At 44.1% G+C, this 60,948-nt stretch overlaps 6 protein-coding genes and 1 long non-coding RNA gene across 7 annotated transcripts in view; 3 read left to right on the top strand and 4 right to left on the bottom strand.

Annotated features, from left to right (window-relative positions):
• The first annotated feature begins 538 nt into the window (after nucleotides 1–538).
• Nucleotides 539–3,606, top strand: LOC146694892 (uncharacterized). Its single transcript, XM_085476877.1, has 6 exons — nucleotides 539–924; nucleotides 1,048–1,148; nucleotides 1,557–1,677; nucleotides 1,925–2,472; nucleotides 2,722–2,905; nucleotides 3,170–3,606. Exons 1-6 carry the CDS (start codon nucleotides 547–549, stop codon nucleotides 3,482–3,484), a joined length of 1,647 nt encoding a protein of 548 aa, XP_085333003.1. The 5' UTR covers nucleotides 539–546; the 3' UTR covers nucleotides 3,485–3,606.
• Nucleotides 3,607–3,681: 75 nt separating this feature from the next.
• Nucleotides 3,682–6,133, bottom strand: LOC146694891 (uncharacterized). The gene is made up of 3 exons (XM_085476875.1): nucleotides 5,917–6,133; nucleotides 5,526–5,807; nucleotides 3,682–5,033 (listed from the first exon to the last, which is right to left on the bottom strand). The coding sequence occupies exons 1-3, from the start codon at nucleotides 6,131–6,133 to the stop codon at nucleotides 4,003–4,005; spliced, it is 1,530 nt and encodes a 509-aa protein (XP_085333001.1). The 3' UTR covers nucleotides 3,682–4,002.
• A 2,350-nt stretch (nucleotides 6,134–8,483) lies between these two features.
• Nucleotides 8,484–9,629, bottom strand: LOC146694890 (B-type lectin plumieribetin-like). Its single transcript, XM_085476687.1, has 3 exons — nucleotides 9,588–9,629; nucleotides 9,285–9,378; nucleotides 8,484–8,812 (listed from the first exon to the last, which is right to left on the bottom strand). Exons 2-3 carry the CDS (start codon nucleotides 9,372–9,374, stop codon nucleotides 8,573–8,575), a joined length of 330 nt encoding a protein of 109 aa, XP_085332813.1. The 5' UTR covers nucleotides 9,375–9,378; nucleotides 9,588–9,629; the 3' UTR covers nucleotides 8,484–8,572.
• Nucleotides 9,630–18,131: 8,502 nt separating this feature from the next.
• LOC146694889 (uncharacterized) lies at nucleotides 18,132–22,800 on the top strand. The gene is made up of 3 exons (XR_014923492.1): nucleotides 18,132–19,021; nucleotides 21,323–21,906; nucleotides 22,493–22,800. It is a non-coding gene; the product is annotated as an uncharacterized LOC146694889 (long non-coding RNA).
• Nucleotides 22,801–24,343: 1,543 nt separating this feature from the next.
• LOC146694888 (B-type lectin plumieribetin-like) lies at nucleotides 24,344–25,916 on the bottom strand. Its single transcript, XM_085476686.1, has 3 exons — nucleotides 25,875–25,916; nucleotides 25,574–25,667; nucleotides 24,344–24,674 (listed from the first exon to the last, which is right to left on the bottom strand). The coding sequence occupies exons 2-3, from the start codon at nucleotides 25,661–25,663 to the stop codon at nucleotides 24,432–24,434; spliced, it is 333 nt and encodes a 110-aa protein (XP_085332812.1). The 5' UTR covers nucleotides 25,664–25,667; nucleotides 25,875–25,916; the 3' UTR covers nucleotides 24,344–24,431.
• Nucleotides 25,917–38,954: 13,038 nt separating this feature from the next.
• Nucleotides 38,955–40,100, bottom strand: LOC146694887 (B-type lectin plumieribetin-like). Its single transcript, XM_085476685.1, has 3 exons — nucleotides 40,059–40,100; nucleotides 39,758–39,851; nucleotides 38,955–39,285 (listed from the first exon to the last, which is right to left on the bottom strand). The coding sequence occupies exons 2-3, from the start codon at nucleotides 39,845–39,847 to the stop codon at nucleotides 39,043–39,045; spliced, it is 333 nt and encodes a 110-aa protein (XP_085332811.1). The 5' UTR covers nucleotides 39,848–39,851; nucleotides 40,059–40,100; the 3' UTR covers nucleotides 38,955–39,042.
• Nucleotides 40,101–58,091: 17,991 nt separating this feature from the next.
• Nucleotides 58,092–60,948, top strand: part of LOC146694886 (very long chain fatty acid elongase 6-like) — a 4,362-nt gene continuing 1,505 nt past the window's right edge. The window contains exons 1-4 of the mRNA XM_085476874.1: nucleotides 58,092–58,278; nucleotides 59,677–59,808; nucleotides 60,715–60,866; nucleotides 60,942–60,948. The exon at nucleotides 60,942–60,948 is cut by the window's right edge and continues 1,505 nt beyond it. Of these exons, the coding sequence (XP_085333000.1) occupies nucleotides 58,181–58,278; nucleotides 59,677–59,808; nucleotides 60,715–60,866; nucleotides 60,942–60,948 (389 nt within the window). The 5' untranslated portion in view covers nucleotides 58,092–58,180. The remainder of the gene's footprint in view (nucleotides 58,279–59,676; nucleotides 59,809–60,714; nucleotides 60,867–60,941) is intronic.

The following is a 60,948-nucleotide window of genomic DNA, read 5'->3' as shown; positions in this document are numbered from 1 at the left end:
AAATACGTTTTTAACCTGGACTTAAAAACTGGCACTGGTCCGTGTTTAATATGGAGAGGAAGGCTATTCTAAAGCATCGGAGCCGCAGCAGAGCCGCTCGGTCTAAGTGTCAGCCGTGACTTTGGGACAGAAAGCAACAGCTGCTCAGCTGACCGGAGCGAACATGGGGCTTCAATGTTTCCAGAGACGGGTCTCCCAGCAGATTCTGCATGAACGCTGAAGATACTTATTATTTAGACGGAGGAATACTCACACGTGGAGCATCGGCTTTTTACCGGAACATTCACACCAATGTGAACTCTCTCCGTAGCATTACAGGAAGCATCATTTCAAAATAAAATTCCAACAGATGACAATGAAGACATACCTATTAACTAGCCCAACATTCAACAAATCAGACAAATAAACAGGTGCAGGACCATTTAGAGATTTAAAAACCAATTAAAGGACTCTAAAACGGATCCTAGATTCAATTGGAAGCCAATGTAAAGAGGCCAAAACCGGAGTCATGTGGTAGAATACTTGGGTTGCAGTCACGTGGTTCTGATGACGTGCGGAGGCAGCGCGATTTTTGAGTGGAGGGCGGAAGTAAACATGGAGGACACTGTGGAGAGTCAGGAGAGCAGCTATTGTGCAACTTTAGACCCCGTTTCTCGGGAGAGATATAAACAGATAGTTAAAAAATATATCGGACGTGATCCGTATTCTTTGAAAATGTCCGAATACACCACAGAAGTAAAGGATTTGCCTACTATCGACGCTGTGGATATCACCAACTACTTGGTCCTCCAGACTTCTTACTACACTAGGGAGCAAATGAAAGCTTTCAAGAGTCTGGAGGCGTACAATTTTTTTGTCAGCGGGTGGGTCCACAACCTTGGAACAAAACGTCTCCGTGATGGATACAGTTTGGTGTTTGCAAGGGTGAGTGTTTGTTCTTATATTGCTTTATCTTAAACACGCTAACAGTTAGCGTTAGCGGCTTTAACGTCAACAAACATGCCAAATCCTTAGGACTTCGTGAGAGTGACAGTTGTTTGTTTCAAGGTAAACCATTCTCAGAGGTCTAACGAGACACCTCTGAAGACTTGGGTAATTGCAAAGGAGGATGGAGAAGTGATTGCAGCCCATTGCAATTGTATGGCAGGGTTAGTAGCCTAATTAAGTAGGATGTTATTGCAATGAGAACACACACATACACACACACACACACACATATACGCATAGGGCACTGCTAGCATTTTGCAGGTGTACTTCAGTAGTAGTGGGGAGAGAGTGTTTTCTTTTAGCTAAGAATTCATCAGCTAAGAATTTGTGTGATTGCCTTAGATCCCTCATGACACTCAGATGCATTTTTCAGATAGAGGGTAGAACTATTCAGTCATGTCATCACCTAGATAATGATTTCTCTATAGGCTGTTGAGAAAGAGTTAATGAATAAACATGTTACTTCAAATAAAGTGCCATTGCACATTAGTATTAGTAAGCTATGCATCATCAAAATGTACTGTAAATATTGCATTTCATGTTAAAAAGATTATGTGCTCTATTTCCAGACTATCAGAATCATGCTCGCACGTTGGAGCTGTTCTTTTTGCAGTTGAAGCTGGGGTGAAAATGAGAGCGACATGCACATCAGAGCAGTGCAAGTGGCTGATGCCATCTCATGTTAAAAAGGTAAGCCAAAAAGCAAAATGTAGGATAAAGAATGTTATATTGGGACTTCATGTGACAGTAGGATAAAATATCTTCCCCTATACTGCTACCTTGTCGTGGTGGGGAAGCTTGAGTGCCTCAATGACCCTGTAGGCTATACCGGCGGGGGCTTCAAGCTCCTGGTAGATCTAATCAAGCCGGGCATATATAGCGTTTTGGAAAAGAGCTTTTTAAATTTTAATGATCTTCTTTGGCTTAATTTTTCCAGATTCCTGCTTGCCCAGTAACTCTGATTGACTTCTCTTCAGCAAAGTCAAAAAAACGAAAGCTTGAGTGTTCCATTGATGGCTGCACAAGTACACAAAAGGTTGGGAAATCACTTCCATGCCCAAGAGTGCAGAGAGATTCAGAGACATACTGTAGGTTTTTTGAGAGTTTAAGCAAAAACTGTCCAAGGAGTGCAGCACTGATGTCTAGGGAACCTTACCACAAAGAATTTGTCCCCCAGTCTAGCATGCTTCCTAAAACTGTGCCTGAGTACAGAACACCAGAGACACTGCAGCTCCCCCCCAAAGACCTTGAAGAGCTATGCCTGGACTTCCAGCTTGAAGAGCTCACCCTGTCCCAAGTCCAGGCTGTAGAGAGGGCGACTCGAAGTCAGAGTGCAAGCAGTATTTGGTTTAGGCAAAGAGCTGGACGCGTAACTGCCTCTAAGCTGAAACAAGTTCTTAAGACCAACCCCCAGCAACCATCAAAGAGCTTGATCAAGGCCATATGCTATCCAGAGGCATATAGGTTCACCACAGCTGCTACAAGGTATTTAGGGTTTGATGTAGGGTAAGGCAGAGTTAAGATTTGGGGTATGAAACTGTCCATAACTGTAACTAAAAAAGTGTTATGAAGATGGAGGTTAGTTATAGGCTTATACGGCTAGGGTTATACAGGGTAAGAACTAAGTATAGTTTAGGGTAATGGCATATTGTATAATACATCACTTTACTGTTTTACACATCCAATACTAAGTAATAATTTCCTTTTCATGTTTGGCATGTGTACTGTTTATAGTTATGGATGCAAACATGAAGCACAAGCCAGAGGAGCATATGAGAAGCTTATGAGCCAGGAGCATGCAGGCTTCTCATGTATGGACAGCGGTCTCTGGCTGAACCCCAAGTGGCCATACATGGGGTCCACCCCTGATGGGATAGTCACTTGTGACTGTCATGGAACTGGCATCTGCGAGATTAAGGTATTGACTCTGTTGTAGTCAAGGCCATAGGTGTGACATCTTTCCATAAGAATCAGTGAACTGAGTAAAAATGCAGGAAATACCTTTTCTAATTTCTAATCTATTGTTCAATTAAGATAAGATGAGGCTTTATTGTCTGTCTCAAATAGACATTTGTTTTGGGCAATGAGAGATTATGATAACACAGACCACACCCATCATCTTTGCTTCTTCACTGTTTCATCAGATAAATCTTGATTGTTGTTCTCATCACTGTGATTTTAGTGCCCACACTCTCAGAGAGATGCGGTCAACCTGCGCATGCGTGCTGGGGAGAAGGGCTTCTGCCTCATCAGTGACGGGGATAATGTCACACTGGACCCAACTCATGACTACTATTACCAAATTCAGGCACAGCTTCACATTGCAAATGCAGAGTACTGTGACTTTGTTGTGTGGAACCGCAATGACATATTTGTTGAAAGGATTTTGCCTGACCTTGAGTTTTGGGATGATGCGATTCCTAAAGTTGAGTGTTTTTTTAGAAACAGTATACTCCCAGAAATACTGGGACAGCAAGTTACAAACATACATGTGTAATGTGATAAAAGGACGACAACATAATGACATTTTGAATATTGTTATGACCTGATGGTAGTCATTATGAGTTCTGGCTATTGTATTTGCTCTGACGTAGCATTAGAGCACAGATTGTCATTTAATTTTATTGTACATTTAATTGTGTCATTTAAGTGTTGTGTAACACTACACAATGATTAAATGCTATTGAGGCAGCATAATAATACATTGGTGGTTTATTTACAAGATTAGACTTTTAAACAAATAAACAAAATAGATTGCAATCCATCTCACAGTATAATACTGTACAAACTGCCAGCACAATATGACAGTTGGAGAAAAATATTTCATTTGAAAACATTTACAGACTAATCAGGAGTCAGGACTTAGGTACTACTATTACTCTACCCTGTTCTACTTATCACCAGAGCCAAGCAGCAGATACTGGACACTACTCTTCCTCTCCACCCCCTTCTGTGAGCCGTGACAGTGACAAGACATTTAATTTTTTTTAACTGATTGATTACCACCCACCCCCCTTACTCCAGTGGGACAACAGACTCGGAGAGATTTGATAAGGCACAACAAATTACCCCAATCTTGTCGATCAATGCATGTGTCTCACCTGGCTTTGTGGACATGTTCTCTATTGGCATAGCCCTGCTCTGCAGAATTTGATATTTCCTCCTGACTAAACCTATGACTCGCTCAACATGGATACGCAAATTGGCTATTTTCCTTGTCTCTGCTACTTCATAGGCTGACAGCTGTTTTCTCCCTTTAGTGAATGCCGGTGTCTGTAGTGAAGCACAGTAAAACCCCACATTATCGCCAATATTGAACCCACGATCTGCAAGGACAATATCTCCAGGTAACAAGTTCTTTAGGAGGCCACTCTCTATTGTGATCTGCTTATCGCTAATTCTCCCTCCCCAGGCAGAAGATATGTAAGTGACGTAGCCTTGGGGGGCAACACCAATCAAAAATTTTACAGTGTGATGGTGCTTGTAGTTGGACCAAGTTTGAGCTTGTGCAAGAAGATTAGATGGTCTCTCAATAAAGACTTCAAAGCAATCAACAATCACAGCCACTTTACATCCAAATGCCTGTCTGAAACTCAGTGGCATCGTAGCTTGAAGAACATGTCGCTCTGGCCACTCAATTAGGAACTCTAACCTTTTATGAAGTATGTCAATTACTTTATGCCAAACTCTAGAAGCAGTGGACAGAGAAATATTGAACCTGAAAGCTAAATCTTTCAGGGGCAGATTTAGTCTCAGCCTCAGCAAAACTAGTATGAATTGTTCAAATTTGGACAACAAAGACATAGGTCCCGAGGTGATATAGGGCTCGCACAGTTCAAAAATCTGAATTAAAACTAAGAAGTTGGGGAGCCCTGTGTAGAACTTTGTCTTGTCTTCATTTTTTTCAAAAGCCTCCTGGCTGAACTGTGTGTCCAGAGCCTTGCTCCGAAGATCAACCAGCTCTGCTGTGTTCTGTCTCAAAACATCCTCCATCTTCTCGATGTCATCCATCGTCAGCTCTGTCTGGCATCCAGCATCCGCACAGCCTGCAATATAACAGTGGGGGAGCATAATCAGCATAATAGAGGCAACCTCAATTTTTACTCATTTTCACTGTAGGAGTTTTTTAGTGGGCTATTAGAATCTGGTGTAATGTGTTTAATTCACTATGTTAATTTAATGTAATTATTTTTTTTAATCAACAAAAAAACATGTTGCGTCTAAACAAAAAATATATTTATATGTTTCTCACCACAGAAACCTTACATTACGGATATCTTTACTTATCTGTGAAAGGAGACTGTCTGGAATCTGGCAATATAAGAACCACAGCAGTGTACAAAAACCTGTGGTGTGTGCCTGACGGTAATAAGTGCCACTTTTTCTTTTTTTCTGAATAAAATGGTATGGATTTACTCTGTGATTAAAAAATCACAAACATGTAATATGTAACTTGGACCATAATCATTACAGATAATGGCATCTTTTTCTCTTTGACATGATTCTTGTTTGTTTTACATCTCAGCACAATATCTTACCTGGATAAGTGAATGTCTCATTCATACTGAAGTCTTCTGGTTGTGGATTCTCAGCTGGAAGCTGCAGTTCGGGGTTCTCCACTGTCACTAGGCTCAAATCCGGGCTCTCAGCCGTCTGTTGCATATCCAAAATCGCCTCTGCACATCGATGCTGTTCTGCCTTAAGCTTCATTCTTTTATCTCGTTTGAGAACTGATTCCGATCTGGGTTTTCGTTCGTAGCCGAGATTGACCGTCGGAGCCCAGTCCTCCGACTCTTCGTCATCCAAAGCACTTGGGCAGCCTATAGTCCCAATCAAGTCAATATTAGACTACTAACTTAAAAGCACTAAGTAAACGAGAATTTAACGACAACATAATGCTAATAAGTTCGTTTGCAAACATAACATTACCTCTGACGAAGTGGTCGCTGCAGACACGGGCATTGGCAGACTCTGCTCCTCCCGACTGTAAACGTAAATTTAAAATCCATTTTTTCCTACGTTTTTCGGTTAGAATTTTCCATTTTTCTCCTCTTCGTTGGGCTATTTTTGGTACCCTAAAATACCGTTTATCAGTTTCTCGGGTCGACCTACTGGAGCATCCGTAAACACAACAGGACAAAGGCATTTTGCGTACTGTCTGTCTGTGATTTTGCGCTGATCTTTTTCACTTCCGCCCTCCAGTCAAATTTCGCGCTTTACGTCGACGTCACGTCTACGTCAAATGAAACCCAGCTATTTCCTTCTGCCAGTTAAAAATCATGCCGCGGCATTTTGCACTAGTTGCAAGCGTGACAAAGTGCCCTGCCCAACCCCTATTAAAAGAGAATTGCAATAATCCAAACGTGAAGTAATAAAGGCGTGAATAACAATTTCCAAGTCAGGCTTGGAAAGAAAGGGCTTAACCTTCGTTAAACGTCTGAGGTGACAGAACGCTGATTTCACCACCGCGTTTACGTGACCATCAAAGGCAAGTGCAGAATCAATTTTTACTCCGAGATTTGTGATCGAACTCTTTAAATGTAAAGTCAAAGCGGGAAGATCAACATCTGGAGCGTCAGAAAAACGATTTGGAACAAATAGGATCGCTTCCGTCTTACGATCATTAAAATGTATAAAGTTTTTGCCATCAATAAATAAATCGATCACAGGCTGATCACAGCCGGCTGCTGCTGAGCGTCACGGCCATCAGGATGAAGGCTTCTGCTGATTTCTCCCTGTCCTCTGTCCCAGCAGAGAAATGACGCCCTCTGCTGGGATGAAGAAGAAACTGCAGCAGTGACTGCGCTCATGCAGCACATCAGGCTGCTTTTCAGATGAAAACGTTCCCTTTTGATAAAGCATGCAGGTGGGACAGGTGACCCTGACCCAGCTTACACATGATGCACTCAGTGTTTCTTCTTCACTCACCACTGTGCATGCAATCAATACTTATTATTAACCTTTGACTCTCTACCATGCTGTGGCTCATCACCGTTTCCATAGTGACACTGAAGCTTCCAGAAATCAACAGATTTCCACAGACTGTAGATAAAAGATGGAAACAGCAGGAATCCACAGCAATGCTTCTCTGAATGACATCATCAGTCCTTAGCGCGCCACTTCAGCTGGTTTAATGGACACAGCGCCGGCAGAGCGAACACTGCAGCGTGTCTGCTGTGGAAGACCTAAATGGACAGCCAGCCAATCAGAGAACCAGCTTGTGATGAGGTCTTCATGGACTCTCTCCTGGTTTGTTAGCTGTGCACGTTTACCTGTGTAAGTCTGACACCCACCTGTGCACATCTGGACTCTTCTTCTGTGGTTTTGTCCTCCCAGAAACATTTTTGACTTTGGAACAAAATGAGAGTGAAATCATTTCAGGTGCTGATGAAACCTGATGAACTCAAAGTGTTCAGGCTGACGAGCTCCCACCTGCCCCCCACACTCAGCTGTTTTTCATCTGCAGTAACCTTCATGTGTCTCATGAAGCCGTGCAAAGCTTCGCCTTCTGACTGTGAAGCTCGTCAGTCACAGACCTTCCTCACAGACCCATTGCGTCCTGATTGGGAGGTTTTTATTGTTTTTGCAGAATCTTTGAGGCCCGAGGACTTCATGAGCCGTCAGCAGATTTACACAGGAAACTAAAAGTTTCATGTCTGTGAAAAACTACCTGTGAGAGGCAGGTTGTAGTGCTGCTGTAGTCTGATCTACGTGACTGCACGAATCCACCAGTTCAGTTTATTGTGTGAAATCAATCAAATCACACTTGTGAACGCTGAGCTCTGAGCTGTCATGACTGATCACATGTGTGTGATACCGTGTGTGTGATCACATGTGTGTGATACCGTGTGTGTCCTTTTCAGGAAGACAGAAACAAACTATAAGAAGGAGGATGATGTCACCTCCAGCAGGGATGGTGCACACGGCCTCAGAAACATCCACCACATGAGGTGCTGCTGTTACACTAATCTCAGCAGTGCAGGAAGTTACCTGTTAGTGACGCATGTGTTTACAACCACTGGAAACTAAATGTGACCAAAGCAAGAAGACGTGCAGATTCACTGACACACATCTGAGTTTCAGGGGCTCTGACAGGCAGACGTTTGGCTCCCCCGACTGGATGGAAGAGAAATTTGTAAAACTCACCTGTGTTATCTACAGTACAGGTGAGAACGCCACCACACGGTCAGATTTGAGATTTTAAAAGCTTCCAATGAGCCCACAGAACTCCTTCTCAGTTGCCTGTATGTGTCAGCACACGCACACCTGGAGCCTGCAGGTTGGCCCCGCCCACACCTGCCCGCTGTGGGTCCACACAGAGAACAGTTAGATTTTTGTTGCTGTCCTGGAAACAGACGTTTTCCAGTCAGCAGGTAACACAGATTTAATACTACGTCTATTCTGTGAGCTTTACTGGACGCTTGTTTTAAACAGACGATGATAACGTGCTGAGAGTTCATCTGACTGAGACAGTAACACACACACAGCAGAAACATCACAGAGCTTTTATTCGGATGTGAAACAGAGCGCGCGGCTCTCAGGACATCACGCCTTTAGTCTGGATCTCTGAATGACATCGTGAGCTTTAAGAGCTCCAGATTTGTGCTCCATTCCTTGTAACAACCAGACGACCATCGTTGGTCAGGGTCAGGCGCATCGTCCTGTTGTCGGGTTTAACGGTTCCAGAGCTCCAAACTGGTTTATCGTCCTGGGTGTACAGGACCAGGTTGGAATCCGACTGCAGGAGGAGCCGCGCAGGGTTTTTGCCGTTTGTGGCTGTGGCCCAGATAGGAGACCACTTGTAGACGACAAAGTTGCCATCTTCCTGCAAAGTGGAAGCAAAGAGAGCGGATCAGTTTGAACGTTTATACTGTGAGCTACAAATCATATGGACGACGATACGATTCGTTAAAACAAGGTAGAATAGCTGTGCAGCTTTCAGCAAATCAGGTGTTAAGTGAATATTCAGATGTAATTGTCAGCGTCTGAGACTTCCCACTTCTCTTTATTTCTGTATTCCTGACTTCCTGATCTCTTTGTTTTGGTGAAATCTCATCATTGGGGCTCTTTTATTCATAGATTCGTTTTATTGCCATTTTCTCAGGAAGGGTTTTCATAAACTTCACTAAAAAATCATTATCAAAAGAAAAGTTTTCTAGCCAGGAAAAAGTGGCCAGTAAAACTGATCTCTTTCTATATCTGCACGTTAAAGACCAGCTGTCAACTTTTAATGTTACCAGCTGTGTTTCTGGGCCATGTAATCATAAACTGATGAGGACAAGGTCACATTTTCCCACCTGTAGGATGGCTTTGAAGTCTCCATTTACACTGACGAGGGACTCGCCTTTACGCAGCTCCTGGTTAGTGCTGATGGAGTTCTTACTCATGATTCTAAAGGACAGAAGTTACAGTTATTTTCATTTAAGAGACATTTTACAGATTTCAGTTCAAATCAGAAACTCTGTGAATTTTAATGCGTGTAAATGAGCCTGCACCATATTTCAGTTTATTTTACCAAAAGATCAAATGCCTGCAGCTACAAACCCCAGGCAAGATTAATTCTTACAGCTGCTGCATTTATGTACAAAGCTGTAACTCACCGGCTATGAACGCAGAAACGTCAGTGGGAGAATCAGATGCTGAACGTGCTGCAGCGACAGAGCAGAGCCTCATTTATACTGTTTGATAGCAGCAAAGGGTGATGGGAGGGGAGATGGGGACATCAAGAAAGTCAGGTTTTTTTATTCCTTCTTCCTTGGAAATTCTTTTAAAAGAAAGTAAAATATGAGGATATGTTACCTAGAATTACCTCTGACAACAGATTTCTTCATGCTGAAACCCACACGTCCACACACTTTTATACAGGACACTGAAAATCTTTCACACACTCTAAATTTACAGTACTGGGCAAAAGTTTTAGGCAGGTGAGAAAGAAAAGCTGTAAACATGCTTTCAATAATGGAAGTGTTCATCGTGTATTTTCATCAGTCAACAAAATACAGTAAATGAACAAAAGAGAAATCTAAATCAAACCAGTACCTGGTGTGACCACCCTTTGCCTTCTTCTAAGTACATTTGCACACAGTTTTTGAAGAAACTCGGCTGGTGAGTTGATCCAAACATCTCAGAGAACTAAGCACAGATCTTCTGTGGATGTAGGCTTCCTCACATCCTTCATGTAATCCCAGACACACACAATGATGTTGAGATCAGGGCTCTGTGGGGGCCAGAGCATCACTTCCAGTACTTCTTGTTCTTCTTTACACTGAAGATAGTTCTTAATGACTTTGGCTGTGTGTTTGGGGTCGTTGTCCTGCTGCAGAATACATTTGGCATTACCTTGGCCTCCAGTAACGCTGTGAGGAACCTTGGAGTCATGTTTGACCAGGACATGTCCTTCAATGCACATATTAAACAAATATATAAGACTGCTTTCTTCCATTTGTGCAACATCTCTAAAGTTAGAAATATCCTGTCTCAGAGTGACGCTGAAAAACTAGTTCATGCATTTATTACTTCCAGGCTGGACGACTGTAATTCATTATTATCAGGAAGTCCTAAAAACTCACTGAAAAGCCTTCAGCTGATCCAAAATGCTGCAGCAAGAGTCCTGACAGGGACTAGAAAGAGAGAGCAGATTTCTCCTGTTTTGGCTTCCTGTTAAATCCAGAATTCAAAATCCTGCTCCTCACATACAAGGTCTTAAATAATCAGGCCCCATCTTATCTTAATGACCTTGTAGTACCATATCACCCTATTAGAGCACTTCGCTCTCGCTCTGCAGGCCTACTTGTTGTTCCTAGAGTATTTAAAAGTAGAATGGGAGGCAGAGCCTTCAGTTTTCAGGCTCCTCTTCTGTGGAACCAGCTTCCAGTTTGGATTCAGGAGACAGACACGATCTCTACTTTTAAAACTTCAGAATCTCGCTTCTCAACTTCATATCCCATTAGCCTCAGTCGACCCCCCTTCAACCCTACCCGCTCCAGTACCAAACGCAGCCCATACGCACGCCCATCCTGGGCTATCCCTGGTTCTGTCGGCACAACCCCCATATCTCCTGGTCATCGTGTCAGATCCTGGGCTGGGGTCCCCGCTGTTTACAAAGCTGTTTCAACCCTGAGACCAGAATGGATCCCGCAAAACTACCCCCTTCAGAGCCCATTGATCTGGAGAAGATTCCTCAAGTCTTCCATGATCTCTCCGAGGTTCGGAGATACACTCTAACCTACCCCCGCTCACCCCTATGACCCCCTATATGTACCGAGACGCTGACAGGTTTTCTTAACCAGGGTGTTAATGTGACAGGACCATGACAGGTCCTGAGTGATGTGGACACCCAGGTACTGGAAGCTGTCCACTCTCTCCACTGGCGCGCCACTGATGATTAGGGACTCACCTGTTTTGTAGCAAAGTCCGCGATCAGCTCTGCTGATGTTTAGGAGGAGGTTGTTCTCCTGGCACCAGTTCTTCAGGATCCTCATCTCCTCCAGGTCGGCCTTCTCGGTGGTGTCAGAGACCAGGCACACCACAACGGTGTCGTCAGCAAACTTGACAATGGAGGTGGTGTCTGATGTGGCTACACAGTCATAAGTGTACAGTGAGTACAGCAGGGGGCTTAAAACACAGCCCTGAGGCGCTCCAGTGCTGAGTGAGATGGAGGGGGAGACTTGTTCTCCCACCCTTACCGATTGGGGTCCGTCTGTGAGGAAGTCGAGGATCCACTGACACAGTGATGAGCTGAGTCCTAGATCCTTCATGTGAAAAGCTTTGAGGGAATTATTGTGCTGAATGCTGAACTGTAGTCCATGAACAGATAAGAGAGGAGCGAGCCAAAAACAGGAAACACCTATTTCTTATGAGGGTGGCAAAGGTTAAACATTGAAGAGTATATAAATGATGTTTTACACACATATTGCAATCGTGCTCATATGAGTTGTAACTCAGCCCTAAGAAGGTCAAAAGCTTCGTTCAGCGTGACCGTCTGAACTGATATGCTGCAGGGATGGCGTGGAGTGTAGTGAATGGATGCATAACAGGCTTACATACACAAACATCACATAGATTTATTTTCTAGGGTAAAGGTGGAACACGTCTTGCTTTGTCTTTGCTTAGCAACTAGTGATGCAGAAGGTGTTAAAGATAAGCCATGAATAAGTCAACAGGAAACGTGTTGGGGTGCGACGGCTGAAACAAAATGTTGCAGATAACGGAAACTTGTCTAACTGTCATTAGCTGTAACTTTTGCACGTTATGTATCTGCTTGAAGCAAAAAGGGGCGTAAACCCTGATAGACAAAAATTTTGGAGTGTGCTTTCTAGTGGAGATTTATGCTGATATGGTGATGGTGTATATCTGACCCTGGGTGGGTTTAATACAATTAAAAGTGTTGCTCACACACATAAAGAGCATTGAGATTAAGTAAAGTTAATATAAAGGATAGAGCCCAGAACGGGATATTTTGAACCAACTTTGAATAATTAAGGGAACATTAGATGAACACAGTAGATTATTGAGGCGTAGCAGAGGGAGGCGTTTTGTTTTCTGACTTTACAGGAGAAGATTCCAGAACCAGAGCGAAACCACGGAGGGGTTGGTGAGAATCCAGAAACCAACCATCAGAAAGGGGAACTCACAAGAAGCACAGAGAACCACAGCTCCAGGAAATGTTGCTTAGGAGACTAAAAGCTCGTTGGACACACGTTAAATGTGAGCATAAAAGTAATGAAGAGTAATGAGAAGGACTTTAGGAATAGTTTGCAGGATTTCTGTGTTATTTAAATTGCCCAAGAATAGTGTTAAGACCGGATATATGTTACCCGTAGAGGGGGTGAAAACAGTCTCCATATTCTGGAATATGTCAAATTAAAGATCGTTTTTTGAGCTTTGACCACTTTGAGCCGTGTCTTTCTTTGCCGTAAAGAATACAAAGAACTGGATTTAATACCCTGCTGTCTTGCAACATCTGATTAACAATGTCTTTCGTGACATGCTAGGCTGGTGGCCGTTGGCATATTTGGATTACATTTTGATCTACTCTGGTCCCAAGAAGACCATGTTAGTCATCTTAGGGTGGTGCTTAACAGACAGTTCGAACACCAGCTAGTCTGTGAGCTGGAGAAATGTGCCCGCCATCAAAGCTCCACCCCCTTCTTCGGCTTCATTAACTCTTTGTGGCAATGATCGGACCGACAGTGCATATCGGCGTGTTTGGGTTCCTTTATTTTGTTCAACAGCTCTTTTAGGCACAACTCGAGCCAGGAGTCTGCTCGTCTCGCAGCGTCCTCCACTGCACACACACAGTTTCTGCCAACACTATATATAAGGAGAGAGTCACTGGTCTCACCGCACCACCCCTCCACTGCCAGCAGGCCAGAGACCACCCCCCTGCCACACTCTTCTATGGTTTACCCATGGATTCGCAGAAGGTTCAAGCTGTTGCTCAGTGGCTGCAACCAACTAGCCTCAAACAGCTGCAGGGGTTTCATTAACTTCTATCGGTGCTTTTGTGACATGTTCTATTTTCTTATTGACATTTCTTCCCAGGAGGCTTTGGGAAAATGGCGCACGTCACCCGAATGACTACTTCTTCCGTCTGAGAGTGATTGTGAGAAATTCTCTGTCTATCTTGGACTTAACTGGATTGTCATTCACTGGCAATGCTACACACCAGTCACCATGAGCTCCAGGCCTGTCTGTTTTTGTGATTTCAGAGTCTGTCACAGCTCCTAAGAATGGTGCTGTAACGGTCGCAAGGTAATGTGAAGGGGACCAGATGGGAGAAAACAACCACACGAGCCTTCAAACGCCTTTCAGAGCTCTGAATATGTTTGTCTTAAACAAATACAGAGGTTTAACACTCTCAACAGCGACACATCTAAAGACGAACAACCCAGCCTCTCAAAAAAACTCCTTAAATAGATGCCGGTCATACCACCACCAATAAAAGACTTCCCCCCGACACGGCCCAGCTACAAAAAACCTATACGGTGAAATACTTCAGTTATTCTAACACACCTCACACATATCTGATCACAAACACACTCCAGCTAAATAATATACAAACTAACTAAATCCAATCAAACTGAAAGTTCAGCTGGGAAAGGCTCCAGCACCCCCACAACCCTGACAAGGATAAGTGGAGGAGAAGGGATAGATGGCTGGAAAATTAACTGATCCAGTGTCTGTGACCAGGATGGAAACTGCATTGTTCTTCCTCATCCCGAGGTTGTTGTCACACCTGCACTGCAGGTAAACTGCCTGGCTTAGTATGAAGGATATCTCTGATTAACTGAAAAAGAGACATCAGTGCACAAAACTTCAGATGGCAAGTTTTCAAGGCTGCCAAAAACATCCTCATACTCAGCGTGACTGATTAGTATGATCAGAAACTGCCAAAAGAACAGAGTCGAACTCTGTCCGGTTGTAATACAAGACATTTACTGCCAAGCAGTCCTGATTTGATAAACGAACATCACACCCTCAGTATATTCCTCTATGTCCACACAGTCCCCAGATGTTGTCTGAAAATGCTCCATGGTGTGCACTCCAAGCAGCCCATAGCATTGGAACAGCCTCCTGTGCCCACACTACAACGTCCACGACCACAGGCGGCTCTTTTCTCACTCTGGGCGTGTACACTGTGTTCATCAGCAAAGTGAGATGGTTGGAGCTTCCAGTGTGAGGTAAGGGGGCTGCAGTGTATTCATTGTTGATATTTATGAGTCCCTCTGTTTGCACACATAACACGCTGTTGCATGTTGAGAGCAAACAGACGTAAGCCTTGTTGAAACTCCTTGCAAAGATGTGAAATGCATCTGTGATTTGAGGACAGTGCTGTAGTTCTCTCATCGCCTGCTTTACATCTGGACTCGGCAGAATTTGCACTGCGGTAATGATGCTTTGTCATAGCTCGCGTGGTAGACAGAAAGGCCAGCATTTCACAGTCATCAATTCCACATCAGGAGACCAGGAGATGCCAGCAAATCAAAATATTTCCATAAAAGATGACCAAAAGAAGAATTGACTTTATGTACACTAAGCTTGGATACAGTAAACACATTGATGAACGGAGCAGAAACACAGGCTCTATGTTTGCTGCTTAGCAGACTGACCAGCAGTGCACTCAGCTTTAGGCAGACTTTACTTGATGTATCACTCCTCCACCTTATCCTGGTGGAAGAGTTTGTGTGACCGATTGATCCTTGGCTCTTTGTTATTGATAGAAATTCACCCCCGGTTGAGTTCGAACAGACTTGCATCGACTGGTTCAGTGCTTGTATGTTGGGGTTTACTCCAGTGAATGAAGGGGTCACTTTCCTGGTATTTGACTTGAGCACAGGTTCTGACTGTTGTCTGCACTTTAGATGCTAAACTTGACTTGTGTTCGGTTGTTGGAAGGAGCTTTGCAGTTTTGAAAGTCAAACTGATGTTAGTTTGGAGAACCAATGAAACCCCGGAACAATCTTAAGCATCTGGCTGTCAGCGTGAAACCGTTTGGACAAAGCCATCACCTTGATGCATCATCCAGGTAAGTAAATCCCAAAGAGTTGATTCTGTTCATCTGGATGTTTTCAGTGGGAGAAACATTTTGTCACTCATCCAAGTTCTTCAGTCTCAGCTGACTGCAGGTTTCCAACCTTACAAACAGGACATTTGCACAATGACTGAAACCAGCGCAGTGAAAGAACAACGGGCTGAGAGGTCAGCTCATCATGAATATGCAAATTTCCATGACCTTTGATCAACAACCACTGATCAAAGCTCACAGCATTGTAAGCTGGTGACAGATGTACCCTTAGGCCCCCTCCTCGATTCAGAGATGGTCTTTCCTTTTTCACGTAAATGGCCTCCTTGACTCCGCCCTCATTTCTCCCACTGAAAACGTTACGTCCAGATGAACAGAATCAACTTTTTGGGACAAAGCCACCACTTCTGTCTGATTCACAGCTGAAGAATGAGGCTGCTCAGCATTGCCCTGTCACACCTGTCCGGCAGGTAAATGTATCAGTTTGAAGGATATTTGGTGATTTCCTGAAAGAGGGGAAACATCAGGGGAAGCCCTCCAGAAAAATCAAAAACTTCCTCGTTGTCAGTGTGACTGACTATTTAGCTTCTAACACCAATTTCAAACACCTGTGTAGACACCTGTGGGTGTGAGTGCTCGTGTTTATAAGGTTTCTCCATTCGAGTTTTTACAGTAGGTAGGTGCAGGGAGCCACAGCCCTGCCCCCCAGGACATGAAGCATGCATAGAGGAGGCCCCACACATCTAGAGCCCCCCACAGCCTCAGGAGGACCACCACAGGGGCAATCACAGCACCCACTCAGAAAAGAGCAAAGGAGAGCCCAGCAGCCATGGTGCCGAAGCCACTGGAGGCTGTAGCAACGAGGCTACGCAAGAGAAACGAGCACTGGCACAGACCCCCACCCCTGAAGCCCTGCTACATTAGGCTGCCAGAAAAACACCACCCAAGAGCTACCAGACCCCATCCAGGTCAGTGCGACACCACACACCCCAAGCCCATTAACCCTCCCCCAATATCAACTACAAAAAGCAAAGGTACGGCAAAACTATGGTGATGGAGACTAATATGGTAAATGGCCTGTATTTATATAGCGCTTTACACATCCACACACTGGTGATGGCAGCTACATTGTAGCCACAGCCGCCCTGGGGCGCACTGACAGAGGCGAGGCTGCCGGACACTGGCGCCACCGGGCCCTCTGACCACCACCAGTAGGCAACGGGTCAAGTGTCTCGCCCAAGGACACAACGACCGAGACTGTCCAAGCCGGGGCTCGAACCGGCAACCTTCCGATTACAAGACGAACTCCCAACTCTTGAGCCACGATCGCCCCATATTAATAAATTGATTACAACAAACAATAATTGTCACTGAACTCTTTTTATTTACAGGCATTTTTAACATGTATGAACATAACACGAACAATTTTACATGGATATTTATTTGATGAGAAGAAAGTAAATAACAATAACTATAAAACAAGAGTATTTATAATGCATCAACAACAATCCAGCCTGGGATCCTCCCGGTTAAAAACACGGTCCAGGACTGGACACTCAGGCTAATCCTGCAGGGTCTGGTTCAGGAAAAGGTGGCGAACAACACAAACAGTTTTAGTAGAAAGGTGTGATTCCAATTAGTTGAAGAGATCAAAGCATTATTCAGATTATTAAGCTTAAGTAAAATATACTAATACGCTGTGAAAAGACTTAAATGTTATAGACTTCATCTGTGTAAACAAGCTTTTTTGTGAACTCTAAAATAAGCCTGTTTCTCCAAGAGGAGCGTCAGTAACCATCAGCATTTGTTCAGGAGGGAGACAAGCCGAGGACAAGCTCTTCAACCCCGGACCTGGGCCTGCTCAAGGTCACCAGGGATTGGCAGATGCAAGTGGACTTGGATCAGAGGATCATTTTTACCACAGAGATCATAACAACTACTCTGCGACCAGACCTCGTCTTTGGGTCTAACTCCCAAAAACTTGTGTACGTCATTGGGCTGACAGTACCATCGGTGTGTGGTTCTCCAGCTGCACCACAGCACACAGAAAGGCACTCCAGAGGGTCATCAATATGGCCCAAAAAATCATTGGACATCCTCTTCCTTCCATGAAGGACCTGTACAGCACTAAGTTAAGTTACTGAGTTGTGTTGTTTGTGTTGCGTTGTGATGTGTCGTATTGTGTCGTGTTGTACATAGTGCCGACGTGGGACAGTTTTCCAGTTTGTGAGATGTGGGAAGCCAGATCGGGCGACCCCCTTCCGGCTCTCGTCTCTGCTCTCTCCTATCTGTCCCTTTTGTCTTACTTCTCTCTATCACCATTTCTTTCCCTTTGAAGAAGTGAGGCTCCAAAAATGTTAAAGAGGTAAGCATTACTTTTCAGTTGCAGTGAATTGATAGAAGAAGATAAATAGTAGAAAACTAAACAGAAGAAAGTCGACGAGAACCAATTTAACATAAACCAGTGACACACTCTGGGACCTGATCAACCCTGGCAGGGCCTCCTTGGATGAGGGTGTCTGGTGATAATGGCCGAAACACCCGATGAATCCAAGGTCCACTACTGACGATGTGTCCCAAATTTGAGTATGATAATCTAGATCAGATCTCTAGTTCCTAAACCTAACCAAGGAAGGAAAAAATGGCAGATTAGTGTGGTGGATCATAAATTTGATTAGTTTTGAAGTTGTACATCTCTGTTCCTTACATTTCATGTCATGCCCTTATTAATGTTTTATTTGTTGCTTTGACTGTTTTCGAATAGAATATGCAGTGGGAATATAGAGGGAGATAAGCAGTGAAAGTTTTGCCTGGGTTGATTGTGCGTCGATCCATTGTTAATGCCTCAGGGCTCCAGTAGGTGGGTTCGCGCGCTTCCTCCTTCACTCAATACAGACGAGTGAGAGTGAGAGCTGCGTGTCTGTGCCTTCCTTTCACCTCTCCTCACTATTTCCCCTGTTTAAGGGCACAACATTAGCTTGTGATAAAAGACCGAAGCACCCTGTGAAGTTTAGGCAACGATGTGTCCTGCTGGTAAAGTTTCTTGGCTGCCATCCCTCAAGATTTTCTCCATTTGAAGCGATGAATTATCAGGGACTGTAACATCTAGTCCTTTTTACTGAATCAGAATTAAGCTGTTTAATATGAAGCCTAAAAGTATTTGTCCCACATGTAAAAACAACACCTACCTTTCATCTCTAACCATCATTATTTTTTTCTGTGGTTTTCTTGTGTTGAACTCTGAAAAACGACATTTACTCTCTGCACGTGACTCCAACCAGCTTTAACCGATCAATAAATAAATCGATCACAGGCTGATCACAGCCGGCTGCTGCTGAGCGTCACGGCCATCAGGATGAAGGCTTCTGCTGATTTCTCCCTGTCCTCTGTCCCAGCAGAGAAATGACGCCCTCTGCTGGGATGAAGAAGAAACTGCAGCAGTGACTGCGCTCATGCAGCACATCAGGCTGCTTTTCAGATGAAAACGTTCCCTTTTGATAAAGCATGCAGGTGGGACAGGTGACCCTGACCCAGCTTACACATGATGCACTCAGTGTTTCTTCTTCACTCACCACTGTGCATGCAATCAATACTTATTATTAACCTTTGATTGATTGATTGATTGATTGATTGATTGATTGATTGATTGATTGATTGATTGATTGGTAATTTATTTCAACATGTGAACAATATACAAGTACATTTAGAAAAGAAATGAGAGAAAAAAATATATACTATACAAATTACATACAAAAAAACATTCTGATTAATTTACATGTTGAAAGGGAGTGGGAAGAAGTATACACTTATTTAATCCCACCCCTGTCCCATAAATTATCAGTGAATATTTAGTCAGCTTCCTTACTGATATAATTTGTAATAAAAATAGTGAACAGATTTCTGATATACTATATACTATAATATCACATCATGAATTTTTTGTTTGTTTGTTTTTAAATAGAGACATTCACTTAATTTAAATATTTTCCTTTTCTTTATAGATCGAGAAGATCATATTTTTATAACTCTTTTTGAACAGTTTTATGTTTGGACATTGCTTTAATTCCATATTCAGTTTGTTCCATAGTTTCACTCCTTGAACAGAAACACAAAAGCCTTTTCTTGTAGTACGTACCTTCATTGTTTTGAAGTTACAAAAACCCCTTAAATTATAACTTCCTTCTTTCAAAAAAAACATACTCTGAATATTACCTGGCAGTTCTTTATTTTTTGCTTTGAATAGAATTTGTGCTGTTTGGAATTTCACTATATCGTCAATTTTCAATATTTCAGACTGCAAAAATAGTGAGTTTGTATGTTCCCTATAACCTGCATTGTGGATGATTCGAATTGCTTTCTTTTGAAGAGTAAAAAGTGAATGTAATGTGGTTTTATAGTTATTGCCCCAGACCTCTGCACAATAGCTTAAGTATGGTGAAACCAGTGAACAGTAGAGAATATGAAGTGATGTTCTGTCGAATACCTGTTTTGCCTTGTTTAGTACTGCAATGCTTTGTGATACTTTGGAATGAACATATCTTACGTGAGCTCTCCAGTTAAGTTTTTCATCTATTATTACCCCCAGAAATTTATTTTCACTGACTCTTTCAATATCAACACCATTTATTTGAATCTTTGCATTTGTATTTAAACTACTATTTCCAAATAACATCAGTTTAGATTTATTCAAATTTAATGATAATTTGTTTTTATCAAGCCAGAACTTCACTTTACTTATTTCATATCCTCCAATAAATTCTGCAGATCATCACCAGAGCAAAAAATGTTTGTATCGTCAGCAAAGAGAACCATTTTTAATACTTTGGACACTTTACAGATGTCGTTAATGTACAAGTTGAAGAATTTTGGACCCAAAACTGACCCTTGGGGTACACCACAAGCAATGTCCATACATAAGGAGCAACCACCATTTATTTTCACAAACTGCTTTCTGTCACTTAAATAACTCCGGACCCAATCTAAAACTACCCCTCTGACACCATAACGTTCCAGTTTTCTTATTAATATATCATGATCTATAGTGTCAAATGCCTTTGTCAAGTCTATGAATAACCCAGCCACATATTGCTTTTTGTCTATGGAATTTGTGATGTATTCTATTGAATCTAATAGTGCCGATGATGTTGATCTGCTTGATCTGAATCCGTACTGACTCTCAGTGAGTAGTTTATGTTTATCTATAAATTTTTCCAGTCTGTTTTTAAACAGTTTTTCAAGAACTTTTGAGAATTGAGGTAGTAAAGAGACAGGCCTGTAGTTTGTGAAATGGTGTTTGTTTCCAGATTTGTATAGAGGTATAACTTTTGCTATTTTCATTCTGTCTGGAAATCGACCAGTTTGAAATGATAAATTACAGATGTATGTAAATGGTTTTATAATAGCCTCAATGACTCTTTTAACCACTATCATATCAATATCATTACAATCCAAAGATTTCTGATTTTTACATTTTTTGACAATTTCAAGAACTTCATTTTCATCAACGGCTGTGAGAAACATAGAATATGGATTTCTGTCAATCAGTGTATCGGGTTTTTCCTGTGCTTTCCCAGGATGAGTGATTGTTCTTGCTAAATTTGGTCCAGCAGTTACAAAGAATTCATTGAGACTATTTGCCACAACATCCATATTGTATTCTTCATGGTCATTACAAATGAAATACTTGGGATAGTTCTTTTGTCCAGTCCCACATTTTATAACACTGTTCAGGATTTCCCATAATCTTTTATTATTATTTCTATTTATATCTAATTGCTTCTTATAGTACTTTGACTCTCTACCATGCTGTAGCTCATCACCGTTTCCATAGTGACACTGAAGCTTCCAGAAATCAACAGAGACTTCCACAGACTGTAGATAAAAGATGGAAACAGCAGGAATCCACAGCAATGCTTCTCTGAATGACATCATCAGTCCTTAGAGCGCCACTTCAGCTGGTTTAATGGACACAGCGCCGGCAGAGCGAACACTGCAGCGTGTCTGCTGTGGAAGACCTAAATGGACAGCCAGCCAATCAGAGAACCAGCTTGTGCACAGCAAATTCAAAAGTGTTACATTTTTTGGTGTTAATAGTCTTCTTGTAAAAGTAGAGTTAATTTTACTCTAAGCAGAGTCACATTCTTTTAATGTAACTCTGAGGTGTAAAATGATAGTAGTTAAAATCGAGTGTTAAAAATGAGTGTTTCTCTGTCAAATCTGGAGGTGTTACAATGGAAACATTAACTCTTGACCTCTTAACTCTGAACTCCTAGAGGGGCTATGACACCAACAGAGTAAATTCACAGACTCCGCCCCCAGCACGGCTCCAATCGAAGCTGAAGTGAAGCCGTTTCAGAACATTTTGCTCTACATATTTGAGTTGTTTGCCATGCTTGGTAAGTCATTTTTTCAAAGATTGTTTCAATTATTATGAGCTTTTACTTCTGTGGTTCTTTGGAGTTGAGACAAAGCTGTGTGAAAGGCATTAGCCATGTTGCTCGCTGATAGCATAATATTCTGTTTTAGCTAGCTGAAAGGTATTGTTTGCGGGCAAATACCACAGCCTTGAAAAAAAGCTTGCATGTGAATTTTCAGTCAAACTTTTGGTCAAATACGCCTAAAACAATGTCTAGAATGTGAAATGTTGGTATAATGGTGCTACTTGAAGCCTGAAAACGATCGCCCATAAAAAAAAAACAAAAAACGAGCAAACAGCAGTAGCTGACATCCTGACTGGATTCTACGTTAGCATAGATCCCTCCAGAGTTTTGTGCACACGGTTTAGGTAAAAATGAAAAAGGTTGAGGTTTTACATTTAGTTCAGTATTACCTGTTGCCTGTGTCCTTGTCTTTTGGGAAAATACTTTACACAAGTAATGGCTCAAAGAGGATTCCTTTTTTTTTTTACTGTGCTGCAATTGTTTACTGGATTATTTGTGCCATTAATTAGTGTCAACTAATTTTTATTCAATCTCCACACAGGATATGCTTGTGAAGATGGAATATGGGGGAGAGCAGAAGTGCGTTGAAGTTCCACAAAGGGATGAATGAAGGACATGCATATTGTATTGAAGCAATAAGTGATGAGATGCTGTTATTTGCATTTACCATGTCAGACCTTTTGATAAACACAATTCTAATGAAAGTGAGAACATGTATACTGTTACATCTTTCAGAAAATGTTTTGAAATTGTGGTGCACAGTTCAGAATAAATGTTTTTCAAAAACCATTGCATCTTTTTAGCAAATGTTTATTTCCAAAAGAAATTTCTAGAAGTTCAGAACAGTAAAATTCCCACTTTTTAGAGTGAATTAGAAGATAACTCTTACGTAGTTAAACTAAAATACTCTTTGAGAGTTAATATATAAACTCTTAACACCAAGTGTTAAATTATCAACTCCAGACAGATTTGGTGTTTAACACTAAATCAGAGTTAACGTACCAACTCTCCAAAAAGAGTTAAATTAACACTCTCTGGTGTGGACCCATATAGACACTTTAATAGTCTTGAAATCAAATCCGACAGTGTTAATTTGGACATGCTGGATTTGCTGTGTGATGAGGTCTTCATGGACTCTCTCCTGGTTTGTTAGCTGTGCACGTTTACCTGTGTAAGTCTGACACCCACCTGTGCACATCTGGACTCTTCTTCTGTGGTTTTGTCCTCCCAGAAACATTTTTGACTTTGGAACAAAATGAGAGTGAAATCATTTCAGGTGCTGATGAAACCTGATGAACTCAAAGTGTTCAGGCTGACGAGCTCCCACCTGCCCCCCACACTCAGCTGTTTTTCATCTGCAGTAACCTTCATGTGTCTCATGAAGCCGTGCAAAGCTTCGCCTTCTGACTGTGAAGCTCGTCAGTCACAGACCTTCCTCACAGACCCATTGCGTCCTGATTGGGAGGTTTTTATTGTTTTTGCAGAATCTTTGAGGCCCGAGGACTTCATGAGCCGTCAGCAGATTTACACAGGAAACTAAAAGTTTCATGTCTGTGAAAAACTACCTGTGAGAGGCAGGTTGTAGTGCTGCTGTAGTCTGATCTACGTGACTGCACGAATCCACCAGTTCAGTTTATTGTGTGAAATCAATCAAATCACACTTGTGAACGCTGAGCTCTGAGCTGTCATGACTGATCACATGTGTGTGATACCGTGTGTGTGATCACATGTGTGTGATACCGTGTGTGTCCTTTTCAGGAAGACAGAAACAAACTATAAGAAGGAGGATGATGTCACCTCCAGCAGGGATGGTGCACACGGCCTCAGAAACATCCACCACATGCGGTGCTGCTGTTACACTAATCTCAGCAGTGCAGGAAGTTACCTGTTAGTGACGCATGTGTTTACAACCACTGGAAACTAAATGTGACCAAAGCAAGAAGACGTGCAGATTCACTGACACACATCTGAGTTTCAGGGGCTCTGACAGGCAGACGTTTGGCTCCCCCGACTGGATGGAAGAGAAATTTGTAAAACTCACCTGTGTTATCTACAGTACAGGTGAGAACGCCACCACACGGTCAGATTTGAGATTTTAAAAGCTTCCAATGAGCCCACAGAACTCCTTCTCAGTTGCCTGTATGTGTCAGCACACGCACACCTGGAGCCTGCAGGTTGGCCCCGCCCACACCTGCCCGCTGTGGGTCCACACAGAGAACAGTTAGATTTTTGTTGCTGTCCTGGAAACAGACGTTTTCCAGTCAGCAGGTAACACAGATTTAATACTACGTCTATTCTGTGAGCTTTACTGGACGCTTGTTTTAAACAGACGATGATAACGTGCTGAGAGTTCATCTGACTGAGACAGTAACACACACACAGCAGAAACATCACAGAGCTTTTATTCGGATGTGAAACAGAGCCCGCGGCTCTCAGGACATCACGCCTTTAGTCTGGATCTCTGAATGACATCGTGAGCTTTAAGAGCACCAGATTTGTGCTCCATTCCTTGTAACAACCAGACGACCATCGTTGGTCAGGGTCAGGCGCATCGTCCTGATGTCGGCGTTAATGGCGGTTCCAGAGCTCCAAACTGGTTTATCGTCCTGGGTGTACAGGACCAGGTTGGAATCCGACTGCAGGAGGAGCCGCGCAGGGTTTTTGCCGTTTGTGGCTGTGGCCCAGATAGGAGACCACTTGTAGACGACAAAGTTGCCATCTTCCTGCAAAGTGGAAGCAAAGAGAGCGGATCAGTTTGAACGTTTATACTGTGAGCTACAAATCATATGGACGACGATACGATTCGTTAAAACAAGGTAGAATAGCTGTGCAGCTTTCAGCAAATCAGGTGTTAAGTGAATATTCAGATGTAATTGTCAGCGTCTGAGACTTCCCACTTCTCTTTATTTCTGTATTCCTAACTTCCTGATCATCCAGAACATCCAGATTGGCCAACAGCCTGTATCCACAGGCTGTGAGGCTCCTGAACTCTCTGCCCCCCTCTCATGGACAATAATCATATCCAACTTCTTAATAGTACTGAACTGGTCTGCATTGGTGCATCTTTCTTAAATAGATAACTATCTATCTGACATCAAATATTGAACGGGTTGCATTGTTTTTGTCATGTTTTCTCATGTCTTTGTCTGAATTTCTTATGAACATTACTGTCATGTTCTCATGTTGTTGTTAAGGATTGTCTTATTGCACTGGAGTCACACTGGGTTAAATATTTACACTTGGGTTTTAAGAGGTATTTATTATTTTCTTCATTATTTTATTTACGGGTTGTACGGAAGCTCCAAACGCAATTTCATTGTTCTCTGACAATGACAATAAATAAATAAATAAATAAATCTCTTTGTTTTGGTGAAATCTCATCATTGGGGCTCTTTTATTCATAGATTCGTTTTATTGCCATTTTCTCAGGAAGGGTTTTCATAAACTTCACTAAAAAATCATTATCAAAAGAAAAGTTTTCTAGCCAGGAAAAAGTGGCCAGTAAAACTGATCTCTTTCTATATCTGCACATTAAAGACCAGCTGTCAACTTTTAATGTTACCAGCTGTGTTTCTGGGCCATGTAATCATAAACTGATGAGGACAAGGTCACATTTTCCCACCTGTAGGATGGCTTTGAAGTTTCCATTTACACTGACGAGGGACTCGCCTTTACGCAGCTCCTGGTTAGTGCTGATGGAGTTCTTACTCATGATTCTAAAGGACAGAAGTTACAGTTATTTTCATTTAAGAGACATTTTACAGATTTCAGTTCAAATCAGAAACTGTGAATTTTAATGCGTGTAAATGAGCCTGCACCATATTTCAGTTTATTTTACCAAAAGATCAAATGCCTGCAGCTACAAACCCCAGGCAAGATTAATTCTTACAGCTGCTGCATTTATGTACAAAGCTGTAACTCACCGGCTATGAACGCAGAAACGTCAGTGGGAGAATCAGATGCTGAACGTGCTGCAGCGACAGAGCAGAGCCTCATTTATACTGTTTGATAGCAGCAAAGGGTGATGGGAGGGGAGATGGGGACATCAAGAAAGTCAGGTTTTTTTATTCCTTCTTCCTTGGAAATTCTTTTAAAAGAAAGTAAAATATGAGGATATGTTACCTAGAATTACCTCTGACAACAGATTTCTTCATGCTGAAACCCACACGTCCACACACTTTTATACAGGACACTGAAAATCTTTCACACACTCTAAATTTACAGTACTGGGCAAAAGTTTTAGGCAGGTGAGAAAGAAAAGCTGTAAACATGCTTTCAATAATGGAAGTGTTCATCGTGTATTTTCATCAGTCAACAAAATACAGTAAATGAACAAAAGAGAAATCTAAATCAAACCAGTACCTGGTGTGACCACCCTTTGCCTTCTTCTAAGTACATTTGCACACAGTTTTTGAAGAAACTCGGCTGGTGAGTTGATCCAAACATCTCAGAGAACTAAGCACAGATCTTCTGTGGATGTAGGCTTCCTCACATCCTTCATGTAATCCCAGACACACACAATGATGTTGAGATCAGGGCTCTGTGGGGGCCAGAGCATCACTTCCAGTACTTCTTGTTCTTCTTTACACTGAAGATAGTTCTTAATGACTTTGGCTGTGTGTTTGGGGTCGTTGTCCTGCTGCAGAATACATTTGGCATTACCTTGGCCTCCAGTAACGCTGTGAGGAACCTTGGAGTCATGTTTAACCAGGACACGTCCTTCAACGCACATATTAAACAAATATGTAAGACTGCTTTCTTCCATTTGTGCAACATCTCTAAAATTAGAAATATCCTGTCTCAGAGTGACGCTGAAAAACTAGTTCATGCATTTATTACCTCCAGGCTGGACGACTGTAATTCATTATTATCAGGAAGTCCTAAAAACTCCCTGAAAAGTCTTCAGCTGATCCAAAATGCTGCAGCAAGAGTCCTGACAGGGACTAGAAAGAGAGAGCAGATTTCTCCTGTTTTGGCTTCCTGTTAAATCCAGAATTCAAAATCCTGCTCCTCACATACAAGGTCTTAAATAATCAGGCCCCATCTTATCTTAATGACCTTGTAGTACCATATCACCCTATTAGAGCACTTCGCTCTCGCTCTGCAGGCCTACTTGTTGTTCCTAGAGTATTTAAAGTAGAATGGGAGGCAGAGCCTTCAGTTTTCAGGCCCCTCTTCTGTGGAACCAGCTTCCAGTTTGGATTCAGGAGACAGACACGATCTCTACTTTTAAAACTTCAGAATCTCGCTTCTCAACTTCATATCCCATTAGCCTCAGTCGACACCCCTTCAACCCTACCCGCTCCAGTACCAAACGCAGCCCATACGCACGCCCATCCTGGGCTATCCCTGGTTCTGTCGGCACAACCCCCATATCTCCTGGTCATCGTGTCAGATCCTGGGCTGGGGTCCCCGCTGTTTACAAAGCTGTTTCAACCCTGAGACCAGAATGGATCCCGCAAAACTACCCCCTTCAGAGCCCATTGATCTGGAGAAGATTCCTCAAGTCTTCCATGATCTCTCCGAGGTTCGGAGATACACTCTAACCTACCCCCGCTCACCCCTATGACCCCCTATATGTACCGAGACGCTGACAGGTTTTCTTAACCAGGGTGTTAATGTGACAGGACCATGACAGGTCCTCTGAGTGATGTGGACACCCAGGTACTGGAAGCTGTCCACTCTCTCCACTGGCGCGCCACTGATGATTAGGGACTCACCTGTTTTGTAGCAAAGTCCGCGATCAGCTCTGCTGATGTTTAGGAGGAGGTTGTTCTCCTGGCACCAGTTCTTCAGGATCCTCATCTCCTCCAGGTCGGCCTTCTCGGTGGTGTCAGAGACCAGGCACACCACAACGGTGTCGTCAGCAAACTTGACAATGGAGGTGGTGTCTGATGTGGCTACACAGTCATAAGTGTACAGTGAGTACAGCAGGGGGCTTAAAACACAGCCCTGAGGCGCTCCAGTGCTGAGTGAGATGGAGGGGGAGACTTGTTCTCCCACCCTTACCGATTGGGGTCCGTCTGTGAGGAAGTCGAGGATCCACTGACACAGTGATGAGCTGAGTCCTAGATCCTTCATGTGAAAAGCTTTGAGGGAATTATTGTGCTGAATGCTGAACTGTAGTCCATGAACGGATAAGAGAGGAGCGAGCCAAAAACAGGAAACACCTATTTCTTATGAGGGTGGCAAAGGTTAAACATTGAAGAGTATATAAATGATGTTTTACACACATATTGCAATCGTGCTCATATGAGTTGTAACTCAGCCCTAAGAAGGTCAAAAGCTTCGTTCAGCGTGACCGTCTGAACTGATATGCTGCAGGGATGGCGTGGAGTGTAGTGAATGGATGCATAACAGGCTTACATACACAAACAGCACATAGATTTATTTTCTAGGGTAAAGGTGGAACACGTCTTGCTTTGTCTTTGCTTAGCAACTAGTGATGCAGAAGGTGTTAAAGATAAGCCATGAATAAGTCAACAGGAAACGTGTTGGGGTGCGACGGCTGAAACAAAATGTTGCAGATAACGGAAACTTGTCTAACTGTCATTAGCTGTAACTTTTGCACGTTATGTATCTGCTTGAAGCAAAAAGGGGCGTAAACCCTGATAGACAAAAATTTTGGAGTGTGCTTTCTAGTGGAGATTTATGCTGATATGGTGATGGTGTATATCTGACCCTGGGTGGGTTTAATACAATTAAAAGTGTTGCTCACACACATAAAGAGCATTGAGATTAAGTAAAGTTAATATAAAGGATAGAGCCCAGAACGGGATATTTTGAACCAACTTTGAATAATTAAGGGAACATTAGATGAACACAGTAGATTATTGAGGCGTAGCAGAGGGAGGCGTTTTGTTTTCTGACTTTACAGGAGAAGATTCCAGAACCAGAGCGAAACCACGGAGGGGTTGGTGAGAATCCAGAAACCAGCCATCAGAAAGGGGAACTCACAAGAAGCACAGAGAACCACAGCTCCAGGAAATGTTGCTTAGGAGACTAAAAGCTCGTTGGACACACGTTAAATGTGAGCATAAAAGTAATGAAGAGTAATGAGAAGGACTTTAGGAATAGTTTGCAGGATTTCTATGTTATTTAAATTGCCCAAGAATAGTGTTAAGACCGGATATATGTTACCCGTAGAGGGGGTGAAAACAGTCTCCATATTCTGGAATATGTCAAATTAAAGATCGTTTTTTGAGCTATGACCACTTTGAGCCGTGTCTTTCTTTGCCGTAAAGAATACAAAGAACTGGATTTAATACCCTGCTGTCTTGCAACATCTGATTAACAATGTCTTTCGTGACATGCTAGGCTGGTGGCCGTTGGCATATTTGGATTACATTTTGATCTACTCTGGTCCCAAGAAGACCATGTTAGTCATCTTAGGGTGGTGCTTAACAGACAGTTCGAACACCAGCTAGTCTGTGAGCTGGAGAAATGTGCCCGCCATCAAAGCTCCACCCCCTTCTTCGGCTTCATTAACTCTTTGTGGCAATGATCGGACCGACAGTGCATATCGGCGTGTTTGGGTTCCTTTATTTTGTTCAACAGCTCTTTTAGGCACAACTCGAGCCAGGAGTCTGCTCGTCTCGCAGCGTCCTCCACTGCACACACACAGTTTCTGCCAACACTATATATAAGGAGAGAGTCACTAGTCTCACCGCACCACCCCTCCACTGCCAGCAGGCCAGAGACCACCCCCCTGCCACACTCTTCTATAGTTTACCCATGGATTCGCAGAAGGTTCAAGCTGTTGCTCAGTGGCTGCAACCAACTAGCCTCAAACAGCTGCAGGGGTTTCATTAACTTCTATCGGTGCTTTTGTGACATGTTCTATTTTCTTATTGACATTTCTTCCCAGGAGGCTTTGGGAAAATGGCGCACGTCACCCGAATGACTACTTCTTCCGTCTGAGAGTGATTGTGAGAAATTCTCTGTCTATCTTGGACTTAACTGGATTGTCATTCACTGGCAATGCTACACACCAGTCACCATGAGCTCCAGGCCTGTCTGTTTTTGTGATTTCAGAGTCTGTCACAGCTCCTAAGAATGGTGCTGTAACGGTCGCAAGGTAATGTGAAGGGGACCAGATGGGAGAAAACAACCACACGAGCCTTCAAACGCCTTTCAGAGCTCTGAATATGTTTGTCTTAAACAAATACAGAGGTTTAACACTCTCAACAGCGACACATCTAAAGACGAACAACCCAGCCTCTCAAAAAAACCTCCTTAAATAGATGCCGGTCATACCACCACCAATAAAAGACTTCCCCCCGACACGGCCCAGCTACAAAAAACCTATACGGTGAAATACTTCAGTTATTCTAACACACCTCACACATATCTGATCACAAACACACTCCAGCTAAATAATATACAAACTAACTAAATCCAATCAAACTGAAAGTTCAGCTGGGAAAGGCTCCAGCACCCCCACAACCCTGACAAGGATAAGTGGAGGAGAAGGGATAGATGGCTGGAAAATTAACTGATCCAGTGTCTGTGACCAGGATGGAAACTGCATTGTTCTTCCTCATCCCGAGGTTGTTGTCACACCTGCACTGCAGGTAAACTGCCTGGCTTAGTATGAAGGATATCTCTGATTAACTGAAAAAGAGACATCAGTGCACAAAACTTCAGATGGCAAGTTTTCAAGGCTGCCAAAAACATCCTCATACTCAGCGTGACTGATTAGTATGATCAGAAACTGCCAAAAGAACAGAGTCGAACTCTGTCCGGTTGTAATACAAGACATTTACTGCCAAGCAGTCCTGATTTGATAAACGAACATCACACCCTCAGTATATTCCTCTATGTCCACACAGTCCCCAGATGTTGTCTGAAAATGCTCCATGGTGTGCACTCCAAGCAGCCCATAGCATTGGAACAGCCTCCTGTGCCCACACTACAACGTCCACGACCACAGGCGGCTCTTTTCTCACTCTGGGCGTGTACACTGTGTTCATCAGCAAAGTGAGATGGTTGGAGCTTCCAGTGTGAGGTAAGGGGGCTGCAGTGTATTCATTGTTGATATTTATGAGTCCCTCTGTTTGCACACATAACACGCTGTTGCATGTTGAGAGCAAACAGACGTAAGCCTTGTTGAAACTCCTTGCAAAGATGTGAAATGCATCTGTGATTTGAGGACAGTGCTGTAGTTCTCTCATCGCCTGCTTTACATCTGGACTCGGCAGAATTTGCACTGCGGTAATGATGCTTTGTCATAGCTCGCGTGGTAGACAGAAAGGCCAGCATTTCACAGTCATCAATTCCACATCAGGAGACCAGGAGATGCCAGCAAATCAAAATATTTCCATAAAAGATGACCAAAAGAAGAATTGACTTTATGTACACTAAGCTTGGATACAGTAAACACATTGATGAACGGAGCAGAAACACAGGCTCTATGTTTGCTGCTTAGCAGACTGACCAGCAGTGCACTCAGCTTTAGGCAGACTTTACTTGATGTATCACTCCTCCACCTTATCCTGGTGGAAGAGTTTGTGTGACCGATTGATCCTTGGCTCTTTGTTATTGATAGAAATTCACCCCTGGTTGAGTTCAAACAGACTTGCATCGACTGGTTCAGTGCTTGTATGTTGGGGTTTACTCCAGTGAATGAAGGGGTCACTTTCCTGGTATTTGACTTGAGCACAGGTTCTGACTGTTGTCTGCACTTTAGATGCTAAACTTGACTTGTGTTCGGTTGTTGGAAGGAGCTTTGCAGTTTTGAAAGTCAAACTGATGTTAGTTTGGAGAACCAATGAAACCCCGGAACAATCTTAAGCATCTGGCTGTCAGCGTGAAACCGTTTGGACAAAGCCATCACCTTGATGCATCATCCAGGTAAGTAAATCCCAAAGAGTTGATTCTGTTCATCTGGATGTTTTCAGTGGGAGAAACATTTTGTCACTCATCCAAGTTCTTCAGTCTCAGCTGACTGCAGGTTTCCAACCTTACAAACAGGACATTTGCACAATGACTGAAACCAGCGCAGTGAAAGAACAACGGGCTGAGAGGTCAGCTCATCATGAATATGCAAATTTCCATGACCTTTGATCAACAACCACTGATCAAAGCTCACAGCATTGTAAGCTGGTGACAGATGTACCCTTAGGCCCCCTCCTCGATTCAGAGATGGTCTTTCCTTTTTCACGTAAATGGCCTCCTTGACTCCGCCCTCATTTCTCCCACTGAAAACGTTACGTCCAGATGAACAGAATCAACTTTTTGGGACAAAGCCACCACTTCTGTCTGATTCACAGCTGAAGAATGAGGCTGCTCAGCATTGCCCTGTCACACCTGTCCGGCAGGTAAACGTATCAGTTTGAAGGATATTTGGTGATTTCCTGAAAGAGGGGAAACATCAGGGGAAGCCCTCCAGAAAAATCAAAAACTTCCTCGTTGTCAGTGTGACTGACTATTTAGCTTCTAACACCAATTTCAAACACCTGTGTAGACACCTGTGGGTGTGAGTGCTCGTGTTTATAAGGTTTCTCCATTCGAGTTTTTACAGTAGGTAGGTGCAGGGAGCCACAGCCCTGCCCCCCAGGACATGAAGCATGCATAGAGGAGGCCCCACACATCTAGAGCCCCCCACAGCCTCAGGAGGACCACCACAGGGGCAATCACAGCACCCACTCAGAAAAGAGCAAAGGAGAGCCCAGCAGCCATGGTGCCGAAGCCACTGGAGGCTGTAGCAACGAGGCTACGCAAGAGAAACGAGCACTGGCACAGACCCCCACCCCTGAAGCCCTGCTACATTAGGCTGCCAGAAAAACACCACCCAAGAGCTACCAGACCCCATCCAGGTCAGTGCGACACCACACACCCCAAGCCCATTAACCCCCCCCCCCCCCCCCCAATATCAACTACAAAAAGCAAAGGTACGGCAAAACTATGGTGATGGAGACTAATATGGTAAATGGCCTGTATTTATATAGCGCTTTACACATCCACACATTCACACACTGGTGATGGCAGCTACATTGTAGCCACAGCCGCCCTGGGGCGCACTGACAGAGGCGAGGCTGCCGGACACTGGCGCCACCGGGCCCTCTGACCACCACCAGTAGGCAACGGGTGAAGTGTCTCGCCCAAGGACACAACGACCGAGACTGTCCGAGCCGGGGCTCGAACCGGCAACCTTCCGATTACAAGACGAACGTCCAACTCTTGAGCCACGATCGCCCCATATTAATAAATTGATTACAACAAACAATAATTGTCACTGAACTCTTTTTATTTACAGGCATTTTTAACATGTATGAACATAACACGAACAATTTTACATGGATATTTATTTGATGAGAAGAAAGTAAATAACAATAACTATAAAACAAGAGTATTTATAATGCATCAACAACAATCCAGCCTGGGATCCTCCCGGTTAAAAACACGGTCCAGGACTGGACACTCAGGCTAATCCTGCAGGGTCTGGTTCAGGAAAAGGTGGCGAACAACACAAACAGTTTTAGTAGAAAGGTGTGATTCCAATTAGTTGAAGAGATCAAAGCATTATTCAGATTATTAAGCTTAAGTAAAATATACTAATACGCTGTGAAAAGACTTAAATGTTATAGACTTCATCTGTGTAAACAAGCTTTTTTGTGAACTCTAAAATAAGCCTGTTTCTCCAAGAGGAGCGTCAGTAACCATCAGCATTTGTTCAGGAGGGAGACAAGCCGAGGACAAGCTCTTCAACCCCGGACCTGGGCCTGCTCAAGGTCACCAGGGATTGGCAGATGCAAGTGGATTTGGATCAGAGGATCATTTTTACCACAGAGATCATAACAACTACTCTGCGACCAGACCTCGTCTTTGGGTCTAACTCCCAAAAACTTGTGTACGTCATTGGGCTGACAGTACCATCGGTGTGTGGTTCTCCAGCTGCACCACAGCACACAGAAAGGCACTCCAGAGGGTCATCAATATGGCCCAAAAAATCATTGGACATCCTCTTCCTTCCATGAAGGACCTGTACAGCACTAATTTAAGTTACTGAGTTGTGTTGTTTGTGTTGCGTTGTGATGTGTCGTATTTGTCGTGTTGTAGATAGTGCCGACGTGGGACAGTTTTCCAGTTTGTGAGATGTGGGAAGCCAGATCGGGCGACCCCCTTCCGGCTCTCGTCTCTGCTCTCTCCTATCTGTCCCTTTTGTCTTACTTCTCTCTATCACCATTTCTTTCCCTTTGAAGAAGTGAGGCTCCAAAAATGTTAAAGAGGTAAGCATTACTTTTCAGTTGCAGTGAATTGATAGAAGAAGATAAATAGTAGAAAACTAAACAGAAGAAAGTCGACGAGAACCAATTTAACATAAACCAGTGACACACTCTGGGACCTGATCAACCCTGGCAGGGCCTCCTTGGATGAGGGTGTCTGGTGATAATGGCCGAAACACCCGATGAATCCAAGGTCCACTACTGACGATGTGTCCCAAATATGAGTATGATAATCTAGATCAGATCTCTAGTTCCTAAACCTAACCAAGGAAGGAAAAAATGGCAGATTAGTGTGGTGGATCATAAATTTGATTAGTTTTGAAGTTGTACATCTCTGTTCCTTATATTTCATGTCATGCCCTTATTAATGTTTTATTTGTTGCTTTGACTGTTTTCGAATAGAATATGCAGTGGGAATATAGAGGGAGATAAGCAGTGAACGTTTTGCCTGGGTTGATTGTGCGTCGATCCATTGTTAATGCCTCAGGGCTCCAGTAGGTGGGTTCGCGCGCTTCCTCCTTCACTCAATACAGACGAGTGAGAGTGAGAGCTGCGTGTCTGTGCCGTTCTTTCACCTCTCCTCACTATTTCCCCTGTTTAAGGTAACTGTCATGCACAAATCTGTATAAATGTGTGTTACTGTTGATTATTACATTGTTATCATTGGTTATTGTAGTGAAAGATGTGAATTGCAGACTATTTTGCTGAGAAGTTCCAGTTAATCTCTGTTGCTGCGTATGCTAGTTTTCGCTATTACTCCGCCATATTGTGTGAAGATTTTTCTGTTACTATCTGTATAAGTTAACTACTGAAAGACATGCAGTACTTAAAGTATTATTTCATTGCTGTGGAAAGTTAGTGACTGTGTCAGCTAACATGTGCGAGTTAAAAATATGTTTTTGTCTAATGCTACAGTTCATGTTATCTAAAGTATTCTCATCAGCTAATGCAGCGAACAATAGTGACTTAGTTTGGATACAGTTGTCCTGAGACTGAGTGCATCCATAAGAATATTGTTTTGGTTGTATTGCTTCTGAAACTCAATACAGACGAGTGAGAGTGAGAGCTGCGTGTCTGTGCCTTCCTTTCACCTCTCCTCACTATTTCCCCTGTTTAAGGGCACAACATTAGCTTGTGATAAAAGACCGAAGCACCCTGTGAAGTTTAGGCAACGATGTGTCCTGCTGGTAAAGTTTCTTGGCTGCCATCCCTCAAGATTTTCTCCATTTGAAGCGATGAATTATCAGGGACTGTAACATCTAGTCCTTTTTACTGAATCAGAATTAAGCTGTTTAATATGAAGCCTAAAAGTATTTGTCCCACATGTAAAAACAACACCTACCTTTCATCTCTAACCATCATTATTTTTTTCTGTGGTTTTCTTGTGTTGAACTCTGAAAAACGACATTTACTCTCTGCACGTGACTCCAACCAGCTTTAACCGATCAATAAATAAATCGATCACAGGCTGATCACAGCCGGCTGCTGCTGAGCGTCACGGCCATCAGGATGAAGGCTTCTGCTGATTTCTCCCTGTCTTCTGTCCCAGCAGAGAAATGACGCCCTCTGCTGGGATGAAGAAGAAACTGCAGCAGTGACTGCGCTCATGCAGCACATCAGGCTGCTTTTCAGATGAAAACGTTCCCTTTTGATAAAGCATGCAGGTGGGACAGGTGACCCTGACCCAGCTTACACATGATGCACTCAGTGTTTCTTCTTCACTCACCACTGTGCATGCAATCAATACTTATTATTAACCTTTGACTCTCTACCATGCTGTGGCTCATCACCGTTTCCATAGTGACACTGAAGCTTCCAGAAATCACAGACTGTAGATAAAAGATGGAAACAGCAGGAATCCACAGCAATGCTTCTCTGAATGACATCATCAGTCCTTAGAGCGCCACTTCAGCTGGTTTAATGGACACAGCGCCGGCAGAGCGAACACTGCAGCGTGTCTGCTGTGGAAGACCTAAATGGACAGCCAGCCAATCAGAGAACCAGCTTGTGCACAGCAAATTCAAAAGTGTTAAATGTTTTGGTGTTAATAGTCTTCTTGCAAAAGTAGAGTTAATTTTACTCTAAGCAGAGTCACATTCTTTTAATGTAACTCTGAGGTGTAAAATGATAGTAGTTAAAATCGAGTGTTAAAAATGAGTGTTTCTCTGTCAAATCTGGAGGTGTTACAATGGAAACATTAACTCCTGACCTCTTAACTCTGAACTCCTACAGGGGCTATGACACCAACAGAGTAAATTCACAGACTCCGCCCCCAGCACGGCTCCAATCGAAGCTGAAGTGAAGCCGTTTCAGAACATTTTGCTCTACATATTTGAGTTGTTTGTCATGCTTGGTAAGTCATTTTTTCAAAGATTGTTTCAATTATTATTATGAGCTTTTACTTCTGTGGCTCTTTGGAGTTGAGACAAAGCTGTGTGAAAGGCATTAGCCATGTTGCTCGCTGATAGCATAATATTCTGTTTTAGCTAGCTGAAAGGTATTGTTTGCGGGCAAATACCACAGCCTTGAAAAAAAGCTTGCATGTGAATTTTCAGTCAAACTTTTGGTCAAATACACCTAAAACAATGTCTAGAATGTAAATGTTGGTATAATGGTGCTACTTGAAGCCTGAAAACGATCGCCCATAAAAAAGCGAGCAAACAGCAGTAGCAGACGTCCTGACTGGGTTCTACGTTAGCATAGATCCCTCCAGAGTTTTGTGCACACGGTTTAGGTAAAAATGAAAAAGGTTGAGGTTTTACATTTAGTTCAGTATTACATGTTGCCTGTGTCCTTGTCTTTTGGGAAAATACTTTACACAAGTAATGGCTCAAAGAGGATTCCTTTTTACTGTGCTGCAATTGTTTACTGGATTATTTGTGCCATTAATTAGTGTCAACTAATTTTTATTCAATCTCCACACAGGATATGCTTGTGAAGATGGAATATGGGGGAGAGCAGAAGTGCGTTGAAGTTCCACAAAGTGATGAATGAAGGACATGCATATTGTATTGAAGCAATAAGTGATGAGATGCTGTTATTTGCATTTACCATGTCAGACCTTTTGATAAACACAATTCTAATGAAAGTGAGAACATGTACACTGTTACATCTTTCAGAAAATGTTTTGAAATTGTGGTGCACAGTTCAGAATAAATGTTTTTCAAAAACCATTGCATCTTTTTAGTAAATGTTTATTTCCAAAAGAAATTTCTAGAAGTTCAGAACAGTAAAATTCCCGCTTTTTAGAATGAATTAGAAGATAACTCTTACGTAGTTAAACTAAAATACTCTTTGAGAGTTAATATATAAACTCTTAACACCAAGTGTTAAATTATCAACTCCAGACAGATTTGGTGTTTAACACTAAATCAGAGTTAACGTACCAACTCTCCAAAAAGAGTTAAATTAACACTCTCTGGTGTGGACCCATATAGACACTTTAATAGTCTTGAAATCAAATCCGACAGTGTTAATTTGGACATGCTGGATTTGCTGTGTGATGAGGTCTTCATGGACTCTCTCCTGGTTTGTTAGCTGTGCACGTTTACCTGTGTAAGTCTGACACCCACCTGTGCACATCTGGACTCTTCTTCTGTGGTTTTGTCCTCCCAGAAACATTTTTGACTTTGGAACAAAATGAGAGTGAAATCATTTCAGGTGCTGATGAAACCTGATGAACTCAAAGTGTTCAGGCTGACGAGCTCCCACCTGCCCCCCACACTCAGCTGTTTTTCATCTGCAGTAACCTTCATGTGTCTCATGAAGCCGTGCAAAGCTTCGCCTTCTGACTGTGAAGCTCGTCAGTCACAGACCTTCCTCACAGACCCATTGCGTCCTGATTGGGAGGTTTTTATTGTTTTTGCAGAATCTTTGAGGCCCGAGGACTTCATGAGCCGTCAGCAGATTTACACAGGAAACTAAAAGTTTCATGTCTGTGAAAAACTACCTGTGAGAGGCAGGTTGTAGTGCTGCTGTAGTCTGATCTACGTGACTGCACGAATCCACCAGTTCAGTTTATTGTGTGAAATCAATCAAATCACACTTGTGAACGCTGAGCTCTGAGCTGTCATGACTGATCACATGTGTGTGATACCGTGTGTGTGATCACATGTGTGTGATACCGTGTGTGTCCTTTTCAGGAAGACAGAAACAAACTATAAGAAGGAGGATGATGTCACCTCCAGCAGGGATGGTGCACACGGCCTCAGAAACATCCACCACATGCGGTGCTGCTGTTACACTAATCTCAGCAGTGCAGGAAGTTACCTGTTAGTGACGCATGTGTTTACAACCACTGGAAACTAAATGTGACCAAAGCAAGAAGACGTGCAGATTCACTGACACACATCTGAGTTTCAGGGGCTCTGACAGGCAGACGTTTGGCTCCCCCGACTGGATGGAAGAGAAATTTGTAAAACTCACCTGTGTTATCTACAGTACAGGTGAGAACGCCACCACACGGTCAGATTTGAGATTTTAAAAGCTTCCAATGAGCCCACAGAACTCCTTCTCAGTTGCCTGTATGTGTCAGCACACGCACACCTGGAGCCTGCAGGTTGGCCCCGCCCACACCTGCCCGCTGTGGGTCCACACAGAGAACAGTTAGATTTTTGTTGCTGTCCTGGAAACAGACGTTTTCCAGTCAGCAGGTAACACAGATTTAATACTACGTCTATTCTGTGAGCTTTACTGGACGCTTGTTTTAAACAGACGATGATAACGTGCTGAGAGTTCATCTGACTGAGACAGTAACACACACACAGCAGAAACATCACAGAGCTTTTATTCGGATGTGAAACAGAGCCCGCGGCTCTCAGGACATCACGCCTTTAGTCTGGATCTCTGAATGACATCGTGAGCTTTAAGAGCACCAGATTTGTGCTCCATTCCTTGTAACAACCAGACGACCATCGTTGGTCAGGGTCAGGCGCATCGTCCTGATGTCGGCGTTAATGGCGGTTCCAGAGCTCCAAACTGGTTTATCGTCCTGGGTGTACAGGACCAGGTTGGAATCCGACTGCAGGAGGAGCCGCGCAGGGTTTTTGCCGTTTGTGGCTGTGGCCCAGATAGGAGACCACTTGTAGACGACAAAGTTGCCATCTTCCTGCAAAGTGGAAGCAAAGAGAGCGGATCAGTTTGAACGTTTATACTGTGAGCTACAAATCATATGGACGACGATACGATTCGTTAAAACAAGGTAGAATAGCTGTGCAGCTTTCAGCAAATCAGGTGTTAAGTGAATATTCAGATGTAATTGTCAGCGTCTGAGACTTCCCACTTCTCTTTATTTCTGTATTCCTAACTTCCTGATCTCTTTGTTTTGGTGAAATCTCATCATTGGGGCTCTTTTATTCATAGATTCGTTTTATTGCCATTTTCTCAGGAAGGGTTTTCATAAACTTCACTAAAAAATCATTATCAAAAGAAAAGTTTTCTAGCCAGGAAAAAGTGGCCAGTAAAACTGATCTCTTTCTATATCTGCACGTTAAAGACCAGCTGTCAACTTTTAATGTTACCAGCTGTGTTTTTGGGCCATGTAATCATAAACTGATGAGGACAAGGTCACATTTTCCCACCTGTAGGATGGCTTTGAAGTTTCCATTTACACTGACGAGGGACTCGCCTTTACGCAGCTCCTGGTTAGTGCTGATGGAGTTCTTACTCATGATTCTAAAGGACAGAAGTTACAGTTATTTTCATTTAAGAGACATTTTACAGATTTCAGTTCAAATCAGAAACTGTGAATTTTAATGCGTGTAAATGAGCCTGCACCATATTTCAGTTTATTTTACCAAAAGATCAAATGCCTGCAGCTACAAACCCCAGGCAAGATTAATTCTTACAGCTGCTGCATTTATGTACAAAGCTGTAACTCACCGGCTATGAACGCAGAAACGTCAGTGGGAGAATCAGATGCTGAACGTGCTGCAGCGACAGAGCAGAGCCTCATTTATACTGTTTGATAGCAGCAAAGGGTGATGGGAGGGGAGATGGGGACATCAAGAAAGTCAGGTTTTTTTATTCCTTCTTCCTTGGAAATTCTTTTAAAAGAAAGTAAAATATGAGGATATGTTACCTAGAATTACCTCTGACAACAGATTTCTTCATGCTGAAACCCACACGTCCACACACTTTTATACAGGACACTGAAAATCTTTCACACACTCTAAATTTACAGTACTGGGCAAAAGTTTTAGGCAGGTGAGAAAGAAAAGCTGTAAACATGCTTTCAATAATGGAAGTGTTCATCGTGTATTTTCATCAGTCAACAAAATACAGTAAATGAACAAAAGAGAAATCTAAATCAAACCAGTACCTGGTGTGACCACCCTTTGCCTTCTTCTAAGTACATTTGCACACAGTTTTTGAAGAAACTCGGCTGGTGAGTTGATCCAAACATCTCAGAGAACTAAGCACAGATCTTCTGTGGATGTAGGCTTCCTCACATCCTTCATGTAATCCCAGACACACACAATGATGTTGAGATCAGGGCTCTGTGGGGGCCAGAGCATCACTTCCAGTACTTCTTGTTCTTCTTTACACTGAAGATAGTTCTTAATGACTTTGGCTGTGTGTTTGGGGTCGTTGTCCTGCTGCAGAATACATTTGGCATTACCTTGGCCTCCAGTAACGCTGTGAGGAACCTTGGAGTCATGTTTGACCAGGACATGTCCTTCAACGCACATATTAAACAAATATGTAAGACTGCTTTCTTCCATTTGTGCAACATCTCTAAAGTTAGAAATATCCTGTCTCAGAGTGACGCTGAAAAACTAGTTCATGCATTTATTACTTCCAGGCTGGACGACTGTAATTCATTATTATCAGGAAGTCCTAAAAACTCCCTGAAAATCCTTCAGCTGATCCAAAATGCTGCAGCAAGAGTCCTGACAGGGACTAGAAAGAGAGAGCAGATTTCTCCTGTTTTGGCTTCCTGTTAAATCCAGAATTCAAAATCCTGCTCCTCACATACAAGGTCTTAAATAATCAGGCCCCATCTTATCTTAATGACCTTGTAGTACCATATCACCCTATTAGAGCACTTCGCTCTCGCTCTGCAGGCCTACTTGTTGTTCCTAGAGTATTTAAAAGTAGAATGGGAGGCAGAGCCTTCAGTTTTCAGGCCCCTCTTCTGTGGAACCAGCTTCCAGTTTGGATTCAGGAGACAGACACGATCTCTACTTTTAAAACTTCAGAATCTCGCTTCTCAACTTCATATCCCATTAGCCTCAGTCGACCCCCCTTCAACCCTACCCGCTCCAGTACCAAACGCAGCCCATACGCACGCCCATCCTGGGCTATCCCTGGTTCTGTCGGCACAACCCCCATATCTCCTGGTCATCGTGTCAGATCCTGGGCTGGGGTCCCCGCTGTTTACAAAGCTGTTTCAACCCTGAGACCAGAATGGATCCCGCAAAACTACCCCCTTCAGAGCCCATTGATCTGGAGAAGATTCCTCAAGTCTTCCATGATCTCTCCGAGGTTCGGAGATACACTCTAACCTACCCCCGCTCACCCCTATGACCCCCTATATGTACCGAGACGCTGACAGGTTTTCTTAACCAGGGTGTTAATGTGACAGGACCATGACAGGTCCTGAGTGATGTGGACACCCAGGTACTGGAAGCTGTCCACTCTCTCCACTGGCGCGCCACTGATGATTAGGGACTCACCTGTTTTGTAGCAAAGTCCGCGATCAGCTCTGCTGATGTTTAGGAGGAGGTTGTTCTCCTGGCACCAGTTCTTCAGGATCCTCATCTCCTCCAGGTCGGCCTTCTCGGTGGTGTCAGAGACCAGGCACACCACAACGGTGTCGTCAGCAAACTTGACAATGGAGGTGGTGTCTGATGTGGCTACACAGTCATAAGTGTACAGTGAGTACAGCAGGGGGCTTAAAACACAGCCCTGAGGCGCTCCAGTGCTGAGTGAGATGGAGGGGGAGACTTGTTCTCCCACCCTTACCGATTGGGGTCCGTCTGTGAGGAAGTCGAGGATCCACTGACACAGTGATGAGCTGAGTCCTAGATCCTTCATGTGAAAAGCTTTGAGGGAATTATTGTGCTGAATGCTGAACTGTAGTCCATGAACGGATAAGAGAGGAGCGAGCCAAAAACAGGAAACACCTATTTCTTATGAGGGTGGCAAAGGTTAAACATTGAAGAGTATATAAATGATGTTTTACACACATATTGCAATCGTGCTCATATGAGTTGTAACTCAGCCCTAAGAAGGTCAAAAGCTTCGTTCAGCGTGACCGTCTGAACTGATATGCTGCAGGGATGGCGTGGAGTGTAGTGAATGGATGCATAACAGGCTTACATACACAAACATCACATAGATTTATTTTCTAGGGTAAAGGTGGAACACGTCTTGCTTTGTCTTTGCTTAGCAACTAGTGATGCAGAAGGTGTTAAAGATAAGCCATGAATAAGTCAACAGGAAACGTGTTGGGGTGCGACGGCTGAAACAAAATGTTGCAGATAACGGAAACTTGTCTAACTGTCATTAGCTGTAACTTTTGCACGTTATGTATCTGCTTGAAGCAAAAAGGGGCGTAAACCCTGATAGACAAAAATTTTGGAGTGTGCTTTCTAGTGGAGATTTATGCTGATATGGTGATGGTGTATATCTGACCCTGGGTGGGTTTAATACAATTAAAAGTGTTGCTCACACACATAAAGAGCATTGAGATTAAGTAAAGTTAATATAAAGGATAGAGCCCAGAACGGGATATTTTGAACCAACTTTGAATAATTAAGGGAACATTAGATGAACACAGTAGATTATTGAGGCGTAGCAGAGGGAGGCGTTTTGTTTTCTGACTTTACAGGAGAAGATTCCAGAACCAGAGCGAAACCACGGAGAGGTTGGTGAGAATCCAGAAACCAACCATCAGAAAGGGGAACTCACAAGAAGCACAGAGAACCACAGCTCCAGGAAATGTTGCTTAGGAGACTAAAAGCTCGTTGGACACACGTTAAATGTGAGCATAAAAGTAATGAAGAGTAATGAGAAGGACTTTAGGAATAGTTTGCAGGATTTCTATGTTATTTAAATTGCCCAAGAATAGTGTTAAGACCGGATATATGTTACCCGTAGAGGGGGTGAAAACAGTCTCCATATTCTGGAATATGTCAAATTAAAGATCGTTTTTTGAGCTATGACCACTTTGAGCCGTGTCTTTCTTTGCCGTAAAGAATACAAAGAACTGGATTTAATACCCTGCTGTCTTGCAACATCTGATTAACAATGTCTTTCGTGACATGCTAGGCTGGTGGCCGTTGGCATATTTGGATTACATTTTGATCTACTCTGGTCCCAAGAAGACCATGTTAGTCATCTTAGGGTGGTGCTTAACAGACAGTTCGAACACCAGCTAGTCTGTGAGCTGGAGAAATGTGCCCGCCATCAAAGCTCCACCCCCTTCTTCGGCTTCATTAACTCTTTGTGGCAATGATCGGACCGACAGTGCATATCGGCGTGTTTGGGTTCCTTTATTTTGTTCAACAGCTCTTTTAGGCACAACTCGAGCCAGGAGTCTGCTCGTCTCGCAGCGTCCTCCACTGCACACACACAGTTTCTGCCAACACTATATATAAGGAGAGAGTCACTAGTCTCACCGCACCACCCCTCCACTGCCAGCAGGCCAGAGACCACCCCCCTGCCACACTCTTCTATAGTTTACCCATGGATTCGCAGAAGGTTCAAGCTGTTGCTCAGTGGCTGCAACCAACTAGCCTCAAACAGCTGCAGGGGTTTCATTAACTTCTATCGGTGCTTTTGTGACATGTTCTATTTTCTTATTGACATTTCTTCCCAGGAGGCTGTGGGAAAATGGCGCACGTCACCCGAATGACTACTTCTTCCGTCTGAGAGTGATTGTGAGAAATTCTCTGTCTATCTTGGACTTAACTGGATTGTCATTCACTGGCAATGCTACACACCAGTCACCATGAGCTCCAGGCCTGTCTGTTTTTGTGATTTCAGAGTCTGTCACAGCTCCTAAGAATGGTGCTGTAACGGTCGCAAGGTAATGTGAAGGGGACCAGATGGGAGAAAACAACCACACGAGCCTTCAAACGCCTTTCAGAGCTGTGAATATGTTTGTCTTAAACAAATACAGAGGTTTAACACTCTCAACAGCGACACATCTAAAGACGAACAACCCAGCCTCTCAAAAAAACCTCCTTAAATAGATGCCGGTCATACCACCACCAATAAAAGACTTCCCCCCGACACGGCCCAGCTACAAAAAACCTATACGGTGAAATACTTCAGTTATTCTAACACACCTCACACATATCTGATCACAAACACACTCCAGCTAAATAATATACAAACTAACTAAATCCAATCAAACTGAAAGTTCAGCTGGGAAAGGCTCCAGCACCCCCACAACCCTGACAAGGATAAGTGGAGGAGAAGGGATAGATGGCTGGAAAATTAACTGATCCAGTGTCTGTGACCAGGATGGAAACTGCATTGTTCTTCCTCATCCCGAGGTTGTTGTCACACCTGCACTGCAGGTAAACTGCCTGGCTTAGTATGAAGGATATCTCTGATTAACTGAAAAAGAGACATCAGTGCACAAAACTTCAGATGGCAAGTTTTCAAGGCTGCCAAAAACATCCTCATACTCAGCGTGACTGATTAGTATGATCAGAAACTGCCAAAAGAACAGAGTCGAACTCTGTCCGGTTGTAATACAAGACATTTACTGCCAAGCAGTCCTGATTTGATAAACGAACATCACACCCTCAGTATATTCCTCTATGTCCACACAGTCCCCAGATGTTGTCTGAAAATGCTCCATGGTGTGCACTCCAAGCAGCCCATAGCATTGGAACAGCCTCCTGTGCCCACACTACAACGTCCACGACCACAGGCGGCTCTTTTCTCACTCTGGGCGTGTACACTGTGTTCATCAGCAAAGTGAGATGGTTGGAGCTTCCAGTGTGAGGTAAGGGGGCTGCAGTGTATTCATTGTTGATATTTATGAGTCCCTCTGTTTGCACACATAACACGCTGTTGCATGTTGAGAGCAAACAGACGTAAGCCTTGTTGAAACTCCTTGCAAAGATGTGAAATGCATCTGTGATTTGAGGACAGTGCTGTAGTTCTCTCATCGCCTGCTTTACATCTGGACTCGGCAGAATTTGCACTGCGGTAATGATGCTTTGTCATAGCTCGCGTGGTAGACAGAAAGGCCAGCATTTCACAGTCATCAATTCCACATCAGGAGACCAGGAGATGCCAGCAAATCAAAATATTTCCATAAAAGATGACCAAAAGAAGAATTGACTTTATGTACACTAAGCTTGGATACAGTAAACACATTGATGAACGGAGCAGAAACACAGGCTCTATGTTTGCTGCTTAGCAGACTGACCAGCAGTGCACTCAGCTTTAGGCAGACTTTACTTGATGTATCACTCCTCCACCTTATCCTGGTGGAAGAGTTTGTGTGACCGATTGATCCTTGGCTCTTTGTTATTGATAGAAATTCACCCCCGGTTGAGTTCGAACAGACTTGCATCGACTGGTTCAGTGCTTGTATGTTGGGGTTTACTCCAGTGAATGAAGGGGTCACTTTCCTGGTATTTGACTTGAGCACAGGTTCTGACTGTTGTCTGCACTTTAGATGCTAAACTTGACTTGTGTTCGGTTGTTGGAAGGAGCTTTGCAGTTTTGAAAGTCAAACTGATGTTAGTTTGGAGAACCAATGAAACCCCGGAACAATCTTAAGCATCTGGCTGTCAGCGTGAAACCGTTTGGACAAAGCCATCACCTTGATGCATCATCCAGGTAAGTAAATCCCAAAGAGTTGATTCTGTTCATCTGGATGTTTTCAGTGGGAGAAACATTTTGTCACTCATCCAAGTTCTTCAGTCTCAGCTGACTGCAGGTTTCCAACCTTACAAACAGGACATTTGCACAATGACTGAAACCAGCGCAGTGAAAGAACAACGGGCTGAGAGGTCAGCTCATCATGAATATGCAAATTTCCATGACCTTTGATCAACAACCACTGATCAAAGCTCACAGCATTGTAAGCTGGTGACAGATGTACCCTTAGGCCCCCTCCTCGATTCAGAGATGGTCTTTCCTTTTTCACGTAAATGGCCTCCTTGACTCCGCCCTCATTTCTCCCACTGAAAACGTTACGTCCAGATGAACAGAATCAACTTTTTGGGACAAAGCCACCACTTCTGTCTGATTCACAGCTGAAGAATGAGGCTGCTCAGCATTGCCCTGTCACACCTGTCCGGCAGGTAAATGTATCAGTTTGAAGGATATTTGGTGATTTCCTGAAAGAGGGGAAACATCAGGGGAAGCCCTCCAGAAAAATCAAAAGCTTCCTCGTTGTCAGTGTGACTGACTATTTAGCTTCTAACACCAATTTCAAACACCTGTGTAGACACCTGTGGGTGTGAGTGCTCGTGTTTATAAGGTTTCTCCATTCGAGTTTTTACAGTAGGTAGGTGCAGGGAGCCACAGCCCTGCCCCCCAGGACATGAAGCATGCATAGAGGAGGCCCCACACATCTAGAGCCCCCCACAGCCTCAGGAGGACCACCACAGGGGCAATCACAGCACCCACTCAGAAAAGAGCAAAGGAGAGCCCAGCAGCCATGGTGCCGAAGCCACTGGAGGCTGTAGCAACGAGGCTACGCAAGAGAAACGAGCACTGGCACAGACCCCCACCCCTGAAGCCCTGCTACATTAGGCTGCCAGAAAAACACCACCCAAGAGCTACCAGACCCCATCCAGGTCAGTGCGACACCACACACCCCAAGCCCATTAACCCCCCCCCCCCAATATCAACTACAAAAAGCAAAGGTACGGCAAAACTATGGTGATGGAGACTAATATGGTAAATGGCCTGTATTTATATAGCGCTTTACACATCCACACACTGGTGATGGCAGCTACATTGTAGCCACAGCCGCCCTGGGGCGCACTGACAGAGGCGAGGCTGCCGGACACTGGCGCCACCGGGCCCTCTGACCACCACCAGTAGGCAACGGGTGAAGCGTCTCACCCAAGGACACAACGACCGAGACTGTCCGAGCTGGGGCTCGAACCGGCAACCTTCTGATTACAAGGCGAACGCCCAACTCTTGAGCCACGATCGCCCCATATTAATAAATTGATTACAACAAACAATAATTGTCACTGAACTCTTTTTATTTACAGGCATTTTTAACATGTATGAACATAACACGAACAATTTTACATGGATATTTATTTGATGAGAAGAAAGTAAATAACAATAACTATAAAACAAGAGTATTTATAATGCATCAACAACAATCCAGCCTGGGATCCTCCCGGTTAAAAACACGGTCCAGGACTGGACACTCAGGCTAATCCTGCAGGGTCTGGTTCAGGAAAAGGTGGCGAACAACACAAACAGTTTTAGTAGAAAGGTGTGATTCCAATTAGTTGAAGAGATCAAAGCATTATTCAGATTATTAAGCTTAAGTAAAATATACTAATACGCTGTGAAAAGACTTAAATGTTATAGACTTCATCTGTGTAAACAAGCTTTTTTGTGAACTCTAAAATAAGCCTGTTTCTCCAAGAGGAGCGTCAGTAACCATCAGCATTTGTTCAGGAGGGAGACAAGCCGAGGACAAGCTCTTCAACCCCGGACCTGGGCCTGCTCAAGGTCACCAGGGATTGGCAGATGCAAGTGGACTTGGATCAGAGGATCATTTTTACCACAGAGATCATAACAACTACTCTGCGACCAGACCTCGTCTTTGGGTCTAACTCCCAAAAACTTGTGTACGTCATTGGGCTGACAGTACCATCGGTGTGTGGTTCTCCAGCTGGTCCACGTAGGACGGGTCCTTCAAAGGCCGGGTAGGTACATCTACAAAAAAATGTAATAAAAGGCAGGCTTAACTCTGAGGATGGTGGTCTGGAATAAAAGACAGGAACAAAGTGGTTCTGAAAATATTTATTTTTATTTTCATTGTTACCTCAGTATTGGTATGGAAATCCAGTAGAGGAATTGAATGGGGTAAAGTGTTTTGGGGAAAACATTTAAAAATTCAATGTATTTTTTGGGAGAAAATGGCTGTAGGGTTAAAGGCCCTTGTGAGTGTTTCAAAAGTATTTGAACTTGTGCGGGAAAATTGACGCCAATAAAATTAATGAGTGCTCACTGTAATTAAAATCCCTTAATCTAAGAAGATTCTGTGCTAGCACATGTGCTTAAAGCTGTTATCATAATTAGCAGCAAAGTGAGGTAAATGTATGTCTTTTGTTCGTTGTTGTTCTTTGCTGTGTCTTTCTGCCTTTTTCTTTGCCTAAAGACTTCACACAACCTCCGGTAAACTGAAAGTGAGTGCTAGAGCACAGAAGAAAAGAGAAGTGGTAGTAATCTCGGGTCTATTCAGCAGAGTGCGACACCGTGTGTGCAAAAGAGGGTATTACAACTAAGAAGGGGAAAAAAGGACTGAGTGATTTACATTCTGGAATAATAAAAGCTTGAATAAACAGTGTTTATCGTGCCGCTTTTAGACTAGTGAATATGTTTTATTCTTTATCTCAAAATGCCCATAAAAGACCCGGAAGAACGTCTGAGGAAATCTTACTCTGATGATCAGAGGTATGAGCCAGTTACCATTCCGAGTGATATGCCACCTATCCAGGCACCTGAACACCAAATGGACATAAGACCACCAACATGGAGTGAAGTGGAGAAGGTAGTGAAGCAGGCAAGAGCAGCATTGGCTCCAGGACCTAATGGCATCTCATGTAGGCTTTATAAAAACACCCCACGAGTGCTCAAATACCTGTGGAAGCTGATGAAGGTAGCGTGGCAGAAAGGAGTGATTCCAAGGGCTTTGCGAAGAGCAGAAGGTATTCTGATCCCTAAGGAGAAGAACTCCTCATCCGTCAGCCAGTTTTGCCAGATCGTCCTGCTGAACATAGATGGAAAGATCTTCTTCAGTGTCTTGGCCCAAAGACTACTTTCCTGCAAAGACACAACTATGTTGACACATCAGTGCAGAAGGCCGGCATCCGGGGCTTCTCGGGATGTCTGGAGCATGCCAGCGTCATCTGGCACCAGATTCAAGCTACCAAGAAAGAACAAAGAGCCCTTCACGTGGTCTTTTTAGACCTTGCCAACGTCTTTGGGTCAGTTCCACATGAGATCTTATGGATGGCCATCAACTATTTCAGCCTACCAAACCACATCACAGGACTGGTCAAGACCTACTTTCAGGATTTACAGTTTTGTGTGACAGCTGAGAACACCACCACAGCCTGGCAGCACCTGGGAATCAGAGTTATGGCAGGCTGCACGATTTCCCCTCTGGCATTTATCACGGCAATGGAGTTGGTCATGCGGGCATCTCGGCGGGTAGAGGGAGGTGAGAGACTCTTCTCTTTTTCCTGTAGCCGAGATGGGAATTCGGGAGGAGGAGACGAGAACGGCATGGAGAGATGCACGAGGGTTATCATAATGCAAGTGAGAGACTCAGCTAGTGTTTACTGAGCTTCACTAGCACAAAAGAGTGTGTGAGTAGAAAGTAACAGTGTGAACGCTTAGCAACAGAGTGTCAGTGAAGTAACTCTTTCCAACGGTTGCACCACCGCGGAGAGAACCTTTCCAGCTGCGACCGCTGAGGCTCAAGGTTAGCACGGACTGCTTGGCTGCGCGATGGAAGCAGCTATTATGCACGGTCAGAGAGCTGTACAGTGACTGGCTAACGCGCCGCAGCAGAGGCAGCATTGTGTCCGCAGGGAGAGCGCAGATTGGACTCTGTGTGGGACTGGTGAGCAGCGACTTACCGAGGCACTGAACTGTAAGTTAGACTTTTTGTGCCAAGGAGAGGAGGAGTTTCGCCATTGCACCGTGTGAGCGACAAACAGGTCTGCAACAACTGTGAATGTGAGTGTGTGGGAGTATTGTGTTTTTAGTGTATTCATATAACATATTTGGGATGATGTATTTGTGAAATAACCACCAAGAGGTGACAACTTGAGTTTGAGTCATTTAATATCCTTTCAAAGAGACTTCTTTCATTTCCAAAGTATATTTCATTTGCTTAAGGAACTGGAACATCATTTGAGTTCAAGAGTGTTTGTGTTGTACATTATTTTTCCTGCCCTTGCGTTCAGTAAACGTTCCCTTTTGATAAAGCATTAAAGCTTCAGCAGATGATGGACTGCTGACTCAGGAAGACTTAGCAGGTTGTAGTTTCTAAAACTCTCGGCCCCATGGCAGAGGAATATGAACCACCTCCTGAGAGTTTGGCCCAGAGAAGAATCTGTACAAACCATAAGGATCAGTTTTCACTGGGAGCGCGTCCTGAGGAAAGACAGCAAACAGTTAACCCAAATCAGAACCCTCGTGACCGTCTACACGAGGGTTCCCAGCAAACACTCATGTGGAGCCCCGGTGTGGGCACACCACCATTCAGCTGTGTTCTCCCAGTACACACACACTCTTAGTGTGGGCCGCCCTACTGGGGCTCCACATGTGTCTCATGGCTCAAGTCAGTGTTTTTTCTTCCTTCCTTATAAATTCTTCAGAAAGTGTGTGAAATACAAGAAGTAACACAGATGACCTCTGACACGAACGACTGCAGACTGCTGACACACTTGTACATAGACCACTGAAAATCCTTCACACACTCTAGATTTACCTGAGTGAAGTGGAGGGTTGGTCTGAAATGAAGATAAAATGTAATAAAGTATAACTTTAATCAAAAATATACAGTTGGTCTAAACGCAGTGGCAGCGTTTTTGTGCAGCACCACGCTGGATTTAAACTCACACTATCTGTTTTGCATCGACTGTTACAGCTGATGTTATGCACAGTCCCGTTGTCACAGGCTCAGAGGTACCTGGACAGCTTACAGATGTTTCCTCATTTTTCATAACAGACTACACAACGCCCTCGGCAGCTGGTCCAGTCTGTTCCTCAGAGCGAGGTGGTGAGCGGGGGTGGATGTACTGTTGTCTGTACTGTTCATACTTACTCACACTCGCTCTGAGATGAGAAGAAGGGAGGAACCATCAAGTGTCTGATGGTTCCTGATGGCTCTCTCACCTAGAGCCCCCTCTGCTGGACATCACTCACAGTGACGCTCCAAAGACTCTTATTATGTTATAGAGAGTTTGTCATATTTTATTCTGAAGGGCTTCCTGTTTATAATCCTGTTGTGTCTCACTGTATGAAATATATTAATCTGCTCAGTGCCATCAGTGTAAGGAAGTATTACCCAGTATGATTTGGATTATAGCTTGTACAGCACTTCAGGAGCACCTTTAGCATAGATTTGCACATCAATAACATTTGCACAACAGAGGTTTAATTATTTCTTTAACATTTAATGAGTATTTTACTCATTAGCAGGTAGCCTTTTGTTCCTGCACAGCTGCTCCTCATCAAGAAATGTGGTGGTTGTCTGTGAGGAGGAAAGAACTGTTACTGGGAGCAAATGAGGTCTACCATTAAGGAAAATGTGTGTGCACAGTCCAGAGCAGGGGTGTCGAACTCCAGGCCTCGAGGGCCGGTGTCCTGCAGAGTTTAGATCTCACCCTGGGTCAACACACCTGAATCAAATGATGAGTTCATTGGCAGCCTCTGGAGAACTTCGAGACATGTTGAGGAGGTCATTTAGCCATTTGAATCAGCTGTTTGGATCATGGACACCGGCCCTCGAGGCCTGGGGTTTGAGACCCCTGGTGCTCTCGTGCTTTCAAACTGACTCGTCACCACTGACCTGTGCTCGTGGTGCATTTGGATGTAATTAGAGTGAATTAGCAGGTTTATGACCCTGATGGCACCATAGTTCAGCAGCACTGAGAGTGTTGCTGAGGTCATCAGGTGAGCCTCTGTGATTGGATGAAACCAGAGGAGTTGCCTCGAGTTGGCTGTTGTGCAGGTGTAAGCTTCACGCTGGTTCGTTTGGTGTGTTCAGGGCTCATCTGCTTAATATATATGGGCAGTGTTGTGCTGCAGTAACCAGCAGGGGGCTCTGTGGGTTTATATTCTGGGATGCGCTCAGCCAGGGTGAGAGGTCAGGTCACAGCTGAAGCTGAGCTACCACCAGTAAAAACTTCACCTGACTGATGATAAGGTCTTCCTGCTGTCAGTGTGTGAGTCACTAACCTCGCACAGCTCCTCTCGATTGTTTACAAAACCTGTGCAGATCATAACCACTGATATTTGTGTCTGTGTCACATCAGGAGGTGAGTGGAGCCAAAGTGGCCAGCAGGTGTCACCGTGCAGACAGGTGTCTGCTCTGGATCATCCACAGAGCCTCACTCAGCTCTGCAGAGGATGCAAAAACCAAAATAATCTAACAGGAAGCGCAGAGGGCGGCCCGCCACGGCTCCTGGTCCCAGTCCCAGGATTTTGTGCTGTGGTGGCTCTTCAGTTCAATTCACTTTTATTTAAACAGCACCACAACAGCAGTCGCCTCAGGGGGCTTTAAAGGGTAAGACAAATTCTTACAATAACACAAAGAAAACAGAAAAACCCAACAATCATATGAAAGCTCTCCATGGCGTCGGCCCATCTTATCTCTCTGAGCTGCTACAGCCTCATACACCCAGCCGCTCTCTCAGGTCAGCTGATCAGCTGCTGCTGCATGTGCCCAGGACTGGCCGTAAAGTTAGAGGAGATCGTGCTTTTGCTGTAGCAGCTCCCAGACTGTGGAACGAGCTTCCTTTAGAGATTAGACGGGCCACTTCTTTACCTGCTTTTAAGTCACTCTTGAAAATCCACCTCTTGACCCTGACCTTTGACACCACGTGAGATGTTGGTTTTTAGTTTTATTTTAGTTGTTTTAGTTGATTCTATGCTGTTTTGTCTTGTTTTTCTTTTTAATATAGGGCTGTTTTAATTTTTTATGCACTATGTGTTTTATTTATTTATTTTTGCTGTTTTCTGTTATTCTATTGTTTTTAACTTATTTTCTGTACAGCACTTTGGTCCTGTGCTGGCTATTTTAAAGTGCTTTATAAATAAAATTGGATTGGATCCCCTATGAGCAGCACTTTGGCCACAGTGGGAAGGAAAAACTCCCTTTGAACAGGAAGAAACCTCCAGCAGAACCAGGCTCAGGGAGGGGCGGGGCCATCTGCTGTGATTGGTTGGGGTGAGAGAAGGAAGACAGGATAAAGACATGCTGTGGAAGAGAGACAGAGGTTAATAACAGATATGATTCAATGCAGAGAGGTCTGTTAACACATAGTGAGTGTCCAAATTCATGGGCTGCGTCCTCCTGAGGCCGCATTTGTAGACCAATTACGTCACAGCGACGCGACGAAGCCTGTCCCAATTCAATGTCTGTTACCCACCAGCTAGCCGGGAGGTCAAGGGTCACCAGAGCCGGCGAGAGCAGCGGACTCCCGGCAAATCGTTTTCAAACCCCCGCGGTCTTTCGCTACTCAGGTTAAATGTAATATATACGTCACTTAAAAAGTTAATGTTATTGTTTGGCTTTTTTCAGTGTTTTGTTTGTTCGTGAGTAAATCGGTTTGGCTGAGATTAAAGTTATTAGATTAGATAAGATAAAACTTTATTAATCCATCGGGTGGGTTCCTCCTTTGTTTTCACACAGCTGACTAAACGTCAAACAGAAAACTGATTAAACAGAAGTGTGAGACGGTCGAGAGTTTACGCCAGTGTCCTGTTATATTTTAGATAGCAAGGAGCAGACAGCGAGTTTATTAAACTCCACCGAGACAGCGCTGACGCAGATCTGAAGGCTAGACCGTCACATTTCACAGCCTCGCACTTCCGGCCTTCTCGGCCTTCGGAGGACCCGGCCCACGTAGACCGCGAAGGCCGGGCCTCAGGAGGATGCAGCCCATGATGAATTTGGACACAGCTATTGTGATTAAAGAAGAAACCCCCAGTGCATCATGGGAATCCCCGGCAGCCTACGTCTATTGCAGCATAACTAAGGGAGGATTCAGGGTCACCTGGTCCAGCCCTAACTATATGCTTTAGCAAAAAGGAAAGTTTGAAGCCTAATCTTGAAAGTAGAGATAGTGTCTGTCTCCTGAATCCAAACTGGACCTCGAGCGTTTCTTGTCTTTGTCTTCTTGTCTCAGTGTTGTCTCTTGGTTATTTCCTGTTTTAAGGTCCTTTTCCAAATCCCATTTCTTGGTGATACTGATGATAAATACTGTCAGCTGGGATTCTCTGGGGTAAATCTGTCTTTCTGTGTCACAGTGAATGAGTCTCGATGTCTCGATCCCGTCTCCCCTTTGTTCTCATCTTGCATTTCATCATCTGAGCCTCTTCGTTCAGCATCGATCACACTCTAAGATCAGCCTCTTGGCACTTAATGACATCAGCGAGAAGCGAGGCTGCCATATCGCGCCATCGGCCCCTCTGACCATCACCAGTAGGCAACGGGTCAAGTGTCTTGCCCAAGGACACAACGAGCGAGACTGTCCGAGCCGGGGCTTGAACCGGCAACCTTCCGATTACAAGACGAACTGCCAACTCTTGAGCCACGATCGCCCCATTGTATATGAGCTTTGGGTTATTAATATTATATGCAATTGACTCCTGCTCATCAGTGATTGAGGGGGAATATTCAATTCAATTCAATTTTATTTATATAGCGCCAAATCACAACATAAGTCGCCTCAAGGCGCTTCATAGATACAGAGAAAAAAACCCAACAATCATATGACCCCCTATGAGCAAGCATAATTTAATTTAAAGGCCTTTGAAGGACGGAGCGTAACAACAAGTCTGATCATTAACGGATGATAAGTAATTGCAGAGACGTAACTGCGAGCTGTGATGTATCAGCCGAGGCGCCTGCACAGCAGGACGGGCCGAGCTCAGGTACAAAATCTGCTGACAGTGAAACATTTGGTGTGCAGTACACAACACTGCAGTCTTACTGTGTGTCTATTAATGACGAGGAGAAGGAATCTGATGCTTTGTCATGTCTAACATCTTTCATTCAAATACAGTGAAAATGACTCACCTATAAATACTCACATATACAGATTAAGCCTGTTTATTCCAGCGTCTTTGCACCATAAACATAAATATGCTGTCTTACACGATCAGTGAAGCTGATTTGATTCTAGGATCAGGTTCAGATGTAATCAAATACATTTTTGGTTGTTAGTGTCTGAGCGGCGCCGCGATAACGGAGAAATGCAGAACATGCTACACGTATGTGTAGGTTTCAGGTGCTCGTGTCCCTGTTTAAAGCACAAAAGCTGCTGATATACGGCCCTGAAGGTTGTTTGTAACAAGGTTCCAAGCAGAGCTTCAACATGCAGAACCGGGAGTGAGACACAACATGCAGTTTATTGAAAACAACCATGAAACCGGCTGGTTTACAGCTGATCCAAAGTTTGGGACCACACGTCCAAAAGACCGGTGAAACAAATCAAAGTTCAGTAACGAGTCGCTCCACTGTTATTGCTGATCGCGTCAAAAGTTCAGTGCGGCATGACTGCAAGTGTTTGCATGAGGTGAGTGGGAACAGACGGCTGCACGAAGGGCATCTACTGTCTGGAGCGGCTGTCCATTTTTGTAAACTTGCCATCCATCCCCAGGTTCTCAGTAGTGACGGTGCTGTGAGAGACCATGCTTATGCAGTTCAACAACCCAACCGCGTTCAAAAAGGGAAAATTTGTTTGCCTTTGCCATCAGAACGTCCTGACTGTGACTACCTGACAGGAAATGACAGTGAATCCACATTTGTGCCTAGATTTGTCCTTTTAAAGGCATGTGGGCCGAAACGTTTGATCAGCTGTAAAACAGCCCATTGCAGTTTGTGTTGTTTTCAATAAACTGCATGCTCAAATGTTTGAAGCGAGAACGTTACAGGAAGAACGTTACAGCGAGAACGTTACAGCGAGAATTTTACAGGAAGAACATTACAGCGACAACATTACAGCGAGAACGTTAAAGCGAGAACGTTACAGGAAGAACGTTACAGCGAGAACGTTACAGCGAAAATGTTACAGCGAGAACGTTAAAGCGAGAGCGTTACAGGGAGAACGTTACAAGGAGAACTTTAAAGCGAGAACGTTACAGGGAGAACATTACAGCGAGAACGTTAAAGCGAGAGCGTTACAGGGAGAACGTTACAGCGAGAACGTTACAGTAAGAACATTACAGCGAGAGCGTTACAGGGAGAACGTTACAGCGAGAACTTTAAAGCGGGAACATTACAGCGAGAACGTTACAGCGAGAACGTTACAGGGAGAACTTTAAAGCAAGAACATTAAAGCGAGAACGTTAAAGCGAGAACGTTACGGGGAAAACGTTACAACGAGAACGTTACAGGGAGAACGTTACAGCGAGAGCGTTACAGCGAGAACGGTACAACGAGAACGTTACAGGGAGAACGTTACAGCGAGAGCGTTACAGCGAGAGCGTTACAGCGAGAACGTTACAGGGAGAACGTTACAGCGAGAGCGTTACAGCGAGAACGTTACAGGGAGAGCGTTACAGCGAGAGCGTTACAGCGAGAACGTTACAGCGAGAGCGTTACAGCGAGAACGTTACAGGGAGAACGTTACAGGGAGAGCGTTACAGGGAGAGCGTTACAGGGAGAACGTTACAGGGAGAACGTTACAGGGAGGGCATTACAGCGAGAACGTTACAGCGAGAGCGTTACAGCGAGAACGTTACAGGGAGAACGTTACAGCGAGAACGTTACAGGGAGAACGTTACAGCGAGAACGTTACAGCGAGAACGTTACAGGGAGAACGTTACAGGGAGGGCATTAACGAGTCTCTCACTGTGTCTGAAACAGGAACAGTTACTCCTGCTTTTACTTCCTCACACCTGAGAAAATCAGCCCTGACTCACCTGCAGCGAGGCCTCACGCTGCACTAAGTTCACTTTGAACTCTTCCTGTCACATCTGTCTGTAACCTGCAGCTGTCGGAGCACCGCCCACTGGAAGGAATCCAGCCTCAGGAGGTCATGCTGCTGATAGATGAAGCTGAAGAGACACCTGTGCAGGTGTGCTCTTACTCATTTCTATCAATGTGTTTCATCTGCTCATCATACTCTGAACATACACAGACCCCCTTCCCCCAACACACACACACACAACACTTGTTCACCTCTATAAACGGGATCATGTCCGCGTGCTGATAATCTGCTGATGTGGAACGAAGAGTTTGTGACTGCAGAGCCTGATTATCAGTTTGTTCTGCTGCAGACGTCAGCAGAAGGCGGGGGGGCTTTATCACATCTAATGGCGTCATGCATTCACACTGTCAGCTTAACACAGGGACCCTCAGCTGGAAGATGGCCCCGGCCTCTATATGCAGGTAAAGGAGACCTGTTACCTGCTCTGCCCTGTTCTTTTTTATTATTATTATCTCTTTTATTGGGACAGCTGTTGAATATAACAGTAGTATGTCTTTTTACACTTTCTTTGCTGTCACATTTTAACTTATAATTGAAAAATAAAGAAGAAAGAAAAAGAAGAGAAAAGGAAAAAAAAAAAAACTAGGGTTAGGAGGCAGCAGGGCAGGTAGGTTTACATAATACTCAGGGTTGTAACATCAGCTCTGCCCTGTTCTGAGCTGACATCTGTCCCAAAGGAGCCCTGGGAGTTTACCCAGAATGCACTTTGTTTGGTTTCCTACAGTGAGTGATCAGAAACGGATCAAACACTGATGCATCATCACAGAACAGAACCGGACTCTGCTGAATCTGGGGTCAGGGCTTAAAGGAGTGATCCAGCACTAAGGTGCTCAGACATTCACACCTGTAAAAGGCGGCAGGTGACCCCGATGTCCTTCCTCTGGCATTTGGTCACGCTTAAAGCCAGCTGAACTTTTCATGGCAGTGAAGGATGAACACGTCACTGAAGTATGAATGAGACGCAGAGAGGTGAGTCCGGAGGCCCCGCCCCCTCCGCAGGGCTGTTTAATAGGGCCGCAGAGAGGCGAGCGGACAGACTGCAGGCGGGCTCCGAGCGTCCTCTCGCTTTGCCGTCGTTACTGAAGTCTGAGAGAACCAGAGATGCTGCCGGTGAACGGGACGGACTTCCGGCTGTCCGAGTACAGCTTCGAGCGGCGCTTCGACGAGCGGGGAGCGATCGAGTGGATGCAGGCCAACTGGTGAGTCCCGCTTCAGCTTCGGACCAAAACCCCGAGACGGTCCCGGCAAGTTTCTCCGGGACCGGACGCGTCATCTCGAAAAACGGCAAAATTAAATTAAATCAATTAAATTAAATGAGAATCCATCCTGTTGATTGTCATGTAAAAGGTTCGACTTTGTAAAGTTATTGCGTTTTTAAAGGTGCTCTTCGTTTTACTGGGACACTCGGGGTACAGCCTTGGTTTCGGGATACACCCAGGAATCCCCCCGATCCGGTGTTGTGCCAAAAAGTGATTTCCAATGTTTCTGTGTATTTTTTATGTGTAATATCTTTACGTATGTTGGTAAATAGACTTCGGTGAACAGGGTTTACAAAGGGGTTATATAGAGAATTAAAACAATATCTGTTTTTCAAGTATCTTTACAACTCTCTGCTATTGTACTTACATTATAACCAATCCGGTCCTTTATCCCCACTTAAAATATTTTTACAGAACTATTGTAATATTTGCTGCCATTTCTGCTGTCCTCTTGGCCAACTTACTCTTACAAAAGACATGTTTAATGTTAATGAGATTTTTTTTTAACTGTTTAAATAAAGGTTATATAAAAGTCGCTGCCAAAAACTGATTGCGGCTTCTACCTTGTTACACGAATGTTGTTTGTGGCTCAAGATGACTTTATGTCATCCATGAGGGATGCATTTGACATATGTTTCACATATTATAGCCCAACAAGTTACTTATAGCAGTTTAAATACGAGCAATCAGTTTTTGGCAAATACCGGAAATCAGTTTTTGGCAGACAATCACTTTTTGGCACAACACCTGTTCACCAAAAGTGTCTCACCTGTCCGGTAGCGGCACGTACCGGGAGGACCAGCTCTGTGTCGGTAGAGAGCGTGATTTGTGTGCCGTGATAGCGGGATAGATGGGGCGGTGTGGGTTTTTCACGACACTCGGACTCATTCAGTTTAAAAGCCGCTTTAAGCGCAGACCGGGAGGAACCGCAGAAACGAACTGTTTTTGAACGGGGTTTGGTGGGGCGCACGCACGGATACTTTCTCCGGGTACACACCTGCCGAGAAACTTCCAGAGCCTTACGTAAGGACGTGTGGTCAGTGGCACACGCAGGTGTACCGCAGGTGAGCTGCTTGGCCAGTGACGTCACGGTTGTATTTGCTTTCGTCCCGCCCTGCCGAGCCCTCCGCGAGCGACGCGCATGATGCGACGTGAAATATTTGACTTGCTCATAACTGTGATAGGAACACACTCGGTGATGTGCGCATGCGCCAGCTGCTGTATTTAAAACTTATGTAACCTTCAGGCTCGTGAGGAAACTCTGCTGCCACCAAAACAAATGATGTTTTCCCCTGAATCCAAAAAAGCTCCGGACTAAACGAGTGTTTGCTCCTGCAGGAAGAGCTCGTTCGTGTTCTGCGCGCTGTACGTCGCCCTGGTCTTTGGAGGGCAGCACTACATGAAGACACGCCCCAAGCTCAACCTGCGCCGGCCGCTCATCCTCTGGTCACTGAGCCTCGCCATCTTCAGGTAACACTCCTCACACGTGCACACACTCACACGCACTCCACGGACAGCGGGACTCGTTCCTTGCTCTGTGATTGGTCACCTTCACAGAGTTAACCACGCATAAGTGACACCTAAAACGAGACGTTCAGCCACGCTGTGATGGTCTGAAGCTCCTCCCACTACATCACCATAAAAGAGCTGTCAGTGTCGATCGTGGCGGGACTCAGTCCTCTCAGTGATGTCACTGATCACACCGTCAGGCTACAAATGAACGAAACTCTCAAAGCAGTGAATCCCGGGTGGGCGGGGCATGCACGCGCTTGTACGGTGTTTTCAACAAAGGAGAAAATTCCTTCAGTCTCGTAGAGACGCTGCAGAGTGAAACACTGACAGTCTCCATGGTAACCACAGGCATGCTTTGCATTCCATTCTTGCTGAATCAACACTTGTGCACAGCCAGCATGCTGTCCCCGTGGTAACCTGCTCCAGAGGTACCTGCGGCTCAGGTGTGTTTGTTTTTTCACCTGTGTGAGAACAATAGAGATGTGGGCGGAGTCATGGCCGCTGTCAGGAAACATGAAGCTGCTGTAAACACAAAGATTAAAATCAGCAGAATGAACCTTTAAAAGGAGCCTCACGTCCTCACAGACACACAACAGTTTGCTTTCCTGGGTTAGGGTTGACCTACTGCTTTAGCTATAAGCTTACATAACCATGACCATGACCCAATTATGACCCTAAAACCACAGTTTGTGAAAAATGATTCTGGTCCCTACCAGGATAGTAAGAACCAAAACGCACACAGACACACAAACGCACACACGCTGAGGGCGTCTTCAGGGTAGTGCTGCTCTGAGTGGCCACGCCGTGTTTCTGCTCGTGTCCTTGTTTCTGTGCTCTGATGGATTTGTTTCTGGTTCTCTGCAGCATCATCGGGGCGATCCGGACCGGTCCCTACATGTTCCACATCCTGAGCTCCAGCGGCTTCAGACAGTCCATCTGTGACCGGAGCTTCTACAACGGCCCGGTCAGCAAGTTCTGGGCGTACGCCTTCGTCCTCAGCAAGGCTCCAGAGCTCGGTCAGTGCGTTAGCTTTTATAGCCTTGTAGCGGCGCCGAGATGAAACGTGTGACTAACGTGAGCTTTGTTTGCAGGCGACAC

Source organism: Copadichromis virginalis, linkage group LG13 (genome assembly GCF_057382275.1).
Source record: "Copadichromis virginalis isolate Kocher_CV1m ecotype Utaka linkage group LG13, C_Virginalis_male_GT1.1, whole genome shotgun sequence".
NCBI classification, from domain to species: Eukaryota; Metazoa; Chordata; class Actinopteri; order Cichliformes; family Cichlidae; genus Copadichromis; species Copadichromis virginalis.
Note: the sequence above shows the minus strand (reverse complement) of the source record. Positions and strands in the feature narration are given on the sequence as shown.

What these genes read in the sequence shown, in the direction of transcription:
- LOC146694891 (XM_085476875.1), bottom strand. Translation starts at nt 6,133, where the DNA reads ATGCCTTTGTCCTGTTGTGTTTACGGATGCTCCAGTAGGTCGACCCGA. An exon ending in CAGCGACCACTTCGTCAGAG is followed by an intron (nt 5,808 to 5,916) that starts GTAATGTTATGT and finishes TTGGGACTATAG; the next exon opens with GCTGCCCAAGTGCTTTGGAT. An exon ending in TGAGACATTCACTTATCCAG is followed by an intron (nt 5,034 to 5,525) that starts GTAAGATATTGT and finishes GTTATATTGCAG; the next exon opens with GCTGTGCGGATGCTGGATGC.
- LOC146694890 (XM_085476687.1), bottom strand. Translation starts at nt 9,374, where the DNA reads ATGAGTAAGAACTCCATCAGCACTAACCAGGAGCTGCGTAAAGGCGAG. An exon ending in ACTTCAAAGCCATCCTACAG is followed by an intron (nt 8,813 to 9,284) that starts GTGGGAAAATGT and finishes TCCACTTTGCAG; the next exon opens with GAAGATGGCAACTTTGTCGT.
- LOC146694887 (XM_085476685.1), bottom strand. Translation starts at nt 39,847, where the DNA reads ATGAGTAAGAACTCCATCAGCACTAACCAGGAGCTGCGTAAAGGCGAG. An exon ending in ACTTCAAAGCCATCCTACAG is followed by an intron (nt 39,286 to 39,757) that starts GTGGGAAAATGT and finishes TCCACTTTGCAG; the next exon opens with GAAGATGGCAACTTTGTCGT.
- LOC146694892 (XM_085476877.1), top strand. Translation starts at nt 547, where the DNA reads ATGACGTGCGGAGGCAGCGCGATTTTTGAGTGGAGGGCGGAAGTAAAC. An exon ending in ACAGTTTGGTGTTTGCAAGG is followed by an intron (nt 925 to 1,047) that starts GTGAGTGTTTGT and finishes GTTTGTTTCAAG; the next exon opens with GTAAACCATTCTCAGAGGTC. An exon ending in CTGGCATCTGCGAGATTAAG is followed by an intron (nt 2,906 to 3,169) that starts GTATTGACTCTG and finishes CTGTGATTTTAG; the next exon opens with TGCCCACACTCTCAGAGAGA.
- LOC146694888 (XM_085476686.1), bottom strand. Translation starts at nt 25,663, where the DNA reads ATGAGTAAGAACTCCATCAGCACTAACCAGGAGCTGCGTAAAGGCGAG. An exon ending in ACTTCAAAGCCATCCTACAG is followed by an intron (nt 24,675 to 25,573) that starts GTGGGAAAATGT and finishes TCCACTTTGCAG; the next exon opens with GAAGATGGCAACTTTGTCGT.